The 71,488-nt window shown below is 39.1% G+C and overlaps 4 protein-coding genes and 1 pseudogene across 5 annotated transcripts; 3 read left to right on the top strand and 2 right to left on the bottom strand.

Moving 5' to 3' along the window:
• The first annotated feature begins 25,863 nt into the window (after positions 1–25,863).
• Positions 25,864–32,123, top strand: LOC116258670 (IAA-amino acid hydrolase ILR1-like 6). Its single transcript, XM_031635959.2, has 6 exons — positions 25,864–26,184; positions 26,436–26,806; positions 28,372–28,497; positions 29,566–29,880; positions 31,015–31,143; positions 31,260–32,123. Exons 1-6 carry the CDS (start codon positions 26,010–26,012, stop codon positions 31,623–31,625), a joined length of 1,482 nt encoding a protein of 493 aa, XP_031491819.1. The 5' UTR covers positions 25,864–26,009; the 3' UTR covers positions 31,626–32,123.
• Positions 32,124–41,175: 9,052 nt separating this feature from the next.
• LOC116258496 (two-component response regulator ORR9-like) lies at positions 41,176–45,971 on the top strand. Its single transcript, XM_031635663.2, has 5 exons — positions 41,176–41,679; positions 42,267–42,349; positions 42,594–42,671; positions 42,830–42,897; positions 45,497–45,971. The coding sequence occupies exons 1-5, from the start codon at positions 41,568–41,570 to the stop codon at positions 45,687–45,689; spliced, it is 534 nt and encodes a 177-aa protein (XP_031491523.1). The 5' UTR covers positions 41,176–41,567; the 3' UTR covers positions 45,690–45,971.
• A 185-nt stretch (positions 45,972–46,156) lies between these two features.
• LOC116259421 (probable 3-beta-hydroxysteroid-Delta(8),Delta(7)-isomerase) lies at positions 46,157–49,369 on the bottom strand (annotated as a pseudogene).
• A 1,069-nt stretch (positions 49,370–50,438) lies between these two features.
• LOC116259015 (probable 3-beta-hydroxysteroid-Delta(8),Delta(7)-isomerase) lies at positions 50,439–56,623 on the bottom strand. Its single transcript, XM_031636597.2, has 4 exons — positions 56,331–56,623; positions 55,166–55,312; positions 54,945–55,053; positions 50,439–50,963 (listed from the first exon to the last, which is right to left on the bottom strand). Exons 1-4 carry the CDS (start codon positions 56,479–56,481, stop codon positions 50,708–50,710), a joined length of 663 nt encoding a protein of 220 aa, XP_031492457.1. The 5' UTR covers positions 56,482–56,623; the 3' UTR covers positions 50,439–50,707.
• Positions 56,624–59,863: 3,240 nt separating this feature from the next.
• LOC116259399 (alternative NAD(P)H-ubiquinone oxidoreductase C1, chloroplastic/mitochondrial) lies at positions 59,864–66,667 on the top strand. Of its 2 annotated transcripts, none has more exons than XM_031637194.2 (11): positions 59,864–60,203; positions 60,962–61,113; positions 61,504–61,599; positions 63,371–63,437; positions 63,518–63,701; positions 63,962–64,055; positions 64,421–64,636; positions 65,401–65,793; positions 65,882–65,958; positions 66,301–66,404; positions 66,500–66,667. In XM_031637194.2, the coding sequence occupies exons 1-11, from the start codon at positions 60,155–60,157 to the stop codon at positions 66,631–66,633; spliced, it is 1,566 nt and encodes a 521-aa protein (XP_031493054.1). In that variant the 5' UTR covers positions 59,864–60,154; the 3' UTR covers positions 66,634–66,667. The 2 variants fall into 2 exon arrangements, with proteins under 2 accessions (XP_031493054.1, XP_031493053.1); XM_031637193.2 differs by having other exon boundaries at positions 59,866–60,203; positions 60,962–61,164.
• Positions 66,668–71,488: the final 4,821 nt, after the last annotated feature.

Below are 71,488 nucleotides of genomic sequence, written 5' to 3'. Positions count from 1 at the left end.
TGAAGGAGGTGTTTTGCTCGAAAACATGGTGAATGTTGGGTAGTTGGCACCTTCGAGAGACCAACGCTTTACCAACCAACTCCATTCTGGTTGGCATGCCGCATTTTCTGGCAGACAGCTGCTGGGTATCATACTGTTACTGAGGAAGGGACGATTGATAATCGGATGTGATGGGTTTCCAGTAATTATGTTCACGATATTCCTTCACTTCCTTCCAAGAAGCAAGATGTATTCTTGTTGATTTGAGTTCTACCGATGCACGCGTTCTCTAATTCTAATGAACTTGATCACACCAATCCGCTAAGTGCGTTGCAACGATTGGAGCTGACCGCTCCCATTTTCACCATTGTTGAACAGAAACAGGGGAAGAAGGCGGCCAAACCAATCGTAAATGCTGATTCATTTGTCCCATAGTGCTCTGCTAACTTTACCCATCCACTGGTTGCCGTCCATGCTTTTTGTTTTGTTGTGTTGTGCCCTTCCCGGTATCAGTTTTAGAAAGAGAAAGAAAGGCAAAATGAATGGCATGGCGTGAGGTTTCTCCATTTACAATGGATATGACGTTTGGTCAGCGAAGCATGATTTTGGAAGCAGCGCGCCATGCACTCAAGCGTAATGGATTGGAGTTCTCTCTCGAAAGGTGCGGCAATCATAGCACTATCCACATTGCTTTCAACAAAAAGTGAGGGAGGTTGACAATATATTAAAGAAGATTTTGTTCTGTAATAATAATCGTAGGCTGACGGAAGATGGATAAGGTTGACCCCCTGGCGAATTGCTACCATGCCAATTGTCCGGATTGAAGATGGGATCATGTTGTAGATCAACCCCGAAAAAGATTGGCATCCTTTCTTAGCACTTTTTGTTACTATACATATCACTGATTTCCTCTTCAGTTATTGTGTCTACCATTTCCTCGTGGTAGGGCAAGGATCGATGATCGATACTGCAATGGTTGCCATACTTTCACTAAGCTGATATTCTGGGTTCCTCACGGGGAAGAATGGAAGAGAAAGAAAAGAAGGCAACAGACTCTAACGTGTATAGATTTCGATTTTCTCCTAATCAAGTCAGTGCATCTGATGGTGAAAGTTGTGACGCTGAATTGGAGTTTTCCGGAAAGTTATGATGTTGAATTTCCTAGCTGCCACGCGAGCTCATCGAATCTGGCAATAATGCTCCAATGACTTCCATGAACTCCTCCAATACAAAAAGACAGGAAGAAAATGAATGCCGATGGAAGCAGTGAAAAGTCCTTTGTCGGCAAGTGGCGAGGAAGCCAATCTTTCGAAAGATTGTGAACGTTTCATAGTAAAAGAATCATGGAACATCTCTAGAGAGAAAATCAAGGCTCGGAAAAAACTCATAAATTTCTTTGGAAAGTAACTGCTGGAATTGCCAACGAATGAAATCGAATTAGTCAATACATCACTTTTTTCTTTCCACTACAAATATTGTAGGAAATTCAACGGCGTAAGGTAGCTACCAATTACTTTGAGGACATCTAATATTTTTCAAATCAAAGTAGGAATTAACAAGAGGTATTGAGATATAGGCAAATAAATTCAGCTTAATTAAGTTGGAACAGTCATCCAAAACGACATTAACAAGTGATGTTTGATAAGCATTTAAAGAATGGTGGTATAACATAGCTGGTCGAGTTATAAGTGCTTGAAGAAGCGTATCTGTAGTTAGATTCTCATGAGAGCTATATCTCTGCATCTTTTAAGTCATGGAGCTTGATTCTTTAAGTTGATGGGTTCGCATCACTGGAATCGCCAAAGGCAATAGAACCTAAGAATTTGGAAGGGAGGGAATGGAAACCATCACCAGAAGCCAGCCATTATGGGCGGAGCCTTTCCCAGTCATAGTTTTAATCAGATATCCAGTCGGAATCATTTTGTGATTTCAAAATTCAGGCCATTAAAGAAAGAGCTGAATGGGCTTCCGAATTTGATAATTGAGTTTTAGTCCAGGCTCCATCATTTTCTATTAAATCCAATTCAACAAACATGATCAGAATATTGCAATTTTTCATGTGAGGTGTTTGTCTGATGCCACTAATTCCTTATAGATTCCAACATGCAAGTTTCTGATGCTTTTTATTGGATCCGAAAGCACTATCAGACTTTAAAATTTTGGTATGGTTACAATTGAATAGTTGGCGCCATTTTTGGATTTCGGCTTGGATTCAAACTTAACCAATTATATGAAACAACTACAATGAAATGGTGAATTTCAATTTACTCATTTGACTTCGTGATGCCATGAAAACGTCCTGGTCAGTGATCTGATCAGACTCTGTGTCGTTTCATTATACATTCGTATGCTCCATCTTACGTTACTTGAAGGAAAAACAATGATATAAAATGAAGTGCCCCATTTTTACTAAAGGTTTTGACATGTTTCCACTAGTACGCCCGTGAATTTTCACGTTTACATGAGATTTCATAACCTAGAAGTTCGTTTCAAAAGTTTCAGATCATCAATTTTCCAATTCTAACAAAATTGCACCTACAAATCCAAACAAACCCACGTCTGGCTTGCACTTTTCAGCTTTTGTGCTATAGAGATCACTTCTGCATGATTCAGAACATCCATTCTATATCGTGTAGTGATCAATGGCGTCGACAAGGCATAAGGTGTAAGCCCAAATGTTTAGTCTCGTATTGAAGATTGTGAGAGATTTTCAATGACTTATAAAGGGGGGTCATTAATGAGATGATTGTCCTGGTTTCTAGTCTTTTTCAGGCTGGAGCCGAAACTGTTAAAAGGCGGGTTGGGATCCACCGAACCAGGGACCTGAGCACAGGAATGGGTCGGGTTTGTTACATAAGGCCTTAATTCAAGAAGGCGAATGAAGTTCAGAGGAAGACTATAATATACATTTTCAATCTTCATTTTTTGTTGAAATGATTTTGGTTGAAAACCATTTTGCACCCTCCGTAGTGGAAATGCAAGATTGTCAGGAAGACAACACTTTAGCTATATGACTACTACGTAGGGCTGGTGTGCAGGGCATGGCTCTCAAAATCATGAAGATTAAGCAATAGAATGTTGATGCCATACAGAGCACCAAGCCTTTTGGGTTCCCTTCATACGATGTTGAAAAGAAGATCAGATCTATGTTCTAAGTTTCCTGTTTTAAGCTTTTGAGTCTCAAATTTATCTCAGTTCCCCTATCAAAAGGAAATGTTGAAATAAGAGAGTAAGGAAGATAGAGGAAACACGTAGAGCTTAACGTGGTTCAGCCTGATCAATGGCCTACATTCACACACAAGACAATACAATGGCTGCTTTCTCACACTAACAATCAATTCTTTTACAAGTGAAAGAACATGAAAAAAACATAACACACCTCCACCGTGAAGGAACCAAAACTGAAGGTAGGAGATGATAACTGTTCATAAAACAACTGCCAACCAACAAAATGAGTGTCCAAAATTTGAGACACATCTTTATAAAAAATAACTGATCAAAAAGACCTGCATAAAACAAAAACGTTCTTCAACACTCCCCCTCAAGTGGGGCGTAGAGATTATAGCATCCCCACTTGAATTTTAGCTTTTCAAGCCATCTCATATCCAAGCCTTTAGTTAATCCATCGGCAATCAGATCATTGCTTCTAGTGTATAGAGTTGTAATCACCTTTTGCTGAATATGTTCGCGCACATAATGGCAGTAAATTTCTATGTGTTTAGTGCGCTCATGAAATACTGAATTAGCTGCAATGTGTATCACCGCTTGGTTGTCACAATGCATAGAAACTGGTTTTTCAACTTTGAATCTCATTTCACAAATGAAAGATTTAACCCAAACAAGTTCACTCGCTGTAGTAGTCATCGCTCTATACTCTGCTTCTGCACTGGATCATGACACCGTATGTTGTTTTTTACTTTTCCATGTCACTAAATTTCCTCTAACAAAAACACAGTATCTTGATGTGGATTTTCTTCTTGTGGGTGCCCTGGAGGTAATTGCGTATATACTTTCTCGTTCAAATCACCTTGTAGAAATGCATTTTTTCCATCTAACTAAAATAGTTCCCAATTGAGATTGCAAGCAATGGATAAAATAATTGTGAGAGTGTTCATTTTAACAACGGGAGCAAATGTTTCATCATAGTCCAATCCATGAGTTTGAGTGTAACATTTTGCTACAAGCCGAGCTTTGTGTCGCTCTATGGTACCGTCACTATAATACTTGGTTTTAAAAATCCACCTACAGCCAATCACCTTCTTATCATTTGCTACTTGAACTAGTTCCCAAGTGTTACTTTTGTAAAGAGCATTTAGCTCTTCGTTGATCGCTTCTACCCAAACACAATTCTTCATAGCTTCTTGATAGGAATATTGATTAACAACTTTAGATATATTACTCAAGTATGCAACATCCTTTGGCGATACCCGATTATAGCATAGATAATGATTAATTGGAAATGTTTGAGTAGAGTAAGTAACATAGTCTTACAAATACCTTGGAGGATAAGTGTCCCTTTGAGATCTTCTCGCTGTAGTCTCTAAAATTGAATTTTGGATAGCTTCACCCTCATTAGTAGTACCATCATCATCATCATCAACTTGATTTGTTACTTCATTAAGGTCTACTTGTCGTTGAGGTGAAACAATAAACACATCAAACTCTTTGTAGTCCTCCATTATAGGTACAACATTATGATTTGATGACTCCCCCTTTCGCTCAATGACCTTAAAGAATGGTTCCTGCTCATCAAAACAAATATCTCGTGAGATCAATACTTGGTTGTTTCTAAATCGAAGCACCGATATCCCTTTTTTTATGAAAGATATCCCAAGAAGACACATCGCTTGGCTTTTTGACTTAACTTGTCAGATCCTTTGTATATGACAAAAACTACACACCCAAAGTCCTTAAGTGTGCAATTTTGATAGGTCTCTTCATAAAAATTTTCATTGAAGATTTATTATTCAAATGTCTTGATGGAAGTCTGTTTATATAACATGCTGTCATAATTGCATCACTCCAAAATCTTTTTGGTACTGAAATTTGGAAAAGTAATGAGCGAGTTTTTTCTAACAGATGTCTATTTTTCTTCTCAGCCACCCTGTTCTATTGGGGAGTATCCACACATGTAAATTGATGAGTAATACCATGCATTTCCTTAAATTGATCAAATTCTTGATTTTTGCATTGAGTTCCATTGTCTGGTCTCAGAATCTTCACACGAGCATTATACTAAGTTTCAATCATCCTAAAAAACCTCACAAAACTTTGAAAAAACTTCATTTTTAGATTTCTAGCCGTTTCAACCATGTCATTTTAGAATAATCATCAATGAAAGTCACACGATATCTATTATAAGAATTAAATGGCATAGGGCCCCAAACAGTAGAATGCACTAACTCAAACAAAGTGTTAGTATGATGTTATATAGTATCAAACAGTAATCTAGACATCTTGGCAAATTTGCAAATGTCATATAACCGCGAATTAAAGACTAACTCAGGCATTAGAACTTAAAAGTTTGACTTGACACATGTCCAAGGCACCGGTGCCATAACTCTCCATTTGATTTAGAACTTGTGACCAGTGCACTACTTGTGTTATCCAGCCAATAAGCGTCGCGGCATAATTCTCCCTTACCAATCATCTTCCTCGTCGCAATGTCCTGAATAATCACATCAATTGGAGAGAAAGTAACACAACAATGACATGTGCAGAATTTTGGAGCTAATAGGCTGATTTAAAAATGACATTTCACCAATACGACTCACATAGAAGACCTATTTGCTATATAACAGATTTATCAACATTATGAGTTGAATAGTTCTTAAGTAGATGTCGATCCATGGTATGTGGTCACTTGCTCCAGAGTCTAACACCCAAGTATTAGAAAACATATCTTTGGGGTTAGACAGTGAAATTTCTTGCTGATGCAGCCATGGCTTCTTGCTTAACAGACATGTGCTTTAACAAATCTAAAATCTTTCTAAAACAGTTGTAGCATCATTAGTCTCTCTAGATTTGGTAGCAGCTACTTTTGCCAAGGATGATGTTTCTTTAGATTTTTCAAACGGTGATTTCTTAGGGTCTGGTCTCCCATACAAATCTCAACAATGCTCACGCAAGTGTCCTTCCTTTTTACAATAGGTGCAAACTATCTTTATTTTTCCTTTTCATCGGTTAAACCCATTCTATCTTTCTGTAGCCACAAATGCTACTTTATCATCAAATTCTTCTCCCTTTGGCAGCGAGGGAATCATGACATGCTTCCTTGATTCATCCCTCATTAATAAAAAATAAATGGTGGATAACGACGGCAGTAATGTATTCATAAAAATCTGCTGCCGTATTGGTTCATATTTTGTACCAAGACTGTTAACAATTGAAAATTTTTTTGCTGCTCATGTAAACGTTATCTAGTTTGCAGACTTTAAGTCATATCAACAAGTGTCCCACAATCCTTGAAGATCACCAAGATGTTCATCGAAACTGGTTTTCTGATCTTTCTTTACACTATAATTTTTTTTTTGACAAATGAAACATTCTAGCAATATTGTTTTTCTCACTATACAGCTCTTTGGCTTTTTTCCAATTTTCTCAACTGTTTCAGCCATGATGCTCACGAAGATGAGAATAAGGAAATCGGGTCTGCTCATGCACCTTTCAAGACCAGCAACCACTCGCTGAATTTTTAAAAATCACCTCCAACTCTAAAAATCTCCAAAATTGGTCAGCAAGTTTCTAATACCCTTAGGAGTGGATGCCCAATCTCCTAGCTCAAGCTGAGCTTCCAAAAAAAAATTGTGTTAAGAATTTATCCTTCAAGAAATTTCAGTCGCAGAATGTAGTAGAACAGGGTCTCCCGTCTCAGGACCTTGCAGTACTAAAAAATTCGTAGAAAATCAACCGTTGGTCCGTTTTTTCTGAAATTTGGACTGAAGATCAACAAGATGAAGAAGAAGGGACGATCCAAATTTCAGCCCCAACGGAGCTTTGAGGAATGATCACGCCCATTTTTTCTACGGCTGGATTTCACAATCTCTCTGTTCTTCAGAACCAGAACCAGTATTGTTCCTTTGGGCATTGATGATTTCTCCCTTGATCATGGACTAATTGAATCCAAACTTCAATAGATTGATCGTGGATTGAGGGCGATGATGATCTTCAAGTTGCTGTCCATTGATTGTCCTCCATCGCCAGATTCCAGCAAGTGATAAAAAAAAACCAAATCCGTGAACAACAGAAACAGAGCCCAATCTGCTTGACTCCTCAATAGAATAACTCTGAAACTTTGGATCGAAGCCCCAACAACCTCGGAGGAAATGTTAAACGCTCTGATACCATGTTGAAATAAAAGAGTAAGAAAGATAGAGGAAACACGCAGAGCTTAAAGTGGTTCGGCCTGATCAATGGCCTACATCCACACACAAGACAGCACAATGGCTGCTTTCTCATACTAACAACCAGTTATTTTACAAGTGAGAGAACATGAAAAAAACATAACACACCTTCTCACCAAAACTGAAGGTAGAAGATGATAACTGTTCATAAAATAACTGCCAACCAACAAAATGAACGACCAAAGTTTGAGACACGTCTTTATAAAAAATAACTGATCAGAAAGCAGTGCATAAAACAAAAACGTTCTTCAATAGAAATCCTAGTGCTTCATGAGAGAAAAGTTTCATATTCGTTCCCCTGTCTGCATTTTCGTGAAGCTTTCCAGCTGTTAAACTCAAATGCGAAAACATTCACTTGGGTTACCTTTCTATATAAAAAAAATCACCAGCAGAATGACAGATTATATTGTGGAACTAACGATTTCCATAGCAGACAGAAATACGAAGAGACTGACATGGGAACAGTAAATAATTATCATCAAATTGGTTTTTCCAATGCGAGATGAAAACGTCAATCAGGTGGTAATTATTATCCATTAATCATGCAAAAGTAACTTCAGATGATCAAGATGCACCGAATTCATACAATTTGTATATCCACAGATACTCCAATCCCTAATACACTTCCCATGAACTCATCGCAAAAGATTAAGCCACCGAAGGTTGCAGTCGATTCCCCATGACACTCTGTTGATGTTTAACCTACGATAGATATCATGGGCTGTCCCCTTTTCCTCTGCCCTTTTACATTTTTGGTGTTTTAGTTACTTTAGCTTGTTTTCTTATTAAAAAATTTCAATGTTCAAAACGAATTATTGTTCAATTATATGAAGGGGAAAAAGTTTAATCTGAAAAATCACTTTTAGGCTGCCATTTTCGTAAAGTTAAATTGTGAACTTTGAACATGACTGCAGTTGCATCGCATACGTGGCTCTGAAATGAATCCCCATCTCCTAGAACTCTCATGTTGTAACTCTGAAATGAACACATCAGTCGGCAAGGAAAATCATCATTTATTCTAGTTTTCTCCACAAGCCCAGAACGAACAAAAAAAAATTAAATTCACCTCTTACTGAAATCGTCACTAAAACTCAAGGTTATAGTCCAGGAAAGTGTATAACCCTATGTTTCACGTCAGATTTTTCCCTTTTTTTCCATTTTCAAGTTCACCATGTTATTCCGAGAAAATTTTCGTCGTTTAAAACGAGAAAATGATATTTGTGACTATGTTTTTAAGTCATAGACAATTAAGAGGATCAGCTATCATGGACGACTTAATTACGTTCTGAAGATCGGTGACTGGCAATTGGCAGCTTCTTCTCTGATTCTCCTCTTTGCTGGCTAGTTCTACCTTTCTGCTCCCCGTTTGGATCAGCTCAGAAACGACTGGATTTGTGTGCATTTACAGAACAAATGACGCCATCAAGTCAATGAGGATGAAGTTGGACTGTACTGAGTGGACTGTGGAAACCAACCCTGCATCAGTGGCTTGAGAAGCTAGCTGTAATAACATGGACTCGTTGGATCATAATAAATGCTTTTACTTAAAACCGGAGCATGAAAATTTTGTTGTCATTCAGAAGCTGAATCTCGCATGGAACATGATTTGATTCTCAGACTCAGGGCATGAAGTGACCAAGGTGGGGGCAACTCGTTTGCTGTAAAGTCATCACAGTTGGTGTTTATTTTCTTTCTTAGGAGAAGCATCCAAGACTTCGGCTCTAATTTTGGCACAAGCAGGCTGCAGCTTGGCTTGTTAGAGTTTCCTCTGAAAAGCACACTCTTAGATATTGGATCAGGATATTTGGTCGACCTTCGGTTTTCTGTTTTCTGCCAAAAGGGGGAAAAGGTTCTGGGAAACTTCAGAATATCAATGAAAAAAGGAAATGTGCTCAAAGGACTACAAATGAGATGTATAAAGTCAAACTGAAATGAAACCGAGAATATGTTATAAGTTTTCGGAAACCAGCATTAACATGGGGTAAGAATCAGAGGTAACTCGTAGGTGTAGACAAATTTCATGATTTAATACTAAGGTAAAGCAAGAATTTGGAATAATCTTGACATCCCTTTTTGTTCCATAAAACTTGATGCACTTTTATGAATCCGTTAGGATGGTTTGACAGATGAAAGAAAACATATCAATCTAGAAGATGAAGATTAATCAGAAAATGCTGAGAGTAGCATCCACATGGCACCATAGAAAAGGTTTTATTTAATAGAACTGCAGAGGTAGCATTTGCCTATCAAGTTTGGATCTCCCGTTCAGCACATTCAGTCATGTTAGGAGGGTAAAAGGAGTGAAACATCAGTTCTCAAGAGTCAAGATTGAAGTAAGATGAAAGGAATCCACAGAGTTTCCATTATTAGTTTCACAAAGCTAATCAATATCACCAGGTACTTTACTTGGTTTCAGTGGATCATGGAGTTTCTATCAGGTTGAGCGTTAATCTTAGGCATCTGATTCTCAATGGAAGTCCATACTCGAATTAAGGACGACATAAGCTAGCTTTGCTAAACCAAATCCAATAATTCGGTGTTTCTTTCTACTTCACTGAGGAAAAGATTATATCCCCCTCATTTTCTTATTAATAGTTTTTACTAAATCGAGACAAGCAAAGAGCACATGCAATGTCCAGAGGAATCAAGAAAAGAATGTGGGTTTCCACGCTTCTCAAGCAGCCTTCATCTTCCGTGATGGTAGCTATTAATTCTATGTGGCCGCCTGTACCCAGATCATGATACTAAATCTTCACTTTCCCTTTGGCTGAAAGATATCTATCCATATATGGGAATGATGGATTCCGTGAGGAATTAATCTTCGCAGAGGATCTCGGCTGTTATTCAAGAGATAGCATGGCCTCTTTTCCTTTCGAAGTATGAACATATTCTTCTGTAAGCAACTTATAATTTACAGCAGCTTAGGAGATAACAGAGACTGAGACGCGTGCGCGCACACACACACAGATGTTGTCTTAGCATGACCACTAGTGATCTAAGGCTTTGGGAATTTCAGAAATTTAATGCATTTTTTAGGATCTGAACTCGGATTTCGATTCTATAATTACGGTTAAAACAATGAAAAAGGTGCTAAGAATGAGCATCACAATCAGCCTCGAGATTTTATGTCATGGCACTTTGATTTGCCAGATACACGAGCTTGGATTGCTCCAAACGCATCTAATCCTGTCCCACTGAAGACGAGAATGGAATCTGGAGTCATGCACAAAAAAGAAAAGTTCGTACTTCTCCTATCATCTCTACCTAAAGCATCCGCATGCACTAAAAAGGCAATGCCTTCTTCTGTAAGCCTCAAACTCTGTTTGTTTGAAAGTGCAGTACCCTTTTTCTTCTCCCCAAGAAACGAAACAACGGCACATGTAGCCTTCTCCTTTTATATGTTTCCCTCAATTGGTTACATGTTTAATTCAATCATATTTTTAGTTGTCTTCAACAGAATAGCTTTGTTTAAATGTTGATCTTAACTCTTAAGGGTGCTCTTTTCTTGTATACCAATTTTTTAACTGTGAAAACTGAATGTGTTCATGAGGAATCTGATCATCTAAGTGTTGGTGGTTTGCCACTGGGACCTATAAAGTAGCTTACCTTTATATGGCTACATTTAGAAACATACATGACTAGGCCGGTTGGATACAAGCAATAGGCTATAGGAAATATATACCCTTAGCAGCCACACAATTCCTTTCTTGAAACCTTTTCTAGAGAACACCATTGGTGGAGCTTCGGATGCAAAGTTTAGCTAGGCAATGGTTTTGCATGGATTCTCCCTGTTTGGCCGGTTGTATAGCATTCAGTTGATCTGAATCTCTATATGTGCAGGTTTTCTGAATCGGAGTAATTTACATCTCAAATGGAGCTTGATTATCTGGGAAACTTGTGCTCCTGAGTTAAGCCACGTACCTAAATGGAAAATTGGGTCCACAAATAATAGTTTGTGGAGCAATCAAATATGAATAACCATATGTTTTCGTATTAACAGATAAAAGCATCAGTTTTATCATTACAATTACCTATGGGCCCATACATGACAGAGCTTACAAAAGAGAGCAAATATATAAAAGGAACTCAAGATATCTTTTCTATTGAGTTATCTCAACATATAACGAGAGCAAACATATATTTTACCATCCAAGTAACATGTGTCTTCAACAGTAAAAACGACAATAAAAAATCACTTATCTCAAGGGATTGCAAAGCCCGTTCAAGAACCTCCATAAAGATGCAAATTCTTTCTTCAATGGTGAAAGGGCTTTGTTCTTCTCTTTTCTGAATCAACTTCAATGCATCAAAGTTACCTTCTTCATGCTTGGGATGAACCCACCATCGTCAGTGTGGTCACTCCCCTTTTACATTTTTTTCTTTTGTGCTCTCCATTCTTTCGCCTTGTTTTTCTTTCTTTTAGAATAACATATGAATTTGCCTTCTCTTAAATATTTTTCAAAAAGGCTCTTTTTATAGAGAACCCATACTTGTTACCATATATCCATTTTAACTTGAAAACGATGCTCTTCAAATTGGGTCTAATTTGCAATGCACACAAACAAGTTCCAGCCTATTCCGAGAGCCGACTCAATCTCCACAGATACAGGGCAAACTCTTGCTGTTTTCTCTATCAGATGCAGGCCGAGGAGACATGGAAAAAAAAAAGGAAAAAAACGATGCAGTTTTTATAGCATTTACCATATGAGAAAAATCAAACTAGCAGCTCAGTTCCTCTAAAGAGATTTGAGTCCGTAGTTCGACTTAATTCACATTTTTGTCAGCAAGATATTGAGGAGGCTGTGCAGAAAAGAGTAGAACAAATTTTTCTTTCGAAGAGCCAAACCCTGTTCAACGTCAAAGGTTATCACTGTACGAAGCATTCTTCCATTTCTGCATGAAGATCTGCAAATGTCCTTGTGTTCAATGAAAAAAACTGATCATATCATCTCTTTCCTATTTTCATCTGGCTTAACCACTACAAACATGATTTGCAGCATCTGTTATATGGAGGTTTCTTAATGTCATGACATGATAGGAGAATCCTCTCTATTGAATTAATTTAAAGTGTATGAGTAGATTGCTACAAATGCGAAATGAGATTTTGCTATTTTTCCTATCCTTTTAAAACAATGCCGTTTTGAAAGAAGGGAGACAACAATGGAAGCAGCAGCCACACCTGCAGATCATACCAAGCAACTCTGTAAAGGGTGAATTTGTCAATCTGAGAGAAACTTAATGTCTTTCATCCATTGTGGTATCTCAGGCAGTTATTTGATCATTTTTTTATCCACCGGTGATTCGTAACTATCCAAAAATTGGGTTTTTCTTTGTTACTCAATCAAAAGTTAAGCAACTTTTTGAAATTCTTATTCTTTTCCATCCATTTCTTTGTCCATTGTATGCTTATAATAGAGAAAAACGAAAAAAGGAAAAATCGAAATTATGAGAATCATAAAAGTTAAAATCAAGTTTCCCAATATGTATGGGCAGGCCGTCCCCTCCCCTGCTGGTGTCGGTGATGCTCGGCAGGGATTGTCGGTTGTTCAAGGCTGCCGGCGACACTCTATCGGGATGCTGTGATGGAAGGGAAAGCGATGGCCTCCTTCTCCCCTCCTAGCGTGAGCGTGGTGTTCTCCAACACGTCGGAATTTTTTTTCCAATTTTTTTATATAAGAAAAGTGCTGATGCATAATGCATCGAATGCTCTTGACAATATAAAATGGCTCGTTCGCGAGTTTAACGAGACGCTATATATTATATTATAAGGAGATCAAATGGTAGATATTAAGTAGAAGTTTTGTCTTTTCAAGAATCAGAATTACCCTTGAAAAGAGAAGAGAAAGAGAGACGGAGATATAATCAATGAAAGAGAGAAATAAATGAGATTCTTTAAATGAAATCTCGTCTTCTTTGAAGTAAATTTTGTACAATTGAAAGCACAATTTGACTTATATATTTGCAATTTAATGTCCACTAATTGATTCAAATTATTCCTGTCAAAATTTGGCCTTTTGGCCAAGTATTGGTAGTCTTTCGTAAATCTCTGCGTCTCTCTCAAGGACCCACTAAAAATAATACTCAAGTTCCCTTTTTTTAGACGCTAATCTTATAAATATGATTTTAAGAGTGATTTGATGAAGAACAGTATGAAGTTAGCCATTTTTTTCTTCAATAACGTTTCTTTAATAATAAAAAATAAAAAACCCTTATAGTATCACATCTTTTATCGTAAAAAGATCAGTTTTAAAACAAAAATAACTTGAACTAAAATATGGGAAATGTTAAGTGGAAATGAAAAGGTTGCGTGCACTGAGGCACACGCAACTCACTCTCCGGAAAGGGCATGTCTGGTTCGACCAGGCGGTCGGCGATATTGCTATCTTGGCAATGGAGACGGAAAGAATGGTAAACCATGTTTGTTTTTCTTTTGGTAAAATGACAATGGAATCTAGGCCTGTACCTTTCCCATCACATAAGCAGTTTCTTGTGCGCTTCTTCTCCAGCTAATCTTGTTGCATTCAAAAAGTAGAAACCGGAGCCTGTTTCTGTATTGAAACGGGAAGACAAAACCATATTTTTCGTACAATCATTCCTTCAAATATCTACATCGTCACGAGGCTTTGCTCTAATCGCATGGTATGTCTACCTTTCACTTCAGTACCACCTCACGTGGATGGTTCGTCCTGAGTTCCAAACATATAATCCAAGAATGGGAGTTGTTCCATCATGATTTTGTTTTTAATCTTTGAGTAATCAGAGATTCGCCTGATGAACTTGAGCGAATCAAAGCACGTCAATGATGATATATGTATAGAATCCGAGTGCCTTTACGACAAGCGAGAAGCTTTCTCGTGAAACGATCGAATTACTGCGGGGCCGGGCCACGAAAAGAGAGAAAACAAGAAATCGATTGCAAGTTGTTCCGACTGTAATAATTCTGCAACCGAAGCAAGTTGATGAGGACGCAAGTGGGTGTCTCCTGGAAAATTTCACCATCATACGTAACTTCTGAATCAGAGTTTTCTCGTATAATGGTTCATGTTTGTCTGGTAGCTGTTTTCATAATTTCTTTCTTTGGACATGAAGAAGAGGAAAGAAAAATCTGGTGACACCAAGTAGATAGAATTTTCTCAACCACAGAAACCTGTAGATCTCTGGATTGTTTTTGCTATGCCAATCGCTTCGATTCATTAATCGACCGACCGAGCATCAGCGTGAGAGGTGGGCCGGACCTAAGAATACGGACGACTGAAGTCCAGCAGTGAGATTCAGAAACAAGATAAACCAACGAACTACAGGCTGTGTTCTGGTTCGATGCAGTCATCTTCTGGTTGAGTTCCTTCAAGGCATTATCATGGGGGTTGGATTCATTTAATTGGAAGCACCGCTCGTTCAGACTTGACAGCCTCCCGTCGGTTTGGCTGCTGGCGACGAACAGCTCCATTATTGGCAGGGTCAGAGCCTTTTTTATTCACGGAGGCAAGACAAGAGGAAACTGAAAAGGGGGCGATTTGGCAAAAGCATGTTGGCCAATCCTTACTCTTCTCCTCCTCAATAAATGTACGAAAAAGAAATTTGGAAGTTAAAACTTAAAACTTGTCGAAGAAAACGAAACAAATAAATAAATTAACAATGTTTTTTAACAGGTTTGAGCAGGCGGTCACTTACAAGGCGATTTTGATTTTGTGAGTGCTATTGTTGTGGACTCTAATAGCCTCATTTTAAGTTGATGGGTGTATCATATCTTATCGAGTCTTAACACAGTTTAAGACTCCAAAGACAAATGGAATGGAAAAGCATTCGAATATGTTTTGTGAGCAGTGGGTTTAACCTCTTCGTACCATGTTTTCTAACAAAGTAATATATATATATATATATATATATATATATATATATATATATATATATATATATACATGTGACAAATAAAACTTTTGAAATTCGTTCATTGAAGCTAATTAACTTTTTCCAAATTTGTATAAAGGACTAAGTTGAAGTTTTTCAAATTATTTGCATGCAATTTTTGTTTTACTGGGGAGCCGTGGCCCTTGCTAGCTAGCTCCTCCTTGGCTCTGCCCTTCTTTACTAGGTAATTCTCAATTGGGTCACCAACTTGATATGGTGATCAATGATCATAGTTTGACGACCCTCAACCAAACCCCACTGGAGGCCGACCTCCTACCTTTACAAAGACAAGAGACAATTAACTTACAGCAGGACTATACATCAAAAAATTGTGGTAAACCAGAACAGATCATCTACCAGATTTGGGCAGCTAAGCAGCTGGTACTTCTAAGAAGAGAGTGAGTTCAAAAGCGAAATCATGGGTTTGACAGACCAGATACTGTGCAATACTGAGTCAAGAGAATCTCTGCCCTCCAATCTTGTCCTCAACCATCTCATCCAATTTGAGCAGAAGATCACAGATCCAATTTGTCGAGTTTATTAAAACTCTTGAATGAATAAAGCTCTTTGTAAGACTCTTCAGTGGGCATCCTACTTGTAAGGTATGGAATTTGTATACATCAACTTTCTCTCTCTCCCTCTCTAGCTCTCCCAAGAGTGAAAAACTAAAAGAATGGCGTATCATTTAGAGAATTTAACTGTTTACCTTTTGGTGGATTATTTGATTATTTGAAAATCTAGGCATGATATTAAATTATTTATAAGAATGAGGTTGTCTCGGTTCAACCCATGACATCTTTTATTTTGTATGATATATGGTTAATTTCCGGTAACCTATAAGAAAATGGTGGTACGTTCAACTTCTTACAAGAATTAAGAGAGAACTTTTAAATGTAATCTCTTATGAAATTCAATTTGTTGTTGAACTTATGTTATGTTAATGTTATTCTCTCTCTCTCTCTCTCTCTCTCTCTCTCTCTCTCTACAATTTCCAGCCTAGCAAAAGATAAGCACAATCAGATCGTATCATAATAATGGATTCATCAGCGTCCATTTAATTAAAAATTCATTATTGAAGCCGCTGAAATCCAATTTATAATTATGAATTCTCATAAATGTAAGAGGATAACTGTCTCCAAATTAGTACTTGAAAGATGGAAAAAACAAGATCTGAAGGACCACCTGCAAGAAATATTCAACGGCACAGTGGGACGGGATCTGTTCATCTCGTGGTCTGATAATGAAGGGCTTCCGCATAGGTACGTCCTCGGGGCCAAAACAGCTCACATCTGTCAGCCGTATCTGTCAACGAATTGCAGGGAGTGGAAGGAGCGAATAGGAAGGGATAGGGACGGACGTCTTTCTTCACGTGGTTTTATTATTGCTGCAACCAGGAAAGGGGACCCTCTCCTCCATTAATGCTCTCCTGGTCATGAAATAAAAGCCGAAAATGGTGAAAATTTCACAGAGAGGAGAGAAAGTTTGAAAGCTTTCTTGTCAACCGAGCGAAAGTTTTGTGCCTTACTATTCTTTTCTTGGGAATAATGGGACTTGCTAAAACCTTCCAATTCAGAAGATGGTGAAAGTTTCGTGCCACAGTGAAAGAGATCAAAACTCAATCCCACCTCCGTGAGCTAAATTATTTTGGAGCTCAACTTAGGCTGACCTGAGGCGTGACGTTTGTCTTAGTTAAACTACAGTGACCGCACATTAACAGCTAAAGTTAAACTGTGACCGCACATCTAGCAGCTAAGCCTCACCTTGGTGCACCACAACCCTTTTATAATAGTAAATGTCATTCAACTATTAGCTCTCTCTCTCTCTCTCTCTCTCTCTCTCTCTCTCTCTCTCTCTCTCTCTCTATATATATATATATATATATATATATATATATATATATATATATATATATAGAAAGAGAGATAATAGTTGACTCTTGAGGCAGCTGTTAGCATGCACATGCTATGCTGCAATGCATTGGAACATGTGTGATGAATTGTTATAACTGGGTTGATCAGACCCATCCAGAACTTATACATACGTACATACATGGGGTTAGGTCTATGACCATAAAGTCAAGTGATTGTTACATAAAAGAAAGAGTATATGTCTGAGACTCTAGAAAGTGCTACCCAACAAATGAAAATATGCCCCTTACTTTTTTATTAGCACCTACGAAATAAAAAAACAGATGCATGTACTATAAAAGTGCTTATTTCAGGAACGACACAGAAGATCAATTTCGGCTCTTTAATGATATGATCAGGTTCTCTGTATCTAATTAAAATATTGTACCACATCATCATAGATCATCCTTAAAAAAGGGTCAATTAGAAAAACTATACTATCATTTTTTTAATGTCGGCTTTCTCTCCCATAAAGACCATGGCTTGAAATCTTTAAGCATATTTAATTATTAAAACTTCAGCTGTGGTAATTTTACTGTTTGCATGCTATGCTGTCTAAACTTTTAACTGTTTTGGATTACTAGGGTTTCCGATGTTCTCCAAAAGCAAGAACTTGGGCAACAAGATTATCAAAATAGGTGAACAGATTGGTGGCTCTCCACTCACCTCATAAGAACTTGGCGCAACAAGATGATCAAGATAGGCAAACAGATTGGTGGCTCTTCACTCACCTCACCTGGATTGGCTGCAAACTCTGCCGACACCGACACTGAATATTTTTGGACGTACTTATTAGATCAACCACCTGAGGAGGCAGGGATGTCAGCTAGCCATGTACCCTTCGCATATATTAATTGAACAAAACAGGGTCCATTCCTGTGGATTAAAAGTTAATATTACTGCCCTCATTAAATTTCACTATGATATACATTATAATAACTAGAATATTTGTCCTTGCATAACTTGTGCAATGTATGAAATAAGGCAATTTAAGAATGTCTATTCTTCGAACCGCATGCTTAGAATTAGCCAGTCCGGTGGGGCGGTGGTTTTCAAATTTGCCTTATTAGAATGAGGCATTTACAGAAACAAGCTCAACTTAAAGCATGTTTTCCGATAGATCAGTTTTAACTGTATTTTGAAACCATTTTGATCAAGTGTTCCAAGCTCGGTTTTCAAACGTCAGAAATAGAGATTCATGAAGGGATGGGTGGATTCTCTGGTCGTTCAAAACTGGCCCACCATTTCGGTGCACAATTCCCCCTGCTTTTTGTCCCTGTTCCGATACAATAGATCCACTGCTCTGTGATCTTGTGGATCTTATACAGGATAGTTGATGGAACCCTTCTGACCATGGCTCTTGACAGGGATCTTGTCCTGATCAACAGCAACTTCATCTCTATCCGTCCCATCAATGCCGCGGGGCACATGGTATGCACGATAATTGTATCAGCTTGCCATGAACTGTTTCTCTCTGAATCAACGCAGGTGCAATAAGCATGACACTATTACCTTTTTAGGTATGATTTATGATAAACTTGTCTCATACATTATATATATATATAATAAGAAGAATTCAATCTCATCAAACCCACTTGATGTTTTTCATCAAATTGTCTTTTTTTATATGTGTACCTGATGCACACATTAGGATGCACGTTGTGAGAAGCCAAGGGATACCTTTAGGTAGCGTTTGATAGGCAGGGATTCTAAAGATTATTCAATTATTCAAATTTTTAAAAAGATTCATGCCCATCAAACGTGGAATCGTTTTTTTTACGGTTGAAGCTCAAAATGGAATAATATTTCCGGTTTTTTTTTTTTTTAACGGTTGGGAAGGAAGAAGGAGGGAGGAGGAAGAAGGGAAGGAGGAAGGAGGGAGGAGGAAGAAAGGAAAGAAGGGAAGGAGAGAGGAGGAAGAAGGGAAAGAGGAAGGAGGGAGGAGGAAAGGGAAAGAGGGAGGAGGAAGAAGGGAAAGAGGAAAGAGGGAGGAGGAAAGGGAAAGAGGAAGGAGGTGGAGGCGGAGGCGGAAGACGGGAAGGAGGAAGAAAGGAAGGAGGGAGGAGGAAGAAAGGGAAGGAAACAGAGGGTTTTCCCATTTCCAATTCTTCTTCCCTCCCCATCAAACGTAGAAACTTATTTCTAGAAAAATAATTCTAAATTAACAAACACAACTTAGTTTTGGAAATCAAGAATTTTATTTCTTAAAAACCAATTCCAGAAACATGTTTGTAGAAACATCTTTCCAGAAACATATTTCTGGTCATCAAACACTACCTTAGTTAAATCCAGCGCAGGAATTCTGCAATACAGTATATATATATATAGAATGGCCCCAATTCTTGTTAAAAAAAAAAAGACCCTCAACAGGGAAGGCTACGCCCCCTCCGCTCCCTCCTTTGAGAAGGGGTCTACCAACACAACAGGGAGAAGGCAATTAAAATTTGAAATGTAGCACTCTTAAATAGTTGTCAAAATCAAATTGGTTTGCTGCAGCATCGATTCAAATCTACTTTCAAGTTTAATAAAAAGGTTAACTTACGCTTAAACATTATTTCTTCTCTTATGTAAGTTCCTGTTGAACAATAATTGTTTTGATATATACACATACTTTTAGAGCTGAGGCGCATAGTGGGATCTGAGCGAGATGCAGTCTGAGCAGCAGCGGAGCAACATGCAGGCAAAAACTTAGTCACTTACACATTGGTAGCCTCTAAATTAATTATTTACTTATTCATATATCGGTGCTATCTCCTTAATGTGTAAAAAATCTAAGATTTTTTTAATTGGTGTCTATCAGTTAAAAGTTTCTGGCTCTACAACCGAGTTTGAGATAGTAACTAGTTGCGAGGTCTTGGGGTATGAAGGAACATCTGCCCTATCGAACACAGACATCTCAAAAATTTCATTTTGTTGATAGAAGTTCCACACTAGTGCAACATTTGGGAGATATTGATCATGCTACAGTTTTGTATATTGGAAATGGTCTGACGACTCATTAGGCGTTTGGTTGGCAGGAAAAGCACAAGAAAAAAAATTCAAATTTTTAAAACTTTTCCATTTTATCAAACATGGAAAAAAAATTTGGACCGTTGGAGATGATTATGGAAAAATATTTTCGGAAAAATTTCTCCAGCTAGAGGGGTGGAGAAATTTTTCCAGAAATTTTTTTGTGACCGTTGGAGGAGGAAATTTTTTCTCCCTCCTCCCTCCTTCTCTTCTTCCTCACCATTCCCATCAAACAAAGAAATTTTTTTCTAGAAAAATAATTCCTCCATAACAAACACAAACTGGTTTTGAAAAAACGGAAAAAATTTTCCGTTTCTTCAATTCCAGAAATTTTTTTCTAGAAATTTTTTTCCAGAAACTTTTTTCTGACCGTCAAACGGCCCCTAATGGAGCCAGAAGAAAGGTGGCGTTATGAGTATTGAATCGACTACCGTGGTTTGCTACGGTGTCTTACCTTTCGCTGACAAAAATTTGTGGCTAAGAATCAATGGGAGAGATCGAATCTGCAATGATGGAACACAAACCCATTACTACAACTTGTTGAATGCAAAACAAAAAATGTTAGCTTCAAGGCGCATGTTGGCCAGTTGCATCCTAAAAGCCGAAAAATATTTTTGGGGATACTGGAAAAATAATTGGAAGAGATGGGTTCAAAGGAAATAGCTACAATCTTTTTTGTCAAGGAAATGATTTCTATTGGCGGCCCGGCCGAAATCCTGTTGTTATTTGATTTCTGTGGGCGATACTCAGTCATACTACAAACTGTGGATGCGGATGCGGATGTACCATTCAGTACTCAAGGTCGAGAAATAACATTAAACCTTAAACCTAAGAATAGGAGGAAAAGGATTTCGGCCTCTTAGGACATGAAGAAATGTACAGCTCTCGTGGGCTCATAGTATCAACTCTCATCCTTTTATTTTTCTTCCTCTTTCATCCCCTTTTTTTTTTGTTTGTCCTTTTGAATGAACCCTTGATAATTTTGAATATCATTATCTGTGCACTGAAAATTAAAGGAAGAGAGAGAGAGATACAAGTATGCTGCTATATATTACCGTCTCAAAATATAGCATTAATATATTTTAATCTTCATTAAATATTTTCTAAAAAAGTAAATGTTTAATGTTTTATACTAATAGTATAAAGTATCGTATTAAAATGACATAGCAATGGATAAAAAGCATATGGCAATCACACCTCAGGGAAGCTTTGAACATTTTATAATTTTACCGCATCATCTTACAAGAGCTACCATTAAAATGTTCAACGTATCATCGTGTCGTGATAACTCCTCCACGGCTTCGTTATCTCACACGGCTTCAACACGTATCGTCTTAACTCTACGTTTTCATTCGCCATTTTATGTGGTAACGGAGCCAGGATATTGTCCCTCTCACTGTAGAAACCACTGAGCCAATTATATGTTGTCTGCAAGTGGATGATGTCCCCTCCGTCACATCCAAGACCTTTCCTTTCGATCAGCCACCAAACTGCGACGCTATAAGATTTGACAAGTAAAACAAACAGAACAGGAAACCGGAGCGATAGGGGAGAATTTATTGCAGAAACTGTTGAGTTTGATTCGTAGACAGCATCCTGCCGGCTGCAATCTGCTGTTCACAGCATTAAACTGCCTTCTGTCCATTCTCATACAATAACTCCTCTTTCTTTTCGTCAGCGCGCTTCTTGGGGAGGTAGGAACTGCTTCTTGGGGAGGGGAGGTAGGAACTGCTGATGCAGGCTGATTCGGGCTGGCCTCTTATTTATTGAGAGGATCGCAAGACTCTTTTAATTTGTTTTTAGAGCATTTATATAAATAATAATCAAATATATCAAAACATTAACATATATATTAAACTAATTTTATAAAGCTAATGTGAGCAGCCACCATGTGACTCTAATGCATTGTTTTGTTTTCTAACATATAAAAAGTTTGGTAACCTGACCGAAAAATTCTGTTTAATAGAGAGACAAAGGAAACAAAATGCTTGTGTATACGTGCTAAGAGCCTAAGAGAGCCGGTTGTTTGCATTCAGCCAAGAGAGATGTGTCTATGTATGCGTGAATGTGAGAGAGGAAGAAAAAAAAACAAAATAAAAAAAAAAAAAACATAAATGGACTAAGCATAAAGAAATATATCGAGCTAAACCGGGACCCTCGATATTTGGCCCAAGCCAGGTCCTCATTGAACCAGGTCTGCCCACAGGTTGAAAAGCCCAACCTATAAAGGCTGGATCTGGTCCTATGGCTACCCTTAAGACGAAGGTGGTGGTGTGCTATTTGAGTTAGATTTTGGAGGCTAATTTCATGCATTAAATATGGCCAAAAGAAGGAACAAATCAACAAATTTTTCAATCCAATGAAGAAGAAAAGTGAATGTAAAGAAAGAATATAGATATTCCCCTGTCAGATATGATCTAATAGTTAAAGACCACTTCACTGTGGCCAAAAGATATTCCATACATTTGTGAGTGGGTTCCAAAAAGAAAATGATCCCTTTAATATTATTTTGACCTGCTTTGACCTATAAATTATTGATATGCTTCCTAATGTAGTGGGATTACTATTCCAAATATTTGTCAATTTTTTGTCAATGTTACTGACGGGACCCCATCTTGAAGCATAAGTTTCCAACAATGGCCCGTTCTTTAAAGCAGAACATCAAGCTAATGTTTCTATTACAAAAGTACATCATTGGACACTACGGGAGCGTCTCATAAACTTGCTTAAAAAATTAAAGATATTCTTGATTGTTCTAGTATTTTTGTGAATATGCTCTAATTTTTAAGACAAATTCATGAGAAACTTTCACAATCTCCTTACCATCAAACTTTAACACATAAACTGTTTCGAAGTAAATCTAATCTCCTCACCTTGGTTGTGTTTGGGACAAAGGGTTCGTGTGGTATTCATGATTAATGCTGTTAGTATCAGCTTCGGAGGACATCAATTGAAGATATGTTGTTTCACATATTAAAAACCTGTATGATTGTCCTTCATAATTATTATGCTTAGTTAAATGGCTTAATTTTACTCATATGAAGGAATATGTTAATAACGTTTCATCAAAGGACATAATAAACAACATTCTACTTTCTAGGACTGATTTGGGTCAATCATACAAATTTTGTAAACCCAAAGTAGTTTTAAAAATTAATTAAATAAATCATATTTTTTTATTGAAAGTTGTGTATCCCTGCAGTCTGTTTTTCTTCCTTGCCCATCACTTTCTTACCCATCACGTATAACCACTTGTTTTATAGGACTGACATGATGCAATGAAAGGTACGTACCTAGTTTTCAAATATATATCTTTATGATAATGATGAAACCCTTGTTTTTTTTTCTCTCTCTTCCTTTCTCTCCACTGGTCATTATGTAGGGCCGCCTTTTTCTGTGCATGGTATTGTATATTTTTTTTTCTTGATTTTGTTTTTACGGTTTGTTTTTTGCGGATGTACCTAATGACCTCTTGCCCTTAAATTTTGTTACCTTTTACCTTTCTCTTCCTCTTCCTCTTTCTCTTTCTCTTTCTCTCTCTCTCTCTCTCTCTCCCTCTTCCTCTTTCTCTTTCTCTTTCTCTTTCTCTTTCTCTTTCTCTCTCTCTCTCTCCCTCTTCCTCTTTCTCTTCCTCTTCCTTCAGGCCTTTGAAGTTGTTTATCTTCTATACCTTTTACCTTCTGACAAAACGAGACACCCAGCAGACCGCAATGTAAAGTAAAGAAGAATGTGGCGGCATCAACCACCCATGCGACTGATATAAAAGGCCAAGAACATAGATGCGCCGTCGCCGACGTCGGTGGTTGTTTCCGGCAAAAGTTCAACCAATCTCGCTTTGGTGGTGGATGAAACAAATAGGCCGGCCGGCCGCAACGTGAAAAGTCCACTATAGAGACACGGGTGGGGCTTCCCTCCAAATTTTTCTTACCACCACACTTTTCATGTGAGCTTTTGGACGCACCGTCTCCCACCATCATGTAGGACAATACAACCCTACCGCCATGGCCATGGGTGGGCCTTCTTCAGTCATGGGAAATAATGTCCTACTTTCCAATGACATGCCCTCTTGACAACTGGGGAAGAAGACCCACCTTTACGGTGGAAAAAGTTTTTCTAGTTAACTCAGCCTCATCCTCCAATCCCCTTTTCTCCACATGCGAAGCTCGCCTCTCGCTTAGGTCCCATCTTTGAAAGTGCACAGGGAGAGATGCATTGACTAATCTTATCCCCAAGATGGCATCAGGGTCAGTGGGATAAGGATTTTTATCTATATCGCAGAAACACCTTGTGTATGATTGGGAGGGATAATGGGATTCTAATATTAGGGGATCACAACCGGCCCCATCGCCCCAAGAATGCACTACAGAGCCCATAATCTGAGTGCTTAATTTGGTGGTTAAATTTGGTGGATCTGACTACAGTTATATATGACAGCTTCACAGGACTCGGTTCACAGTTTCATGGCCGATTGAAAATTTGTTAACATATGCTTGTGCCTCATGAAAATGGGAAAATGTCTGGTTTTGCCCCTGTTAAGTTGCCTGCCGTTCACGATGAAGGTCACCGGCAGCCACCACATACGGACGCCGGAAAGCGACGAGAGAGAGAAAGAGAGGGGGGGTGCGGATTTGGCAGATCAGTCCTAGCGCCATTGGTTTACTGGTTTTTGTGCCTTGCAGAGGTGAAATCAGGACGAGATGCAGGAAGAAGAGAGAGAGAGATGGACAAAGAGGGACGAAGAGGAGAAGAAAATGGTGTAAACTATAAGGGCCAAGGGGTGAATTAGAACCGCACCTCCCACGGTGGGATTGCAATCCAGGAAACAAATCCCAATTTCGTCTTTAAAATTCGTGGATTTATTTCCACTATTGATTAGCAGTATGAATTTTCCTTTTTCAAAATCGGAGTGCCGATCTCACTTGAATGGTGGAATCGACACCCAGCGAACCCTTAATGATTTAATCATGGTCTTCGTTGCCATATTCCATGATATATTCACGATTTCAAAGAATTTGTCTTCCATCCTTCACTTTTTTTCTTGTTGGTACCAATGGTGGAAGAAGAGCAGAAGTTGGGCATCTCTCTTTCCTCCCTCTCCAGGCCATGGATTCGTTGAAACAGTATAAGAATCATGGAGATGAGCACTGAGCAGGGTGGAGTGCCTCTCTATGATTTGAAAACGATGGGACTTCACCATGTGCTTAAAAGAAAGTGTAGTACGGTAACTTCCCTCCCTTCTTCTCACTGTGTTTCGTAAGGAAATGGTTGATCTACGTATGGATGCGGAGTCGCTGAAACGGACGTTTTTCTACTGAACCTTGACGAGGATTGCGTGTTCCCTGAAAGAATAATATTTTCTCATGAAAATTACGGCTCAAGAGACGTTTTTCTTAGCTTCAATATTAAGATTGATTTTTTTTTCTCTTTAATTGGCGACCTACAGTTAAGGCAGATTCCTATTAAATATGTCCAAAAGAAAGCATTTGATTCTTCAAAAGCTAAGCTGACTCACCTACCAGGATGCATGCTCCTGGTCGGCACAAGTTGAAGGCCTGTTAGCTCCACTTGCCTGCAAAATGCTTACTGGCTTGTCTTGTCCAAGAAAATCCCATTAACACGAAGGTATGAATGGAATTTCTGAACACAATAGCGGGGCAGTAATCTTCTGAACACAATAGCCGGGCTGTAATCTGCCACATATATATATATATATATATATATATTATATATATATGTATATATAGAAGAGAGAGGAGCAAGGTTAGTAACAAGAAGGGGAAAAGGACAGCAGTGCCAGTAGTTAATGGCCAGTGAGGACGAATCGGCAGTCCGAATTTTTCACGCGGTGGAGATAAGCAGCGGATTCCGTGACGATGACGCGAGGATGCCGGCCCCATCTCTGGCGTTCTCCTCCAATTTCTCCTTCCTCTTTTCCTCCTCTCTCTCTCTGCTTTTGGGCATTCAAGCACGAGGAAAAGGTGAGGACTTTTATTTTCTCGGTTTCTCCTACACGGAAGCATAGGGGTTGGACGACCACCTGCTCTTTCCTTTCTATTTAAGCCTTGGCAGCGTCCAGAGTCCTCTCCGGCCTTTCCCTTCTCAGAATTGCAGTTGGGGACCTCCTTTTTCTCTCTGTTCCTTCTTCCTCCTCCCCCCCACCCCCACCTAATGGCTTCTTCTTCTTCTTTGCTTTTTTTGCTCTCTATGGTCTGGTTGCTGGTTGCTGGAGCCTATGGCACGGAATTGAAGTCCTGCTTAGAGGGAAGGAACAGAAACTACAGCTTGCTCCGTGTATCCGCCGCGCCCAACTTGGGGGCGCATGGGCGTGACGGAAAGAGTGACTACGCCAGGGAGATACTGTCACTGGCACAGCACCCGGACACGGTGCGGCGGATCAAGGGGCTGAGACGGAGGATACATGAGAGCCCGGAGCTGGCGTACGAAGAGTTCGAGACGAGTAGGCTCATCAGGGAGGAGCTCGACAGGATGGGAGTGGACTACCGGTGGCCGCTGGCGGAGACAGGCGTCGTGGCGACCATCGGGACCGGCGGCCCGCCCTTTGTTGGTCTCAGAGCGGACATGGATGCGCTGCCGATTCAGGTGAACTTCCTCAACGACGTCCCAGGATTATTATATGGAGAATTCGGGGCCCCTTGTCATCCTCTGTTCTCTCTTCCTCTGTTTTTTGAGTGTGCGAGCAGCGAGCGACAGAGAGAGAGAGAGAGAGAGACATAGAACGAGGAAAATAACGTGAAAATCGTTTGTCTGATCCGTGAAAGGGGAAAATGCAGATACGGTCCCTATAAAATAAACTTTGTCGCCTTTTTCACTGTATAGTTATATTTTATTCTCACCTCGTTTTATTTGGAATTGTTAACTTATCCTTTTTCTGAACTTCTTTTTCCTTTGTTTTTCTATTTAACTAGATGGTTTTCCAGAACCAACATTCGAATGATTTTGTCAAGCCTTGCCTCTCTCAAATTTTTCCGCCTCTGAGATTTGGAATTTTGCCTCTTTGACAAGGCATCTTTGACGTTCAGATCGATTGTGTTAGCACTCCAACTAATGCAAACTTGAAACCGACAAGTAAGGGTTTAACTGTTTAGGCAGCCAGCTGCATGACTGTCGTGTTGGTTCTATGGTGCTGCTAGACGACCAGACCTTGTGGCATGACACCATATAACGATATATGGCGGCATACATTATGTTTTAATAACAGATCTGGTCTTCAATGGCTAAGTCTAGGATTTTATGATGAGGTACTTTATCATCTGGGTAGATTGAGCCATGCTAGCATGCTATAATGGTTATTACCAAGAGATCAAGTGATGCACACACAACGTTGCAGGCACAAATTTGCTTCTCTTTTACACTTTCTTTTCTAGGTAATGTTAAAAGTGCAGACTAATTTTTGTCTACCTTATGGACACAGTGTGGAGTTGCAAATACAGTAGTACTCTAGTAGAATCAGAGTCTGAATCACTTTGTGCGTAATTCAAATCTAAGTATATGATGAAATTGAGACGCAGTGAACCTGCATCCACAAGCACAGATGCTTACAGAAGCGCACACAAACACAAACGTGTGGGCACTCAAGTCTACCTGTTTCTGTAAACTAGCTACGTTGATGTTGTTACATTTAAAAGATACATAAGTATAGGTGTATATCGATGCTTCCATACATGAGTACACGAACAAGCACGTATATACATCTTTAGGCATGCACAAGCATTTGTGTTCTCTCTCTCTGTCTCTCTCTGAGTAAGGACTGCAATCCCCTTGTCAGTGAACAAAGAGGGAACCTAGACACTCAAATTCTTTGACAGTTTGTTTAGTGAGAGTTGCAGGCTGAATGTGAAAATAAAGTTATGTCTTCAACAGATAGTACAAGCAAAAGTTCGTCTTTCAGACCCTCAGTTTACATTCTTAAATGGACCATACCATGATGGTAGACAATAGACATCTCACACAAATCATGTCAAGATGATCTTTGTGATGTATATCCATTAGTTTTCTTTGTAACTATCATTGAAGTTTCCTAAATGATTGCAGATCCACTAGGGGTCAACTTTCTTTCCTATTATATGGAGCTGCATATGGTAATCAGTTTTGGTTTCCTGGTTTTAAGTTTACGTGGTCTCAAGGTGTCAGGTATTTGAATGCAGGAGGCTGTTGATTGGGAGCACAAAAGCAAGGTTGCAGGCAAAATGCATGCTTGTGGGCATGATGCACACGTAGCAATGCTTCTCGGAGCTGCAGATATATTGAAGAAGCGGGAGCATCATCTGCAGGTTTTTCTACAAGATATCAGCATTTACTCCACTGACTTGGCGTTTCTCCTTTTCCCATTTCTTTGTGTTTATAAATCTCAAGCACATTTCACATTATCTTCTGCATGTTTGGATATAGACTTTACCTGTAGAACACTCCATATGCAATGCAAAACTAGTTTGTGGTTCATTCTAACTAACCAACAAACAGTCAAGAGAGACATGGTTTTGATAGATTTCTAAGATAATGAAGAGTCCACAAAAGTGTACAGATGGTTAGACTGAGATACATTTTGTTGCAACTAGCTTCTGATGATTTTGGTTGTATTTCTTCGATCCTTTTTGTTTCCTTTTGCTTTCTAGTCTTACCAAAGCTTCTATATTATTTTCCTGGGAAGGAATCTTGAGTGGCGGTACTTTCATATGTGCATGACATGGGTTTTCTGTACTACATGAATCTGGGGGCTTATGTTGGTATTTTGGTATTTGTAGTGTGTAAATTTGATCAATAAATGAATTCCTGGTTTAGATTTCCTTTCTTATTTGGCAAAAACAGTAGTAACCCAAGCTTCTGCTACTGCAACTTTCATCCTTTTGTCTGTTATCCTCATCCTTTTGCCTGTTATCCTCTTTCTCTACCTTTCCTTTTTCCTTACCCGATGTTAGCTGCTTACCTTTTCAGTAAAGTTTGGCAATTAGGTTCGGCATCCTTGGATTATCGAAAGAAACGTGAAGGAGCTTTGGCTATTCTGTCCAAAAGAGGCCAGCCTAGATCTGTTTTGAATGTTTTTCTTAGAAGTAATTTGGTTGTTTAGTCTTGGGGTACATGTTAAATATTTGTTTGTTTAGTTAATTGACGGTTCTACATGGGATTGCCCTTCAAGTGGCTCTTGGAGTTGGTTTTATGTGTTCCTCTTGGAGTTGGTTCTATGTGTTCCTTTTGGAATGTTTTATGAACTTGAATGTCTCCATTTATGCCATATGAACTTTTGGTAGCATGGTGTTGGCTATTCGATTTTTCCCATCTTCTTTGTTGCAGTTGCAAATATATGTAATTATGTGCCTGTACTTATTTTCTGTTCAATGCAGGGAACGGCTGTACTTCTTTTCCAGCCTGCTGAAGAAGCAGGTATAGGTGCTAAACGCATGATTGAGGATGGTGCGCTTGAAAATGTAGAGGCTATATTTGCTGTTCATGTGTCACACCAGCATCCTACTGCTGTAATTGGATCCAGGCCTGGGCCATTACTTGCTGGCTGTGGATTCTTTAGAGCAGTCATCACAGGAAAAGGTGGTCATGCGGGTATTCCACATCATTCGATTGACCCTGTTTTAGCTGCATCTTCTGCAGTAATTAGCTTGCAAAGCCTTGTCTCTCGTGAAGCAAATCCTCTGGATGCACAGGTTCCCATCTCAAATGCAGTTACCCTGTTGATTTTGAGTATTATTATTACTTGCTCTTTTATATTTGGTCTCCAAGTTGCATAAGACCACCTGATAATTCACTTGCATACGACAACCAGCTAGCTATTGCAACCATGATAAAGATATTAGTATTGAAACATCTATCGAAGCTTTGCAAGATATTTCAGACGTGTGGATCCTAATTATTTCTTTTTCTTGAGTAAATTAAAAACTGAAATGTGTTCAGTAGAATGGCTATTCTTCTAATTTTATGTATGTAAAGTTCCAATTTTTCCTTTACTTAGGTGGACAGATGAAAATTCTGAAGTTTTTTGTATAACAACAGTACATGCATCTGTAATTTTGTAGGGTTACAAGAAAATTTTCATGGGGTTAGCATGTTGAAAAGAAAAGGCTAAAATTTCTCAAATTCTTTGGATAAGTAAATGTAGATTGACAGATTTGCCTGAGAAAGTAGAAAAATTAATTTCATGGTGTCATTAGGCAAGCTAGCAACACAATCGTTTCAGCTGCCAATTATATGCAAAAAATTGAGTTGCAGATTCTCATTATCATAAAAAATCATCGCTCGCACCTCACCTTGTGTACCTAGGGATTCTTTCTTCTTGTCTGTTTCTCTGAATAATGCCTATGATACAAGATCACTGAATATATGTTTTGTCCAACCTAGAAAATTGATCTCTCAACAATAGAGAAGAAGAGAGCGCATTTACCTTCTGAAGGATGATGTGCCATTAACTACTTAAAAGAACATTCATGAAACAGATGTCTTGAGCACTCAAGATGTCAGCTATGAACAACTTTGCGAAGTAAATTACACTTAATTTGTGAAAACATGTCCAAGTTCAATTTTATTTGTTCATATTCATGCTAAAATATGTTGAGGTTTGTTCTTTGTAGAACCTTCAAGCAGCAAGGATAACAAAATGCCTTTGCGTCGTAAAATACTTACAAACAGGCTTCGCAATGAAAAATATTATAGCCACCTTTTTTCACGTAATGTCGTTGCTGACATGCCTGTGATGCTTGCTTTTGGACTGTACAGAGTAGATACCTGTTTGCTAGTACTCTTAGATCTTATTGTCATTGATTTCCTTGCACCTGGGTTCGTAGGTTGTCTCAGTGGCATCGTTTGAAGGAGGTGACAGCCTCAACATAATTCCTGACTCTGTTATTTTAGGAGGCACTTTCCGGGCATTTTCCAGTGAAAGCTTCTATAATCTCCGGCATAGGATTGAAAAGGTAAGGAGGTGTATCACCAAGGCTGTTTCATAGCCTCATGACCCTTCTGCTTCTTGACTATTTTGAGTAACCGTTGTGTGGAACACGCTCTCAGTTCCTGCTGCTCTGTCTTGCAGGTAATTGTAGGGCAGGCTGAGGTGTACAGATGCACAGCAGTTGTGGATTTCTTTGAGAAAGAAGGAAGGATATATCCTCCAACAGTCAATGACATCAGTATGGATCGACATGTTAGGAATGTGGCCGCTGACATAGTGGGTCCTGAGAAATATAAGGTGGTGCTTCCCATGATGGGAGCTGAAGACTTCTCTTTTTACTCGGAGGTGATTCCAGCAGCTTTTTATTACATAGGCATAAGGAATGAGACACTGGGTTCAACTCATTCTGGTCATTCACCATATTTTACCATTGATGAAGATGCACTCCCAATTGGTGCTGCTTTTCATGCTGCAATAGCTGAAAAATACTTGGATGAGCACGCATAATGCTGCGATTTTGCAATGCTTCTATTGGTTGGAGATCTTCTGAGAGCTTGAAAATGACTAACATGGGAAAGAAAAATGGCGAAGATGGTATGATTTTATACCAGCTTGTTAAAAAGTTTTGTGAATATTATTTCTGGTGGGTTATTTCACCAGTATTCCTGGCTGTATTATGGTTCTTTTGCTTATGAATTGTTAATATGAACGCCACCTCTTCGACCTACTTGAGGGAGCAAGCTTTCATGGCATCTTTCTGCCAACAAGCATTTGGCTTGTTAATCCTCGATATCTCATATTGGGCATCTGAACATGGGAAATGATGTTGGAGAAGCAACTGCAGACCTTCACGCTCACTGTATTCCCTATTCTAGTGTGATGAAGAAACTATGAACTAACGCTTGTTATCCCAACTTCATGGGATCTTGTTCACTGGCTCATGTCCACTGACATTGTATATTGAAAAGTTTCCATTTTGTATAAAAATTTTGTTTTTCATTCTAAGTACTGATATCAATGATGGAAATCTTTAGAGGCCCCGATGCCTCACTTCTCCTCTTCTGGTTCCACTTCCTGCATCTACTACAGGTGATTGTGCAACGTTCAGAATTTGGAGATATCCAGAAAAGTAAAGTATGATGCCATCGGAGTATCGGACAATGAACTGCAGTATCACTTGTTTCACTCTTCCGGACAGTGCATCCAAGCACCAGATGAAATTTTAAATTTTGAAGGAAACCCAACTTCCTTTCGCTGTTTAATTTTGCTTTTTTTCAAATTAAGAGTAAGCTCCAGCCCCATGCCTTAACAACAGACTACAAAACAACAGGATATCTCACAATTAAATCTTGTATCTGAATCCCAGTAGAACGGTCTCCACCGCTGTTAGCAAGAGTGACAGAGAGAGTCTGTGTGTGCGTGGCTGTGCTCATGTCAATTTTCATTCACCCAACCGGCAGGCGTGTCATCAACAAGTGCAAAGAAGTTGGTCCGTTATGGGGCAGAGCACCTCTAAGCCACTAATGTTAAAGATTCTCAAAGAGTATAATGAACTTTCACCTAAGAGCTTTACATCGTTACATCCAGGCCTTCCAACTCCAACAGTTTTCTTTGTTAAGGAAAGAAGAAAGAGCATATGCACTGCCGGAATTTGATAAAAGAAGGGAACTAAGCGGCAATCTCAAAATCCGGCTTGTGGTCATCTTCCTACACTTGACTGGTGGAAGGGAGCAGGTAGTTTCAGGTGGCTGGGCAGGCGACAATGCTTCCCAACCCAACACATTGACGTTATGTGGACCTGATTTCAGCATTTTCTGCTACGTGGTATCTGCAGCTATTGCGAACCCACCAAGATCAAAAACAACAAAAACGTGATATTCACCTGGAAAAGCAGATCCAACCGGTGGGTGAGAAACGGAAAAAGGCACATGTTCTCCCACCAACATCATAAGGTGGGATTAGTACTGAACTCACTCGCTTTCTGAGTGTCATTTTTAGGATTGTTTTTTCCACAGGCAAGCTGCGGTTAGGCAGACTTCCACCAGATTAATTGCAGAGGATTTCCACCGGCCATGGTCAATACAACTTTTTTATTTAATATAAACGAAACCCTTATTTAAAAAGCAAGCTAACCGGTGATGATCAGCCCTAATTCTGAGAAGTTCTTGGTGTGGTTTGCATGAGCCATCGTACCCTTAAATTCTCCCATTGTAAAATGTTACTTTCAGAAAGTTCTTTGATGCGATAAGTTGTGAACTTGATGATGCAATGCTGCTGAAAGTCGGTAACACATCAACAAAGAAAGCGCTGTGTTTGGTACCTGAATCCTTTTCTTTATTTCGCGTGCTTCTCTATCAATATCAAGGTGTACAAGCCGGATCTCTCAGGTCTGGCTTTTTGAACAAATGCACCCATGCTTGTTGCCTCCTGATATGGCGAAGGACAGGTGTTGATCAAATATGATAAAGATTCCAGATCTCTGCTGAAAGGTGATTTTTCAGATAAATTTATCAGCTGAGAGGGTGTCGATGATCTCGCAGAAGGCCATGAATGCAGAAACCTCTGATTCAACTGCACACTACACCGTCCTCCATGTCCATCAACGGCCACGATCTCAATGGCAAGAGACAAGAAAATCAAGTCAAATCCAGCTTTTGGTCGGAAGCGCGTACATTATTGTGCTCCAAGCAAGCTGAGTGGGCAGGTCGGACCGTATCTTTCAGAAATTCATGGTGAGTTGGAGATCGACGGCTACCTTCCTGCCCAAATGCGGAGATCCGCCATGATCAGGAATAAATGTGTTTGCTGGTGCTGCTGAGCTTCATAATTGACACGGGCGCTTGTCAAATCCATGCTTCAAAATATTCTGCTGCAGCTCGCCACAGGATGGGCTGTTGGGAGGGTGGCCGACCAACCACATCAAATCAAACGCCTCAGAAAGAGAATCGTCTCAGAGAGCTAAGCCCAGATCTTCGCCAGAGCAGCGAGGTAGCCGTTGACAGAGAGTTGTCAACACTATCCAAATTATATAAAATTTCAGAAATTAACGTTTTTAGCTTCCTCCTGATGAAATTCATGAGAAACAATCATGAGACTCGAGCGTATAAATCGGAGTTCATATAGGTTTACAGATTAATAATTTTCGCTTTCTCAACTCATAAAATCTAATCTAAACATTTGGTTTTTTATGATCTTCTCTTTCGTATTTTCCAACATTCAACATCGATCTGTGTGATTAAATTTGTTAAAAAAAAATGCGTAACACCAAGAACCTCACTTAGGAGCACGGAAAACAAAAACGTTAATTTTCTCTTGATTTTTTTTCATTTTAACATCACGGTATCTGAAATGAGTACATTGTTTTCTTCCTTTCTCTTTCTCTCGGTTGCTTTTCCTTCCCATTTAAACTAAGAAAATTTAATTCTCCTTTTCACAGAAACATGAAACAAATCTAAGGCTTCCACTAAACCTTGGCTTGTGACTCCTCCGAATTGAATGCGCTACGTTCGTATTACGTTCTATCGACATCCACACCAACCGTTTTTCGAACACTACCTATGGGATCAGCATGATTATCTTGGATCAAAATATGAAATTCAGTCTAATTAAGATTTAAATTTTCTTACAAACTGACTCCTATTCCACTTATTCATCCTTTTATTCATCCTTATGATCTACCCCCTCGGGAGACAACACCATGACTCTGCATTAGACATTTAAACTTAGTTGACAGATTTTTTCCTTGTTTTTTCTCTCAATCATCCATTGATAACTTACGGTTTAGCACCTAAGAGTTTGATACCTACCAATCTCTCTCTCTCTCTCTCTCTCTCTATATATATATATATATATATATATATATATATATATATATAGTCATTCACTTTAGACCATGAATGATGAACCTCTGGATTAACTGACAGTTTTGAGATAGTTTTACTTATAAGGCATGCCAACCTACGTACTCCTCAATCTGGCTACCTAGGTTGAGTATGTTTTTGTCAAATTAAAACATGCGGAAGAATTGTAGATGTCTTACAATATGAGGAGAAAATGTAAACTTTGATGCATAGATCAGATTTTAAGGTGATGTAAAGGTTAACGGTTTCAGCTTCGCTTATGCGTAAAGTTTGAACTAATATTGGAAAATCTTTCTTTTTAGAATGATTTTCTGAATTGCGCATCCATCAATGCATGTAGTCAAATTTATGAGAAAATAACTTAAAACATTGGGGGGCTTATTTGAAAACACACACACACATATATTTATAATGAGTGATAGAAACCAGGCCAATAGGTCAAGAACAAAAATCAAACCCTTTAAATATGATATTTATTTATTTTTTTTAAATGTAACCTTACCAATATGATTTTAAGGATAAGTTGATGCAGAATAGATATTAAGTTGATCATTGTTTGGGTTTTCATAGTGTTTTTACAATAAGCCAAAATAAATGGCTCTCGTAGCATCAATTTTTTCATAAAACAACTTATTCAAATCATGTTTTATATCAAAATATAAATATATTAGAATGTTTATATTTTATTTAAAATTGTTTTGCAGCAAAAAAAATTAAAGGGTCTGGTTTTTATCCTGAAATACCAAAAACTCTGAGTATTAATTCAGATAACGATGACTATTTCAACTAGCAATATCTAATAGTTCATAAATGGATGGACACAAACAAATTGTTAACCGATTGTCGCGGGTTACTGCATTTATCCAAGGTGGAAAATAATTTAACACGAAAGACTATTCAATATAACATTATCATTTTTAGCATTTTTAAAATGTGAAAATTTTCGGCAAACATGTAGATAATATCTTATTATATTTTTCATGTTTTCATATTCTCATTTTTCAAATATTTTTGAGAAAAATATTGAAATACGTACCATAGTATTTACCCATCCCAAAGACTTCTTTTAGAATGTGATTAGAAAAAAGAAAAAAAAAAACTCCTTGAACTAGAAAACAATAACTTTACACTTTTGAACGATAAAAATAAAACAAATCTAGCTTTCTGACAGAACTGAATGACATGTGAAGTAGGTTTCTTAAGTCGATACTAACTTCTTCTACTTTTGTTAAAAGCAAAACAATAATTTTGTAAAATATACCGTATCCCCTCACTTGCTTGTTACTTACATTACTAGAATTTCCTTTGCAAAAGTACTTCAAGAATTTAAAACTCAAACATTTAATGAGTGCTGTAAAGAACTTAAATGGCATATTTTGTGTGTGTGAGTTGCAAGCGACAGCCAAAATAACTCTGCTCTTAACGAATTGCCATTTGCTGATAAATTCACTGTATTAATTTACAGTTTTTTTTTCTTGTTTTTTTTTTAATCATCCATCTACTTAAAACGAGATTAAATGATTGGTGACTCTAAATAGTCAGAATGCATCATTTACTCAGTTGTGTGTATATAAACTTTTCAAGATAGATTATCAATTCATGTGCTCTTTTGTGTAATATAATTTTATAGATATGCTCTAAGGAGTAGTTTTATACGGGACATATGTTAATGTAATTTGCTCTTTGAGCTTTGAATGTGCCTTTTAATAAAAGAATAAAAATTTCGAAAGTAAAAAAAATAATATTCTCATGAAAAAGACGAAAACTGATTTACTATTAAACATTAATTCGACATATGCTCACGTGTCAATCCTTTTCAAACGATTTGGTTTCTGTCCAGGTGGTCTGAGATACCGTTCCGGATGAGATTTGCGCCGGAGGCAGCAGCATCGGAACGTACGTGTTCGGCCGTTGAACAAATTTGTCAATCAGCATAGGTGTGCACCGCCGGTGGTTGCACGAAACTACGTTTGTGGGGCGTCCATCTGCGAGATGGGCGGTTGAGCGACGCGCTTCCATCCGTCCGTGTGCACATTACGAGACCGGCGGCACGAGGAGCGACGCTGGTTGCAGGAGCTGAGGAGGGAAGAAAGTCGGGAGGTTTGACTGGTGGCCGGAGGCGGGGCCGGAGACTGCACCAGATCCAAGGCGATATGGCCACGAAATCTACGGGGCGTCCTTGGTCAAAGATATGGCCACTTTTCTCGGAGCGCGAAAAGACATAGCACGCTGAACGACGTCCCTCTTTCCTCGCCTTAATATTCGAGCTTCAAATTTCTTGAAAACAAGCACTACTTTTGATATAATCTTCAAACCCATATAATATATGAGATATATGAGAAAAAGATTGTCTGGTGAGGACATAGACCAGAAGTTAATGGGTTAACATGGTGGTCGATGTAGGAGAAGGTTAAGGTGTTGATGAGGGCCTGCAAGCGGCGTTCACCTGCACTCATGACGCGTAGTAAAAACCGGGCCTTTTAACGGACAGAACATGTACAATTTTAATGGCGTGCGGCCGAATGGTCAGTCACTAGTCGCTAGGTGGTGCCGCTTTATTCACAAGAGTAATGAAGTGGACGCATCGTACGTGAGCTGGGATTTGAGTTGGCTACGAGCAAAACGGCAAAAGCATTCATCGGGGAAATGAATGCTTTGTTGAATAATTTTAATGGTACAAACAAGGGAAAACCCGGGAACGGAGAAAAACTTCCGGCGGCTTTGGATCCGCGCTCAAAAGGCTGTTTTGATGCCAGAAAACCCATCACTCTGTTTGGTTGGATTCATCCAAAACTGAGTTCCTAAGCACCCGGATTCTGAAAAACGCCGTGCGATCCTCGGCAGTTTGTAGCAACAGCCGGCAGTTTTTCAGGCGAGCTTGACAGTGACCGGCAGCGTTTCACATTGCGGCAACGACGGGCGCTCGTATGTGAGTCTGTCCAGGCGAATCACCGATCACCGATCAAATTTCTACACATAAATTCATTTAATCCATCGTCAAACAAAAACGAAAGCTCCCCTCCTTTTCTATTCTTTCACAGTAGTAATAAGAAAGTTTGTTTGAATTATGGGAAGAACTAAGTTTGCTTGAATTTACTTCGTCCATGCAGATTTCTACTGGGGGTGAATTATGGCGTCTCCTTATCTTCTGCTTTTCAAACGAAAGAAAAAAAAGAAAGAAAGGGCGAAAAAGCAAGGGGAAATAAAGTGGCCCAAGGCAGGAAAAGTCGCACGCGCAGGCACGCAAATACATACACACAAACACGGGAGAAAAAATAAATACCATGCAAAACTGATGTCAAACTTTTGGTCCTCACTCGGATGACGCAAGCCCCGTGGGGCCCGCAAACCGTCGCATGCAAAAAGGGCTCTTTTCTGGTTTTTGGAGGATAATCGTGGGCCCCACTTGGTCTCTGATCTGTTTGGACCGGTCCGAACTACCTTCGAGTTTGGGAAACAGCTCTGGATCCAAAAAAAATCCTATCCATGACAGAAATCGAAAAGAAGGATAGGATCAACTTATGTTATATGTATATATCTATTTCTTGGGTGGTGGAGATTAGTTTCTCACATTCTCCAAATGCTTTAAACTTTCGACAGAAAAGCCTGATTTTTAAGTTCACAAAATGTTCTCATAGTAACACACAAAATCAATCAAAGCAATCTCGACATTTATGACCAGAAGGTGAAAACCAGTTGGGTTAAAAACTCTAAGAAATTAACTTTGGCAGAAACAGGTCCGACTTCATTGCACGATCAACCGAACTGGAGTAGGGACCAGGAGACATCCGTTCCTTAATTTAGGGTTGCGAATGGGCCAGATACGGTATGAGAGGGCTTTGTCATTTTCTGATGTGCGGGATCCAATTCTGGCCCGGCCTCTAATGCACCTGCTTTTCTTGGGATCTGACCATCCTGCATCCTTATTACTCACGCACAAATTTGCACAAATTTACATCAGAGATGTGAGTTTACTTGACCTGATTTCAGATCGGTTAATATATATATATATAGATATATATAGATATATGTGTGTGTCCAGAGTACTTGGGGGAGGAAGAAAGACGATGGCGGAACATTCATTAATGGAGCATAAGCGCAAGCAGTTGATGAAATATTGGTAATGTGGCAAGATTTGGTGGCGTCAGTCACGGGCCCATGCTAGAATTTAAGAGGGTCACCTTCACTCTCATGGCTTCCCCTCTTGAGGAGGAGGGAGGGGACAGATTCTTGAGGCCCTATAACAATGGCGGGTGGGTCCCGAAAAGATTTCATTTGTAGGGTAGCCATGGAATTGCAGGAGCAAGGTCCCCCACGACCAGCGATGTCCTCCCCCTCCATATTATTGCAATGTTTTATTCCGTGGCCCATGAAAGATCTCTGAAGGCCCACCACAGTATAATTACTTGCACGTAAAAGGAAACTGAAGAAATTTCCCGTGATGTTTCATCAACCCCACTTTGATTGTTCCTCGCTTTCCCCTGACTCTTTGCTTTTCATCCCTCAAACGCGCTCGGGGAAAGCGTCGAGCTTTTTCTCCCCATGTAAAAACATGATAAGAACCGCATCAGACCCATTGGTAGTTACTTCTTCTCTTTCCTTGCTCAAAAGCCACTACGTGTATAATATTTACTGCTGCATTGAGGTACAGTAAAAGCGGAAAAAGAGAAAGAAGAAGGTGAAGGGGTTGCAGCGATGAGGGAGGACGCGCATGGAAAGAAAAGTCATACGGACAGAATCCGGAGCGCCGTGGTGGGTTTCCTTGTCCATGTTTCGTTGGCGACCGGCATGGACGTGACTCGTCACCTTTCATGTTCACCATTCGAATTCTGAGTCCTCCTCCTCTGACACGACCCTTTGGCTTTGACCGTTTCTCCGTTTGCTGCAAATTCTCAAGTTACAGAAGTGCCCACCGCTCTCTCCATCCCACTTTGCACATCCAGGTTTTCCACGATAATAATAAAGCACTTTCGAAAACAGAAGTCATGTCTCTTTCTTTGCCGGCACATGACCGGAAACTACCGAGAGCTTTTCTGCAAGTGTCAGGGTTGCCAAGCTACCGGAGTTCGTGGTTACCGTGTCCTGATCATTCCCCAACGTAAAGCTAGTCCGTGAAGCCATTTGCTTACATTGCCCGCAGTTTTAATTTGTGGCAAGAAGCATTGTAGCTGTCTGTTTCTTGATTCTCTAAGTTCTTCATGCCAAGAGATTTACAGTCCCCTTTGGCAGTAAGCAATTTAAAAACAACTTGTGGTAGTTGCCTCTCAAATGAACCTAAAAGAAAGAGACGCGATGCACGAAACCAATTCGATATAGCAGCCCTACCAATTGATTTCCTTATCGTCTTTTTCGTAGAAAGCTCAAGGGAGCTTGTATGTCATACGTAAAGAATCGATCAAGCTTTTATTGATGGTCAACCGAGAGTGAGCTGCCTAGAAATTTTACAGCAAAGGGACGCATTGCCTTGGCAAATCCAAAACGACCAGCACTCTCGGTGATTTCCCCGTCATTGGAGGAAAATAAACTTCAAAGACACGGTAGGCGGTGTTGCACCGGTAGGGCCGGCGACTGTCCCTCCCCTACAAACGCTTGCGCCACGATGTGTTGACAAAGAAGGCCTCCTTTTGAGAACTTGGTACTCTAAATCGTGGACAAAGTTCTCGGTAACTTTCTTCCGGACCGATGTACAGTCACGGCTAGGGTAGGTGAGCGGGAGGACGGGCTCGGCTAGCTAGCTCCGGTTGAGGGTACCTTCAAGGGGATGGATAACACAGTAACAGGAGATACCATGACCCAACTTTACGGAAAATCCAGTGCAGTTTTGTGGCAGCAGGGAAAATGGTTCCCTGTTAAGCAGAACATCCAAGGCCGTTATGCTACAAAACCTGCCATACCTGTGCTTCAAAGATTCTGGATTTGGATTTCAAAGCTGTGCAGGTCCCACTCGGGAAATGGGTGTTAGAGATAGAGAGAGAGGGAGGGAGGCCTGAGAATTGCAGCAGTACATTATGAGCAGGAATAGTGTCCAAGGTACGTCTCTGTCCAAAGGTACCTATAACCTGGAATGACTCTGGCTCTTGTCATATAGGACATCACGTAATCACAGGAAAATATAAAAACTCACTTGACAATGCACATGCGTTCCTCTTGTTTTCAAAGCCTCGCTCAAGATTCTGATGAAGGGCGCCTCAGAAATTTTGCCACGACATAAGGGCCAACATGTCTCCCTCACTTCCATGTTCACTTTTCTAAACTTTAAGATACGTCAATAGATGTTGAAGGGCAGCAAAAGAAGGAGGTGAAGAGAGGAAGCGAGAAAAGAGAAAAGCAAGGGCTGAAGAGACCATCAATCGCTGTACTGCGCGGTAAGAGAATATCTGAGGAGATCGAGCAGCATTGCTTGCCACCTACTCAAACCCATCATTTCTTTTCCGGAAAAAAAAAATTGCAGAAAAGGAAGCATTAGAAATACCCAGGTCCCATACCCTCTCGCCCTTCATGCAGTACTCGCATAAACCTCGCTCGGGAAGATAATTCGAAGAGCGGAAGAGAGGAGAGGAGGAAGGAGGGAGGAGCAGAAGTCGTCTCGATGGATAAGCAACAGGGTTCCTGCGATACCCATTTTCATGTTCTGGCAGTAGATGATAGTTTGGTTGATAGGAAAATCTTGGAGAGACTCCTCAGAGTTTCTTCGTATCAAGGTACTGGTTCTTCTATGGCTCTACTTTTGAGTCGGGAGAGAGAGGGAGATCATTTTTGGCACCTCCTACTTGGTTTTTTATCATGGCGGATGCTAATCCGATTGTAGATGATATTTCTATTTGTGTTTTTGGCAATTCTTGGATATTCGTGCGTCTCTTCTATTACCAACCTACCAAGAACTGCTTGTGTATAGAGCCGATATATGCATAGAGCGTAGCTGGAGAGGCTTCCAACCTTTCTTCTCAGAGTTAAAACATGCTTGGTTTTTGTTTGCTGCCCAATCTGAAAGACGTCTTTAAATATGCCAGTTGCTGACCTGAAGACGTGATATGTATTTCATTTAAAACTAGAAGATAATTCATCCTAGTGAGCTGAAGCTAGTTATTCGGCAGTTAAATTGGTCTGTTCTATTTTTCGATGGATAAATAGTTGTCTCTTCCATCGAACGAGTTGTTGCAAATTTTCCTTTTTTCTAATTTATGTAAATTCGCCACCTGTTCTAGTCATTAGTGGAAGCTCTCAACTAAGGTCTTTAGATGCCAATAATACCGCCTTCTTCCTGAAAGTGATTATTGTTGGTGTTCAGTTACCAGTGTGGAATCCGGAAGTAAGGCTTTGGAATTTCTGGGTTTGATGGATGACATGGATTCTTCTTCACGCCGAAGACAGGTACGAGAGTTTCTCTCTTTGAACAGAACAAATACTTGAATAAGAAAAATGTGGACCGTGAAATTTGCTTTTGCATGCAAGGAATGTTTTCCTATGGAATGCATATATGAGCTCTTCAATATAATCGATGGATGCTCTTTAAAAGAATGGAAAAAAAAAATGTTCCCGTACATGAACTTATCACTGACACGGGTGTTGAAGGCAACTCAAATTTCAAAAAAGTGACGATTTTTTCCAAATGCAGGACATGAAAGTAAATCTAATAATCACAGACTACTGTATGCCTGGCATGAGCGGCTATGAATTACTCAAGAGAATCAAGGTAAAAGCTTAAGTAACCCATTTTTGCCTACATTTCCCTTTCTTTCCTTTCTGGTTTTTCGTCGCATCATGCTTCTGTCGATACAGATGTCAGATTGATCAGCTGCAAGTAGTATGACATTTACTTGATGATGTTCCCTTGGATGCTTAATTTCGTAGGAATCTTCCTGCAAGGACATCCCTGTCGTGGTTATGTCATCTGAGAATGTACCATCAAGAATCAGCAGGTAATTTTCCTCTCATTTTTCTCTCCACTTCATTTCATAGATAATCCGTGTAACAGTGACACGCCACAAGAGATTTTTTACCAGTTTCAATCAGGCACAACGTCAGGGAAAACCTCTGAAATGATTTTAATATATATTAAAAAAATGGGCAGGAAACAGACTAGGGAAAATTGAAGTGGCCTGAACTTGATAGAGCACATGGTAATATATATGTATCAGTATACTGACTGCATCTTTCTTTTGTTCCACGAAGAAGCTGTTGAAGGAAGCGTTGCTATTCCTTCATAAAGACGACCGCTGCTTGATTCGTGGGCCATTAATGGTTGGTCTACTGTAATAGTATCGATTATGTGTTTGGGAATCAAATTCTTCTCCCTATGTCCTAAAGTCCTCCTCCTCAGTGATGCAACTCCACCCCGTTGTTTGTATCAACGGACGGTTGAGACTGTTCGAAGGGACACTGGCGTGCCATGGCCCTGTATTAGAAGACCGAGCACCGGTGACTGTTGGAGATTCTGATCCTGTTCCCTACAGGTTTACCATGTGAATACTGGCCGGTTTCCGGATTGACAAGTTCCTTGGAGATCCTCTTGTCCCTTAGGTCAAGTCCATTCCTTGAAAGAGGGTCGTACTGTGTCTAGTTTACAGCTTGGTCTTGGTTTGGGCAGATCGTAGTTAACCCTTGAAAGGCGCGCTGGTTAGACAAGGATCTGTTCACGTTTCTAACGTCATTCCAGAGGGAGAAAAATATTCTAGTGTTGAGGTTAATAATCGACTAGAAAACTGATATTTTCCTCTCTCAAGATTCTTCCCTGTATTCGTTCAATACAAAGTGTGTTGTTCAGTAAATAAGCATTGATTGATACAGCTAATTCAACTATTTTGATGGGCTTCATCCCAAGGGACGGGGTAAGGGAAGGGGGGCTGCAGGAGCCATATCTCCTCTCACATTTTGGAAAAGAAAAAAAAAATTATACTTATATTTTTTCTAAAATTTTTTACTTTGACCTATGTAACAATTTTGAAAATACTATTCGTCTCCTCCTCCAGAAAAAAAAAAAAAAAAAAAAGAAGAAGAAGCTCCGGCCCAAAGTTAAGTGCTGCTCATGTAAATGTGTGCTCTTATGTTCAGTTTTGGTAGCGCTTTGTTAATTGTAACTAGTTTATAGAGTGTACGGAGGGTTCATTTCAGGGCTATGGGTGATTTCATGATTTCTCATTAAATTCCTACGTTTTAACTTATTTTTATCTTAATTCACTTGTATGGATGTGTGGCATTAATAAAAAGTCCCGTGCTGACCAACATGCAAAGAAATTTCATAAGGTTTCAAGAAAATCAACTGTTATAAAGAGTAGAAGAGAAGTTTATAAACAGTTGCGAACTTTTTGCCTTTTTTACTTAACTGCTTTATGTTTTCAAGATGTAAATAACTGCATAAAGTTGTAAATCATTCACAGGCAACATTAAAGTATTTAGAAAGACTACTTTACCTCTAATCCTGCAAACAACATTTTTTTTGTGATCTCTCTCTCTCTCTCTCTCTCTCTCTCTCTATATATATATATATATATATATATATATATATATATATATATATATATATGAGACCACTGATTTGTCTCTACCATTATACTGAACACTTGAAAAGGGAAAATGGAGAGTTTATAAATACATAAAAAGTTCAGAATCATCTTGCAAATGAAAACTTTAGAAAACCATGCTCATATTTTGAAGTGGCAATAAAAATATGCATCCAGGTATGAATATGCTTACGTTTGACTTCCTGATATATGAAAAAAATTCAAAAATGAGTGTGCTGTTGGCCTATTTGCAAAACTTAGGTATCGTGAATTTTTCATTATAGAAATGTCCAGTTTTGGTAATTGTGGAAACGTTCAAACATTGAACAAACATTATCGAACTCGGTCCGCGTGCCTAGTTGGAGACCATGTGGACTACATTTATAGGCTAAAGTTTGGTTAGGGACTTGAAGCATCGAAATTCATGGGGCCTTTTTAAATGGTCGTTCGATCTTTCACTGTATTTCTACTTCACAAATTGCTGATTCCAAATTCTCTGTTTCTTTTGTTTTTCCTGTTCCATAGTGGATCTTCATTTTTCTCTAATTTCATCATGCTATTTAGGTCCAAGCCCAAATTGGTATCCATATTTCATCATGTTTTGTGTGCATAAAATTTTGTGATTGTTGGAGACTTTGATCAGAAGAAGATTGTATTCTTGCAACGCGTGTTCATGGAACACAAGTTTCAAGAACATCACGATTTTGTTCTGCAACTATAATGGTATTGTTGGATTTAAGAACTTTCAGAATTACACCATCTTTACTGGAACAAGAACATGGAGTTTAAAGAACATGATGTTCTCTCACCAAATGCCCTTTTAAAGTTGAGCGAGCGAGGCACTCTGCTTCACCATGCTAGGATGTGAACAAGGATTGACTGAGTGTCACAGACAATTCAAGAACACGAGCATTTATGTTCATTGATCATGACTGTTGGTTTAGTGCATTATATTATGCTCTCTTCTTTAGCTTTTTAAGCCATTGATCATGACTGTTGGTTTACATATTCCTGACAGGTGCTTGGAAGGTGGAGCGGAAGAATTCCTGTTAAAACCTGTGCGGTTGTCCGATATGGAGAAGCTTCATCCTCATCTTCTGAAGTCCCAACAATTCATCGACAACAAAAGTAAGAAATCAAGGAAAAGAAAGGCCATTTCTCCTGAGCCCGTAGAAAGGAGCACTAAAACTCGAGGGCTAAGAGTTGCGTGAAAGATTTAATTTATTATCAGAATTTTGTTTTGTTTAGTGCTAAAAGAGAGAAAGCATATGTGGGATTTGTTGGGATTCCACTCGGCGCCCTCTCTATTTGTTTGTACACATTAGTCTAGTCTTTTTGAGAGTAGCCAAAATTTATTTTATTTGTCTTTAGAGAACTGGAGCAGAGGCCTCTGTATTTTCTCAACCCAATTGGGACTGCATCTCATCATCATCTTGGGTTTGTTGCCATCCATCAGATTTGTGTAAATAGTTCTTAATTTCTTTGATGTTCAATGTACAGGAGTAGAAATTGTGGATTTCGGCCGAAAAGCATTGAAAATGTCCTCTCTTCCCTCCTTTTTCATGAGATTCTAAGATGGTTATGCCAGGTTGCAACTGCAGCAAACGCTTGACCTCCTTCAACCTGAAGGCATTAAGTTTGCCTCCTAGCCAAGAAGTAGATGAAGAAATTTGTTGGCAAAATGTTGATCTTCAACAAGAAAAAGAGTGCAGAAATAACTAGATCATGACTGCATCATCAACATGAGATGTTCAAATGCTTCTGTCTAGCAGTTGCAGTAAGAAAACAACAACACAGTTTCCTAGAAAACGAACGAACTTGTCCGATCAGGAGAAGAACATTGATGTGATTTCAAATACTTTTGGTCTTCGGCTGGGGATGTAGTGAGAGCGTTTTGTTCCAAGACCTGACTGTAATAAGCGGGGGTATCACAAGCCATGGGCTGTTCAGTCCCACGTAGTAAGCCCAGTAGTAGAATCGGCTGCTTGCAAAATTATCGCCATCTAAGAATGCCGTCAGGAAATACATGAGAGTTCCATAATTCTGCGCCGTGCAGGTTACCAACTGAAGTATGTCTCTCTATTCTTTCCTCATCGCCATGGCGTACCTGTGAATTTCATCAAATCAGCACCTTGATTATTGATGGGGCAACAGGACAGAAGCCAATTGCAACTGATGCACCAAACGTCATAAGTTTTTAGCTTTTCTAGAAAATACAGACAGAAACCTAATGGATTTAAAGTTTGTACTGGCAGATTCCAACTTGATACCTTCAAGTTGAAGCTTCCGAGCTCGAAATTTCAACTGTGGCCTAATTAATTTGCCGATCCGTCCGCCTGGTTCTAGCTTACATTGGAAACAATTTCTGATGGTCGGAAATTGAAGAGCATTTTTGCTTTGAGATGCCCAACATCCTGTTAGATCACGGAACCCATTTGACCCTTGATTCAAGGAATCCCAACCTATCTCCTAATAATTTTGGTTTTTAACCTCAATAGTAAAAACCAAGACAACCATCTATTTAATAACTTTTTTTATAAACTCTTGAAAATTCCTCACAAGTTTTAAAACGAGTGTCACAAATTTCACTAATTATTATACTCAAACAAAGTATAGTGAAGATCATTTATAATCCCGTTGCAAGATTTTTGGGGATATATATAAGGTATTGTATGGACAGGGCAGGGGCAGAGGGAGGAGAGGGCCCGCCTAGGCCATGGTTCCACCCTGACCAATGAAAAAAAAAAGTTTGCATTAAAAAAAATAATTTTTTTTAATTAAGTTATGTATTTTTTGGATTTGAATTCAATTTGTCTTTACCCGAATCCAAAGGGTAGACTGTCGGCTCGCCTCTAAAGAAAATTCTAGCTCCGTTCTTGAGACAGGAGTAACTATATACTCGAAACGAGTATGTAATCTGGTTGCTGGGTTTTGGCGCACCCTACAAGAATACTAATAGATCTTATTACCTGCTATCGAGCATAGATTTGGGAAGATTGAACCATTGAACCGCTCATTCACAAAAGCAAATTAATAAGGTTATACTTGGTGTACGCATATGGTACTGTTTTAGAAGGCTGCGATTTCATGGCACAGGAATCTTACACAGAAAGAAGGCTGGCTGGTCCTGCAAGCACAGCAGTTATTCCCTCCAAAGCCACCACTGCGCAGTTTCTCGCAGGATACCTTGAGTCACTTTTACTGTATTCCTTCCCTGCAGACTGCAGTTGTTTTTCAGAGGAGATCAGAAGGGGAGAGGAAGGATCAAAGATATATTCCGGTGTAGTCAACTCGAGATTCATTTCAACAGTACAATCATGGGGAGCTCATGAAGGTGGTACTAATAGTGGTGCAATGGAAATAAGAGTCATGAGAGAAACTCACATGCATCGGACAGGTAAGTGGGGGGCATCTTCTTGTAGTAGTCTGGCGTGAACGCGAAATATCCTTCCATGATGATATGCGTCTATCCCGTAAACGCCCACCAGCACATGATCCCTCTCTCAGCCCTTGAGAGCCTGGGGCTCCGACCTGCGGCAAAGGAAACACAATGAAGAAAATTCTTGAATATATTATGTAAGATTGACATATAATTGATATTGTTCTAAAATTTTTGCACACCCAAATAAATATTTGGGACAGTCAAGGATGCCCTTAAGAGAATGTTTGATAAGAATATTGTGTTATTGCAAACTTGCAACGCATGTTCTCATAACACATAATCTGAAAATACATGGTTTTTTGTTTAAAAAAACATGATGTGGTTATGGAGATATTGTTTCAAATTCTAACAAGTAAAAGACGGACACAATCGCTCTATATTTTCTTAAACAAAAACACATACAAACCAAAGGAACATGCGTTCAATTGTTAATCTAGAACACCTTTTAACCAGACGCCATTTTAAGTCGAATTAGAATCGAAGCAGGCATGAGATCCACTGTTAACTCGAATCCGGTGCCGTCCTCCACCAGTCGATCGTGAGTTGAGCTTTGGAAAAGGTATGGTCATGCAGAGCTAGACGTCTACGCGTCACTAAAGACGAGCGTTGACATTGTTCCTGTCATTCACCGGGTAACCTGATCCCTCCCTGTTCGCCAGCAGCTAGCCTCCTGACTATGCAGGTAGAAGAGTCATTACGTGAGCAAGCGGGTCGAGTTCGACGGTGATCCGCTGCATACCAGTCAGATCTTCACCCACTTGGCATGCATCTCGTGTGTTCTCTGTATGCGAATCTGGTTGAGGAGACAGAGAAGTTACTCTCTGAGAGGCTTGCACAGGTTTGCAAGCCTGAAAATCTTACTCCCCACCGACATCGGCGTGGGTTAACTCCTACTGGGCGTTCTATCAGAATCAGGCGACCAACATTAATTTTCGACTAAGCGCGCGCCATGCACACTGGTTGTTGGAGGAGGAGGCGAAGGGTCGGCTTCCCGGCCACTCGACTGTTTTATTGCTTTTAAACTCCGCGACTGTCCGGATTTTCTCAATTCGGGAGTTTCGTACGAAAAAACGACAGCGACAGTTCGTATATATATATATATATAGGCATGGATTTTTCAAAAATTTAGGTTATATGTTGGACTTTTTTAGAAGTTATTTACAATGTGTAAAAGGATGCACAATCAGGGCGGGAGAACGTCCATGGTAGGAAAAATAAATAAAAAAACACACCAGAGCGAGAGGGTGAGCATACTGGAGAGAGCCCAAACGAGGAGGACGACAAGAAAGGAGAATCCACCGTAAACGCCGAGAATGAGGGAGTAAGGGAGGGAGATGGGGACGTAGCCAGGGAGTTTCATCTCCCTCGGCACGTATGGGTGGTCCGACGCCAGGCCATACATCCTTCCTTTTCCTTTTTAACTCTCGATCACCCTCCCTCTTCTTCTCTCTCTCCCCACTGTCTTTCTCTCTTTCTTCTTGCTACGGCACTCCCTCTGTGGTCCTCTCTTCAATTAAAGGGCAGGAAGGGAAGGGACCATCGATCACAATAAAGAGGATGAGCTCAAGAATGAAGCAGCGGATCGGGGTCTGCAAGTGGCTACGACGGCATTTACTCGCGCACATGTTCGGTCAGTTACAGTACCTACGCCTGTTCATTCGCTCAGAAGGGCAACATGTCTTTCTGCCCCACATGCTTCCATAGCTGCTACTGTTGCTGATCTTTACCGTTTTCAATATTAACTTGGAACAAGGGTGGGAATCTGATTACCTCAGATTTCAGATTCATAGACTTCATGAGGCATGCTTTTCATTAATGTGGCAAAAAATCTATACTGAAGCTCATTCTTTATCAAACTAAAGACTTTAAAGTGATGCATAAGATATCCACATTTGAAATTCTCATCCTATTTTTTGCAATGGCAAAAGATCTGATATAAATTCAAAGGGAGAGGTCGAATTTTAAATTCATGAATCTGAACTGCTGATGATCTTGAATGCAAGTAGATGAAAGGTAATCAAATCAATGCTCCCTTAAGTGAATTCAATTTAATCTTGCATTTTTCTACGTCGGTCATTCCGTCCAATCAGCTCTGCGAGGAAATCAAGATTTATAAACTGCAGTTTATGATCTTTAACGGCTTGACAAAGAAAAAGAAATCAGAAAGCATTAGACGACACATCTAGCTTACGAGTCTAAAGGTAAGTCCTCCATCAACTGCAAAAAGTCTACTAACCGGTCTCCTGCTGATGTTCGTGTTTTTACTGCCTAACTGCACCTTTCTTGTCTGAAATAAATAAACAACAATTCAACATTTTACTTTTTTCCTTTCTGGATAAAGCAGATCTCTTGTAAGATGATCTGTTTGTGCATCATATCGCTTCAACCCTGCCTCAATCATCTTTTACAGATATGTAGATACTTTATTTATTCAATAATCCCTGCCAAAAAAGTGCATCAAGTTAACAGCCACGAAAAAAGGTAACCATTCCGATTTCTACCTGCTAAAAGAAAAAAAAAAGAAGAAATACTTCAGTTTTCTTTATTGGAATAAAATGGAGACCAACTTCAAAAGATTTTCTTGTGCACCTTGTGCAGCCACAGGCAATTCACTAGGAATGTCATTCTTAACGCTTACAAAGCAAATAAGAGGAACGTCATTGTTAACGATTACAAACCAAATAAGAGTACCAGGCCTGCTCAGGAAGAATTAGAAAAGTACAGCTACCACAGATAAATCAATGTTTTGACAATGATTAAGTTTCAAAGCATAACAATTAGACTAAATCAGATCCTCTTGCTCTTTTGCTGGACTTGAACTGCAGTTATTTTCCTCCAACACCTCCCGGCAATCAGAATGGGTATCACAATCCAGAAGCTGTTTGCTACCACATAGTACGCCCAGTAGTAAAATGCATTAGAGGCAAAATTGTCGCCCTCCAACAATGCGGTAATGTAGTAGACAAGAACTCCGTACAGCTGACCCAGGCAGACTGAAAACTGAAGTATATAACTGTACGATTTCTTTGTGGCTATAGCATACCTGCAAAGTCTCCAAATGACTGTTATTAATGGCTGAAACAATACAAAAAAAAAGGCTGGTAGCAGGTATTAATGCCATACAAACAGAAAGCATTTCAGAAGTCTATAGATCGAATTCTCTATTTTCTTTAATTATTAGATTCCTGTTGTGCATATTCTGGATAAATTCACCAGAATGCAGTAAAAAAGTAGTCATTCTATGCAGTCCTACTTCAAGTTGAAGGTTAATCCATAAAGAAATACCTGTCCATCGTAAATTTATAAGGGCTGCGGCCATAGCAAGAACTATAACATTCCACCTGGATAATGCATGTTAAGGCAAAAGCTATTATCACTGCCTGAAATGAAGCTAATAACATGGGGGTGCCAATTATTTGAGCATCATATGGTATCGATCACATGTTTGTGCTCAATAATCTGTCCTACAGCCACTATATTACATGGTAAAGCATTAGCAATCTATGTTCATACACTTAGTCGGTAAGTAGGTCTAAGCTCATGTAAGTCTTTGTAATTTATTGGCAGTGGTGCCCTTATAGAATCCACTTCATCCTGATACTCATCTTACACTGATAGTGATAGTCAATATCATGCTCCAAAATTTAGAAACATAATGAAAATTCTCATTTAATGCAATGTCCAACTGACTTCATTGTAAAATACATTGATAAACCCTAAAAAGAAATTGCTATTACATCAATACTGAAAAATAAAGAAAGTCTACATATTGCAAGTAACAAATCCATCACAAGTTTAACATTGATTATTAATTCAATAAGCATTTCCCTAGCAGCTAAGCACATCCTGCTGTCCAAAACCCAAAAGGGCTAGAGAAGCATGTCTCCATTAAGAGGTATACATGAATATAGTGCATAAGTAAGTTCGATAAATTAAAAAATGTCTTTTTCGAAAAAATGTGAAAAAGCTGTTTAAAACTTTAAAATTTAGAAACATAATGAAAATTCTCATTTATTGCAATGTCCAAGTGACTTGATTGTAAAATAAATTGATAAATCCTAGAAAAAAAATGCCTATTACATCTTAATAATACTGACAAATCAGGAAAGACTACATATTGCAAGTAACAAATCCATCACAAGTTTAACATTGATTATCAATTCAACAAGCATTACCCTTGCAGCTAGCCACATCCTGCTGTCAAAAACCCAAAAGGGCTAGAGAAGCATGTCTTCATTAAGAGGTATACATGAATATAGCGCATAAGTAGATTCAATAAATTAAACAATGCCTACGACAGTGCCACAAAAAACACGTTTCCACAAAAAAAAAAAGGGATAAACTAAATTTCTGTTTAAAACTAAAAACGTGTTTTTTGAAAAAAAAAAAAGTTAAAAACTAACACTTTTTTCATTTTTTTTATTTTTAATGCCAAATAGTTTTTTTTCATTTTCTCTTTTTTTATTTGTTGCAAATCTACTTATTTTTTGATGTTTGTGTTATTAATTCCTCACTTATTTTATTTTTCCCCAATTTTTAGTCTTTTTAATTTTTAAAAATTTACCATATATATATTTTTTCAAGCTCACCATATTACAATGTTATCTGTATCGTACGATACACACCGTATAGGCTCCTGTATCATAAGTGTATCACCCGTATCGTACGATACAAGGAAAAATGCAAAAAAGGGGCCCAACAGCCCTTTTTTCATTATGTTTTAAAGTTGAACACTCCTCTCTCTCTCTCTCTTCTTGTTTCTAAAGACTCGAAGAGACGTGGGGAAGAGATTTTGCCCATTTTCATCAAAAATCACTGAGGATTCATCGATTTGAGAGAGATCATCGTTGAATCATGAAAGATGATAACTATATGTTTTGAACTTATGAATTGTGATGTAATCTAAGCCCTAAGACTCTAAGTCCTTAAGATTCTATAAAATTTTCAAGTTTAAAATTGTGATGGATGCTTATTATGTTATTTTGAATTTCTGATTTCTTATTTTTTAATGTGTTGTTGGCACACATGAATTTTCCTTATGTATGATAATTTTTTTTATATTGAATACATTTTTCTTGATTTTTTGTTTATTTTTTTGGATTTTTTATAATTTTTTAATTTTTTTAAATTAAAAATTAATTTTATGATACAGTACGCTACATTTACGATACGTTACGATACAGCGTAAAGGTCAGCCTAACCGATACGCATTACGCTACACCTTTTACAACATTGCCATATTAATTATTATACCCAAGAAAAACCTCACCGTTTAAAACTCCAAAATATTCTTTGCGACTATGACCTATGATAAGTTAATAACTGTAAAGCATTAACATGAAGCAATATAGAACATGGAGCAATGGCACAGCGGATTCTCCACCATGGAACATGATTGCTTAAGATCCTAATAGACAATGAACCTGCAGCGTGGGTCTACCATGTTGTGATCCAAAAGTGTCTCAACAACCCCTCTCAAGATATAAATGGACTATAGAAACTCATGATTAGTGTGTTATTTCAATTTTCATATACCAATATCCACCTTCATTAATGCCTTTGCTAGCACTTAGCAGTTCATCACCTGATATCCTATAAAGTGTAAATGATTTGCCTTCCCACACACACAGAGACTCCTGAATTCAATATGTTCTATTTTATGATGTTAAAGCAGATTTGGGGACATTACAACTTTGTACCTGTTATCTGAACATAAGACTAAAATTCTTTACCATGTAACAGTTGCCCTACATGACTTCTCCGCTTGATCTAGATACAATTCTTCACCCATACTGCTGCCAAATATAAAGTCAGTTCTACATAGCTTCAACACCTTGCTATAGTCCATTTAGAGTCAGAATCAGTAACTGTCCTCATTCTTTTGTCTGGTCTTTGTGTGTTTGTATTCTACTTTGTAATTATGGTCACAGCAGATTCATATTCACCTTTCAAGTTAATAAGAAATTAAAGAGTCCAATGCCTATCTTAAGAGGGCAGTATAGGCATGGGATAGAGGTATAAACAAGAAAGAGCACAGAATCCACATGGCATTGGAGCCAAAATGGAGGCAAGCACTGTTAAATGCCAAGCTGCAGATCTTCTTTGATCTCCTTGTCCTCCCATCTTCTAATCCTCACTTACATCATGCCACTAATCTCTTCCATTTTACTTGGAAAAGAAATCCTTTTTGCACTACCTACTAAGGGCCTCTTCTATTTTTTGTCAATTCTGCAACCCCTTTTAATATTTCTTATTCAACAAGTTTTCCCAACAACTTAGGTTTTTTTTTTTAAAGAGTGGCCTCAACACCTGAGAATCTCAAAGGGGTTTGCAGGCAAAACTTCTCTTAATTCTCCACCATCAAATATTTAGGTTCGGACATGGGAACAGAAATTGCAACTAGCACCTGCTAATATCTAGGTGATATCAGCAAGTTATGTCAGACACCAAGCATCAGTTTTATTGAAAAAGGAAAAATAAAAAAATGAACATCAAATTGATTCCTCTACCTAGCGATGCAGAAAAAATAAAAAAAATAAGAAAAAGGATACGAAAAACAAAATAACCCTATACAAATAAAGCCATGACTCAAGGAGTAAATTGGTGATCCTCTGTTTTGCATCCATTGCTTCAGAAGTAAGAAGAACTCATGGCATGGTATCCATAATCACAAATCCTAACTTTTCCGCTTGGAAAAAGGAATAATAGTAAGCCATGACATATATTACTGCTACACTCTTACAGAAAAATGTTGCACATGAGATAATTATTCAAAGTTAGTATAATAAAACAAACTCAAATCTTATCGAAACAATACAATGGGGAAGCTATATAATCCTCATGCATTCCAATGTGCTTCTGAAATTGTGGAACAAAAATTATAAGACATTATCTGTGTGACTAGTTGCTTGCTATACATTACTGGCCAAGCTGATGTAGGCAAGGCCATGAATTGTCACGAACATAGATTACCAGCTCATAGCTGCAAGGAACTATAAGACGCAGTAGGAAGATAAAATCATACACTGCAAGAAGGCTGGCTGGTCCCTCAAGGACAGCAGTGATTCCTTCGACAGAAACAACTCCTGCATCTCTAGCGGCGTATCTTGAATCACCTTTGCTGTATTCTTTCCCTAAAATTAATTAGTTGTCCATAATTAGAGAACAAGATCTATTTTCATCTAATTTCAGTCTTCATCAAAGTCATCGAAAGAAAGAAAGAGGGATGGAAGCAATGAATCCTACAAACTTCAGCAAAGTAAAATGGAGTATCCTTCTTGTAGAAGTCTGGTGAGAAAACAAAATATCCCTCTATGACGATATGTGTTAGACCCGTAAATGCCCACCAGCACATGAGGATCCGATCAACTTTTGTTATCTTCGAGCAACAACCTAGCATTCAAAAGAATAAGGAAAAGGAAAACAATGAGTACAGATTCATTGACTAGGGATGGCGAGACAGAACACTAGTGTCCAACCCAAATATTTTCATCCATGGGTGTTTTATAGTTGATGATTAAATCTTCAATACTTCACCAAAAGATGCACACAAAAAATCATCTATGACAAGCCAGATATCGTGTTCAGTTGACAAACAAAGACAACTTAAACTGCATTGTATCCTGCAGCAGCGAAGAGACGTCAAAGGCCGGGCCTTTGACTAGCACTCAAGAAGCTTACTGGCGAGGCATCTGCCATTCAGCACAAGGAAAAAGTAGGAGGCCCATAGAGAGCTGCAGTTGGCTGCCCTTTATCCAAAGCAGGAAACCAGAAGTGATGCAAATGAACTGAACAAATCAAACATCAAACTTTCAAAAAGTCGCGACCGAAGACAAAATAACGAACTTTCCATATTAGGTTTCAGGGTCCGAAAGTCGAACGTGCAACCTCCAGATGAAAGAGAACCACTTATCACTCAGCACTTGAAAGGAAATATGAGTTAATTTTACAGCCTAGACTGTGAGAACGTGATTAGAGTGCATAAAATTCAAGGAGCCGAAAATGCGACGGTATAACTCGTACACATGGCCGAAAAAGGAAAAAAAGGCCCCCTTTGCGAAAGTTCATTCCTTCTCAACCATCGTTAGTAAAAGCACCTCTAGAAGCGCCATTTAGGAACCAAGAAAAACGAACAGCAATGCAGCATTTTAGCAAGTGGCTTTAACTTGACAACTACATGCATGTTAAAGAACCATGAACGAACAACACAAACAGAGTTTGTGGGTTCAAATCCCATTCTTGAAAAGCAAACACCAAAATTTTAAAAGTTAAGAGCATCCGCATCCTGAAACGCAGTTGACCCACAAGATTCCACAACCCTCTTGTAGCAGAAACCATATTGGAACATACAGTGCTAAATTAACAAGCGAATGGACAGAAATTGATGAGCATGAAGAGGAAGAAGAAGTACCAGAGGCGATCCAGACGAGGGCCACCACAAAGAAGGAAGCGGCACCGTAAACTCCAAGGATGGTGGACTGGGAAAGGACGACGGGAACATAGCCCGGCAGCTGCAGATCCTGCGGCACGTATGGATGAGGATGCACCACCGCCCCCGACATGCTTGATGCTTCCCCTTTCTCCGCCTCTCTCTCTCTCTCTCTCTCTGTGTGTGTGTGTCACTTTATGGGAAGAGAACCACCACCACAGCCAGGGGCAGCACCAGTCTCTTCTTTAGGTCAATTCGTTTGCCGTACTGCCTTCGCTCACGATGCGAATCGTAACACAAACGTACCCAGATTTTCACATAAAAATGAAAAAGCAACTCTTTCGGTTGCGATTTTGATATAAAATTTTATTTTTTAGAAAGTTTTTGAGACTTGGATCTTGTGTTTGAGTGACACGTCTAAACCATACTTTTCTATGAATTTTGTACGACATAGGCACATAAAGAATTAGTAGCTGAATTAAATGCTATTGTTGGACCAATAATAACAAGGACCAAATGATATTGAAGTCGGTGCATGAACCACCTGGAGAATTGTTGGCCAGAATTTTCAATCAAATCACCATCGAAATTATTTTGATAAGGAGCTGACATAGATTTTTTTTATGGGGGACTAATCATATAATTAACAAATATTCAATCGGCTATGAGAGAGTGACCCGAGTGTCTTGAAGTTGTCCTTTATAACTTAACCTACTAATTTAAACTTTCAATCATTAATTTAAGCTTTCACATAATGGGTTCAGCTGGAGTTTGGTGTGGCGGTACGTGTATCTAGATCTAGGTCTAGCCCCACCCTAATAGAAGATTTCAAGGGCTGGTGTAGGAGTGGCTCACACCAGCCCACACAGTAGTTGGGCCAGCCCACGTTACCAATTGAATACATACGCCTCCTAGCCATGTGGCCAGCCAATTGCTAGAGACACTGACACAACTAGTTAGAAGGCAGATTTTGAAGTTGTTAGTCTTTTCTTCTTTCCCACAAGAGGTCTGGCAACTGTCCTCGTATATATGAATAATTCTATGACTCGGATTTAAGATTGATGTTGTACCACTCTAACATACACATCTATTCTGGATAGTCCAAATGCCCCAAATTGTGGTGCTGAAGTAGATTCCCCTTTTGAACCCACCAGAGAACTATTTCTTCAATTCGAATCTGATATTCTGTTCAGGCAAATGATGTCTGCGGAACTAAGCTCTAGTTGTCAACTAGAACTCCTTCGCACCAATATGCACTTGAAGAAAATATGCTCTATGTTCTCCTCATCATATTGAGGACAACTAAACTATAGCACCAATTCACCAGGTTGATGAGTCTCTTTTGTCAGCTTCCCAGTGAATCTGATTTTATCAGCTGAAGGCGTTATATGTAAGGCCATTCAATACCCTCTCGCCTAAGAAATTGAAAGAAGTTAGGGAGCAGGATCGAATCAGAATCTAATACTTCTTTAATGGACAAACGAAGCCACTACTCGCACCAGGCGACTTCCTCATCCTGGAGAACATTGGCTGGACACAACACTGCCCAGTTATCATACCAAAAACTGATTTTACCACTTCTGATTTTCCATCTAAATTCTTTCTCAGTTCTTTCACTGTCTCCCTGAATATGCAAGTCTTTTCTTTTTGGGAGAAACAGTCCAAAAACTCTTTTGTATGTGCTTTTTAGCCATTATCTCTATCTGCCACCTACTATGATGGCATACTTGAATGGCTAACTTAGTTATCTCTGCAAAAGCTTCCATGCAAGTTCTGCATTTTAATTTGGGCTTGTACACTTGTTCCAAGTGATATAATGGGTCTTTTTGGCTTGGTCTCTCTCACCCAAGAGAAGCCCTGCCATGCATTGATTAAGTTTGGAAATTACCGTGGGTGGAAGAAGGAAAACACTACTTCAAAATTCAATGATTTACATGTATTTAATAAGACACAGGCGAGTTGCAAAAGACGACAACTTAGATTTCCATGTTGCGAAGCATTTCTCCATTTTAGACACCAGAGGTTCGCATAAGAATTGGACAAGCGGTCACCGGTGAATAGGAGGAGCCCCAAGTAAATTGCAGGAAGTAGAGCAGTCGACCACCCAAGGATGTCCAAGATCAACTGGTTGCAACAGGCCTCCATATTGGAAGAAAAGATTGTTGATTTGTCCCTATTCACCTTAAGCCTTGCACAAGCTTCAAGATGTCCTGGACTAGGAGAGCTTCGAATCGCTTCCAAAGACCTGGATTGAAAATCAGAACATCATTGGCATAATAAGAGACAATAGGAGGGCAAGTGCCGACCCGGAGAAATAACATCATATTTATTTTGCCCATTCTTAGAAAGGAGTTACATGCTCCCAGTGATCAAGAAGGAAGCCAGAAAACCATCTCACCCAAGAGCAATATCAACTTTGGATGAGAATACAACCTCTTGCATCTCCTCGACAGATAATATATTAATATGGAAAGGAGAACAAGGTTTTCGTGGCTCCTGACTAGCGGCCCTGATCACCACTACCTTCAACTGATACCAACAAATGGATGGAGAAGTTCTCATAAATAGATCAAATAACAACGACATCATTCGTCATACCGGTATCTCCAGGCATTCCTTGAATCCGATTCTTAAGTATGCATCTCTTGTGTTTTCCTCCTATCTAGTAAAGGTGAAAGAGTTCCAAGGCTTCACCAAGTATGCAACTGAATGCTCGCCTCCTTGAGGTTTTTGGGGTGCCTGTTGCTAACGCTGTTATGTTATGCCTCCTGGAGAAGGATGATTCTCCACCTCCACCTCCACCTCCACCAAATGCTTGAATTTATTGTCATTCAAACCATTGTTACTTGCAACGACACCTTTTTCAGGCATAATCAATTTGGCTCCTCCTCCAGTTGCCGATCGTTTTGTGTATCTGGGTTCAGTACAGCAAGATAACTGGTATGCATTTGGACATCTATCTGGTGTGTGGGAGTTGTACTCCACACCATCGGCGGAAGCAATGAGTGGCATGCATTTGAACATGACTGGTGCTGTTTATTGGCTTTTAGAAATAGGTGGTATCCGCCAAATTTGCAACTAAATAAAGAACATTTTTCTCTATTGATCATTCGAAAGTTTTGCTCAAATCGTATAGAAATTTGTTTGGAGAAGGTGTTCTCTCTCACGCACTTGCAGATGCCTACAATCTAGGACAGTGATCAGAGTACGGGTATCCGAACAAGTATTCTTTCATATTGAACATGATAAGGTTTTCCTTCGCTATCGTGCTTTGAGCCATTCACCGTGGAGAACGCAGTATTTATTAAGTTAATCACTCCAAAATTACATTTGATTTGAAGGGATAGCGAAAAGACTTGTCTCTATTTGGTTATTCAGAAAAGTTTTCCTCATTTGGGGCTTGAGGCGAGGGCACTTAAAAGAATTTTAGGAACATGAAGCTTATTATTTGATTTAACATCAAGATTTCGGTCTTCAAGAATTTTTTTCCTCGATTCGCAGTGTAACGTGGAGTCCAATGGCAGCGGGGCTGGTTCTTTCAGCACTTTCCCGGATCGCCTACACTGTGGGAAGGAAACTGGTGTCCGAGCTCACAGTACGTGATCCAGAAAGTGGGGAGTCACACCGGAGTCGAGATTGTGTGTGAGATATGTGATTTGCAGTTGGTGGCAGGGGGCCAAACACGCCATCATCTCCCTCTTCACCTCTCGCCGGCGGTTGAGCCCAACCTTCCGTTAGCCTCAAGGTAGATTCTCCACTTCCTCTTTCTCCTCTGCTCGGATACCCACTAGAGCAGTCTGCGGACAATGGAGTCCCTGGCGTTGGCGGCCTCCCTCTCCCTATTTCCTCTTAAACGTGAGTCTCTTCCTTCTCTCTTTTTCTCCCCCTTTTTTCATGTTTCTCTCCCCTCTTTGAATTGTGATTGCAAGGATTCAGCCTTGCGGACATATCGAGAGCCACCGTGATGGCAGACCAACTTGCGCTTAGGTAGAAATTGTCTTTCTGGTTATGCCTTGATGGAGAGGGAGAAGGTAAATTAAATCATACAATTTGTTTTATCTACCGCTGCTTCCGACCCATATGGAGAATTCGGGTAAAAGATTAGTATCATATAACAGTATTGTGTGTTGTTACTAAAAAAAATTTTCATGCAGAACGACTTTTTCATTTATTAATGATGTTTTTTTTCCCTCGGGAAATAGATGTGTGGCTTCTCCGTTCACCAGTTTTGTGTTCTTTCCAAATTTCTTATCCCCGTTCTCAACGGGCTAATTAGTTTTCAGTTTTCTTTTTTCTTAACTTTTAGAAGAGAATTTTCTACTCGTGAATTTTTTAGCTAACTTTATGAAGACGAAATTGTTGTAGATTCATGTCCTGCTTTCATCACTTGATGGTCATCAAGCGGCAGCGTGTTTTCCCTCTGTTAACACAATTGCGTTTTTTCTTTTAATATTTCACGTCTTGAACTTGATATGCGTATCAGCGTCCCGTCCTTTCTTTTGGTTGACCCTTTCCAATTTAGTAATTCAACCTTTTATCCACATAAATATCCTTTGTATGTAGTCCAAAAAGAAACTAGACCTTCTGTATCCTCAATGCTTCCGTTGTTTCAGGGGGTGGAAACTACTTGGCCAAAATATTTATGAAGCCCGGCAATGGCCTTCGACCCGGCTTTATGGTAAACTCAGGACCTTCAAGAGGAAGCTTTTGCATTCTGAGTTCTACAACAAAAGAAGGCTTTGGAGGCTTTGGAGGGAGAAGACAGGTATCTGAAGGAGAAACAAGCACAAGTTCGTTTACTTGGCCAAAAAAACAGGTCATTAATTTTTATGAATTTTAAGTAAGAAGGTTATTTAGCAATTGTTATGTGCATGATATGATATATACGTATATATGTTTATATATGTGTGCCCTTGTATTTAGCGTATGTTATATGTAAATCGCATGCACTTCTTTTACTAGAAGCAGTTCATTTGTTCGAATATTATACTTGTGATGTCACCACGAGTCAGAAATGTAACCAACTTTATGGAGAACCAACATCAAGCATAACTGTAAGAATGATTGTATTTGGAACCTTTATTTCTTGCAATATGACAAGGTTTCACAGAGGAGATACCAGTTTTTTGCGTCCTCATATATTCCTGCAATGCAGAGCCCACGAATATGTATACTAGGTGGAGGATTTGGAGGACTCTACACTGCTCTGAGACTGGAATCTTTGGAATGGCCACCTGAGAAAAAGCCGCAGGTATGATTTCTCTACTCTCTGGCCAGCTCTCTACACGGGCTGGGCAGCTTTGGAACAATAATAATTGTTACTTGCAATGTTGTAAAAAGCATATCGTAAGCCATATCAGTCTGGCCAATAGATATGCTGTATCGTAAAGTATTGTAGTGTATTGTATGCGTATTGTAATTTTTTTTAATTCAAAAAATAAGAAAAAATATAAAATGTGGTTTTTTTATAAAAAAAACATGTTATACATAATGACATGCTTATTATAGGCATGAAGTTACTTCACAAACATTAATAAGTCATAAACTCATATAGTAACATAGCATGATCTAAGACATCAAGAAACATAATTTATAACATGATCTACATAATAAGTCATAATTAAGTCATAAGATCAATAACACGTCAAAAAGCAAGTTTTACATACATTATACATCACATAAGAAGACAAAATTGTCCAATTTGAATGCAAATAACAAATGAAAACAGCTACATTCATAATCTTTATCATCTCCATTCTCATTTTCATCTTTCATAGAAGATATAAGCCCAATTTTTCTAAACAAGAATCAGCCACCCATGCACAAATCTGCCCTTAAGACGATTTCATGGTGAAACCAATTATTTTTCTTTTTCAAAATTGCCACAACCTCCCCATCCTTCAACTCTTAGATATGTTCAGAAATGAAGAGAGAGCTGAGTTTTGAAAATTATTTTGAAAAGGAGGTTTCTAATTCACTATTTTCCAAAATAGACATAAATCGTACGACACAGGCTATGTATTGCACCGTGCGATACGCATACAATACACTACCTATTTGCAATACGGGTGGTGTATCGTATCATAAAATAAAAAAGCAAAGATACATATCGTACAATGCATACAACACTGGTTACTTGGTTGTTACTTATTGCTATTGAATCTTGCAGTGTTGCACCTCCTTTCCTATAATGGTTGTTTCTTTTGTTTAGTTCAAGGTGTTCTTGTATCAAGTGCAAAAATATTATTTACTACTATTCCCTCATGACAGGATCTAGATATATGTCTTAGACTCTTCGCAGCTCTTTGTTGCAATTTTGGAATTTGCTTGCTTTCATGAACTTGCAGACAGGTCATATATTTATGTAAATGAAACTTTACTATGTGGAAGATTTTTGTGGGTTTGGTTTGAGAAGTAGTGGCTTAGTTGAACATGTAAAATTGACAAACTAAATGTGAAAAGTTGCACATTAAACAATCCTTTAGTGTTGTTGCCATATTTTAAGCAAAATTTCCGTTTCACAATTTTAAATTTCTTACCAGCATGTATAGAAAAGTCGCTAAATAAGATGTTTGAAGGTAAATGAATATCCCAGACATGGTTGTGATTCCATAAGCAATTAGTTTCTAACTTTCTAATAATACTTTTATGGACCAGGTAGGCCTTTTAAAGTATCTTCTCTCATTTTCAATTATGCAAATGTGAATAATATATATGTGTTCTGCAACTTAATGTGCTCAGTTGTTATGTGCTGTCATATGATGCATACTGGTTCTTCTGTTTTGCTCAGTTTTGATGTTTTATGGTTTTCTTGGCTAGTGACTGCATCCTGAGTTGCATTCTTAGAAAAATTGGTCATCTATTATATCAGGCATTTGATTTTCTTTTTTCTTTTCAGCTTTGTCTTTTTTTGTTGGTTTTTATTTTCATGAATTACTTAACAAAATGTTTTGCCACTGGAATACTATCTCTTAAGATTGCCTACAATTTTAGATTTAATTTTTTTCATTTTTCTGATATAGGTGCTTCTTGTAGATCAATCCGAACGTTTTGTCTTCAAACCAATGTTGTATGAACTTTTGACAGGAGGTATTGACCAAGTATTCTGAATAAGCGTGGAGCTTTATATATTCTTATTTTTGCAACATTTTGGTCTCTTATGGTTGCAGAAGTTGATGAATGGGAAATAGCACCCCGTTTCTCAGAATTGCTATCTGGCACCAGTATACAGTTTTTTCAAGATAGAGTGAAAGAAGTATTCCCCTGTGATAGTTATAGAAATAGTGGACCAACTCAACTACTCAGTGGTGGAAAAGTGCATCTTGAAAGTGGAATTGAGGTTGAGTACGACTGGTAAGCTTGCCATCTATATTGACAATATTGAGATGGGCTTTTGTTACCTTTTTCTTCTTACACATTGTGTTCTATGTTTTTGCAAAAAAAGTTCATTCGATGGAAGTTCTGTATGTTTGCAAAAACATTTTTTCAATTAAAGTTCTGCATGCACTAGTATTAGGAGGTTAAGGTAGTTCATTTCATATTTCTTCCCTCCATTGCTTTTGGTGTTTGTCCCTTGTGAACAATATGGCTGATGTTTTCAATTGGACAGCCAGGTTGGTTCTAGCTTTGGGAGCTCAAACTAAACTGGATCTTGTACCTGGTGCATCTGAGTTTGCACTACCTTTTTCAACATTGGAAGATGCACAAGTAAGGAATCTCTCTCAGTTTTCATTTTGAAGTATTCTACATTTTATGTTTTGATTCTGAGGAAAAATAAAATAATTATATTTGAGTTGGAAGCAGTTTCCAAAACTAATAAACACACAAATACACATACAAAAAGGTTAGATTGTTATCCTCTTTGATTCACTGTTAAGAGCAAAATATCACATGGGTACAATGCAGATAGTTAGCACAATGTGCATATTGCATACCCGTTTTTGTATTTTCTTTCAGACAACATTTGGCTCATGTATGCTTATGTTTTTGTCCGCTAGGACATTTAAGTGGTTTTCCAATATTCTCGTAGAGTTATCTCGACAGCCTCTAATATCACTGTCTAAATGATATAGAGAGTGGAGCAAAAACTACGAATGCTGGAAAGAGGGAGATTTTGTAAAGATCCTTCTTTGATACAAGTGGCTGTTGTTGGGTGTGGGTACTCTGGAGTTGAGTTGGCTGCAACAATTTCTGAAAGGTTGCAGGAAAGAGGAAGAGTCAAAGCAATCAATGTTGGGACAACCATCTGTCCATCTGCTCCCTCAGGGAATCGTGAAGCTGCTTTGAAGGTAAAACTTAAGTCTTGTGGCATGCGGTTATGTTTGATCTGTTGACCTGATTCCTGATGGTTGCATCACTATTTCATGCACATGTTTCATCTTCTGTAGTATGGTTTCACCATGGTTAATGTCTCTTGTTGTCAGGGTCTGCCTATACCATCTTGGTTATCAATTCCAATTATGATAATGTGTTTCATACTTTATGCTTTCCCCCATTTGTACATCTGAACATTGAAAGGGTTGAGGTTCTTTTAGGTGATGATCCCTAAGGGGTCGTTTGGCAACAAGGACACTTGGGGAGTGTCAAATGAATCTGCCTCAAATATGGGGGCGGTTTGTTGGGGCACTTTCATGGAACATTTGTATTCCATGAAACCACCCCAATATCTGGGGCAGATTCATTGGACACTCCCCAAGTGTGTTTCTTACCAAACGACCTCTAATGTGAATCCGCCTGGAACTTTGGAGGATTGATCCATTGTTCTTGTTGAATTCTCTTCTATGCTTGAGGATATGTATTACTTCCGCTGTTCAAATCTCATTTCAGACCTACCTGTTTTCCTCTTTTGACCTTTCAGAATATGGTTAAACCAATCCAATTCAAGCATGTGATCTCTCATTTAAGATGGTGCAACTCTTAACTGGTTCACCCATCTTATTGTAGCTGTCACTTTTCCTCTAGATTACCCACTTCAAAATGTTCTTTTTCTCTTTTCCTTGATTTAATACATTAGTGTGAAAGAAACTCTAAGGCCTAGAATATACACTTGCAGGTTCTTTCGTCCAGGAATGTTGAGCTGTTTTTAGGGTACTACGTTAGCTGCATAAAAAAGATTGACAAAATTGAAAATTCTCATGATAGTGAAGTAGGTGATGTAAACAACCAGCGTGAGGCATTCAAGAAGTTTATTCTGGAACTGCTACCTGCTGAAAGAAGCTTGCAGAGTCAAAGCTTGGAAGTAGATCTGGTACTTTGGACAGTGGGTTCTAGGCCATTACTTCCTTTGGTTGGTCCTAACAATAGTGGCCTGTTTCCTGCAAATTCTGGTGGGCAAGCAGAAATTGATGATACCTTGAGAGTGAAGGGTCATCCACGTATATTTGCCATTGGTGATTCTGCTGGCTTCAGGGACTCCTCTGGGAGGCGTGTTCCAGCTACCGCTCAGGTAAATTGTGCTATATTAAGTCATAGTTGAAGTATTTGGTTGCAGATGGATCAGTTTGTATTCTTATGATTTAACATCGATGCAACAGGTCGCAATTCAGCAGGCTGATTTTGCTGGCTGGAATCTTTGGGCTGCAATTAATGAGCGGCCTTTGTTGCCGTTCAGGTCTGCACCTTGATACGATAACATGAATTTTCTGTATGCTATAAAAAGCATATGCATAATGTGATCGTGCTTGCTCGAAACCAAGGACATTTTTTCCCTGTTTCTTCATGATATGTTTAATTGTTGCACCAAAAATAGTTACTCTCTGGACGGACCAACTTGTTGGACTAGCTTCCAAGTATGGTCTGATTTATCTACTTTATCCTTTCACTTGCGCAGTGCTCATGCATTAGCAGATGTCTATATATGGATGTCTCATTGCAACACTTGCACATACATGAATCAGAGAGAGAGAGAGAGAGTATAGTTAATGAAAGTTAACATTCTTTAGCTGTTTACCAGGCTTCAGAATTTGGGGGAGATGATGACTCTTGGAAAGTATGATGCGGCAATATCACCAAGTTTTGTAGATGGCCTTACTTTAGAGGGTAACCTGGGACATACTGGTAAGCATCGCATTCTTTGATCTGCTTATCTTGAAGTGCTTTATACCAGAAACCACGAAGTAGTTTTGAACCTTATTGCTGCGGATGTCCTGCAGCTAGAAAGGTGGCGTACTTGATGAGATTGCCGACGGACCAGCATCGGCTTAAGGTGGGATTCAGTTGGATTACCAAATCCGCTATAGATTCTATTGCATCACTTCAAAGTACCTTAGCAAATGTACTTTCATGACACATCAATAAAATAATGACTCCGTTCAATTTAACTCATTCGTTTCTTGGGATTGAAAAGTTCCCAACTTTTCTGTTTTTGCCTGATTCTTATCTGTCCTTATCATGGCGAGATGGATTAGAACCCTCCTCTAGGGATGTTAATCGTTCAGTTCGGATATAATTTAATATTCGTTTGGGTTTGATTTCAACTAGTTGGGTTCAATAAGAAAGTTCAGACCTGATAAGTAATCGGACGCGGATATGAAACAAGTTAATGGACTCCAAAAAATATTTGATTTCATGGGCATCAAAATCCGGTTACCTGTAGATATTCAGCTATGGTTTTACATGTCTTTTCTGTATTTGCATCTGAACCGATTGTGACCAAACTAGGGAAGATTCGGTTGTGGTATAGCGGTACCGGATTCCAGTTTGATCCGTGTTAATCTCTCTCTCTCTCTCTCTCGGGGGTCGTCACAAAAAAAAAAAGAAAAAAAAAAAGAAAAAAAAGAAAAAAAAGAGAAGTGGTGTGAGGCAAATGCTCAATGTAGAATGGGGTCGCACTCTTGCTTTGCTGGGCCCGGAGAAAGACAGGTGAACAAAATTCGACTGTGGAAAACTCGTTAAATGATTTTCCTAAAAGAAGAGGAAACGTAAGAAAAGTTTCTGTCTTCTGCACAAGGCATGGTCTGCCAAAGACCACCGTTCCAACATGCTTGTTCTGTGATACATAGTCCTCCAAAACTCAGACGCCCATTCTAAAATTAATGATGGCCTCCTTAATAAGCAGTTCCTTCTCCACACCCCCTATAGCAGCTTCATTCTCCAGCATATATGTCAACGATTACCTTCCAACCACAGTTTGGCATCCAATACCAGCCTTCCACTTGCTTCTTCAAAAACTTGGGTCGCCTCCATGGTCAGGGTTCTCCAAGTGTCGAGTTTGAACCCATTTCAGAACTCGTGTTAATTTGCATGCCGCTTCCAATAATAGTCATGGATTCCTCGCTGTCACTTTAGTTATATCGGTACCCAAATAATTCAATGCATATATTTGGTTTCTTTAATTTTATATAAATGTAAAAACTATAAGTCTATAAGAGCTATAATATTTCTACAATAAATTGATTATGATGAATACATCTGTGTGTCCCATTTACTTGAATGAAGTGAGGGACAGAGTTTTCTCTCTCTCTCATGCTTTTTTCCATAAGGCACCCTCCTGGTCCGAACTGTAGATTTGCCCGATTGCCTTTATCACATATTTTGCTGTGTGCAGCAAGTTCATCTCCATGAATATGAACAGTGGGTGGAATTACCATGAATAGCATGAAAAGCACGATCTGGGGAAAGTAGTTTTATTTTAGCCATCGTTTGGCTGAAGCAAATGCAACAAAGTTCCAAGAGAAACTTAAGGTTGACATCTTGGTTCATCTACAATCTTAAGCTCAATATTCACTTGGGATACAATCGTTTGTAAACTTTTCTGTCCTAATGAAACCCTGAAAACCCTCATATCAGAAGCCCAGTATAAAAATGTTCGAGTTCAGCTTAAATGCATAATAAAATTAAACCCGCGTTAACTTTTGCCGGTGAAGATGGACAATTTAACAATCAAATGCAGCGGCACTATTGAACTTTGCATCTGAATCCAAGTCGTTAACGAGACTGAAAACCAACTGACTAAAATTCAAATGTGGATTTTACCTGTGTCTAATGCAGCCAGGTTCAGATTCCGTGTTAACTAATCCAGTTCAAAACCTCTTCAGTTACGGTAGAACCAAGTAGGTTGAAACTCGAGGATTTCTAGATTGAAGATCCATCTTACCTATTAATATCCTCATATTGTTACCAACAAAAGCATCTTTCCTTTTGTTAACTGTTTCAAATGACTCCTCTAGATTAAATTTGGCAGTTAAGACTCTTTCAATGAAACCACACGTCCCCTAAAGAAGGAACAAAAGATCAAGTTAATAGAATTAAATGCAAGTCGCAATACAACCCATTTTTTGTTGGTACATGACTAATATAAGCTGCAAACCATGCTCAAAATAAGGAAAATGGTGGATTTGTGTTGAATGTAAAAAAGTTAATCACAACCTTGCAGCATTAGGCATATGTGTGAATTGCCCATACTTGAGAAAATGCACCTGGGAACTATATACTCAGGCTTAAAACTACTGGGCATTTAGTACCAGACACCTTTTTTGGTGGAATTTTTATTTCACCTTCATTTACCCCATTGTTTGCTTTCATGGAACTTTTGTTTTTGGGTACTGGGAAGTTAACAAAAAAGAAAATTCTCTCAGCATTAAAGCTCTACATGTTTAGGTGGAACTTTAATATGGTACTATAGTTGTATAATGGCTCCAAAACTCCCCAACACTAAAGTTCCATGTTTGTCTTCAGCTAGAACTTTGGACCGAATTTGAACGAAAGTTTCAGCTCGGTGGTAAAGTTTTATTCATTCAAACGGGCCCTTGAGAAAAAAAACAACCCGGCTTTCAGTCAATTGGCCAAATAATTTACTTGGTCAAAGACTTAAAGACAAGCAACATATGGACAAAGACTGATGGGTTCACACGAACACAAGGGGGAGAAATTAGAAAAAGACAAGTTCTAGCGTGACTATACACCAGCTGCTCTGTTCTGCACAAGGAATTTGTCGACGCAATTGGATGGCACAAACAAGTCCCAAGATTTCGCAGACCTTCTGCCTTTCGACCCAGCTTTTTAACTACTGTTGTAAAAATGAAAAATTGAACCAAATCAGCCGGGCTGCCGATTGAACGTTTCAACTTAATCAGTAAGGAATCGGCAAAACATATTAGTATTTATTAAAAATAACTGAATAATTACAAAATAAGATAAAGGCACACGAAACATGGTGCCTCGGTGAACCTATTTCTGATCATTCAATTGCAGGAGGACGATTTTCACAACACTGGTTGGTATTAAAAAATAATTTTTTTTCAATGTAATTTTTTTTTTTCATTTAGCCACCCGTCCCAAGAAATTTATCGTTGTAACTTGTATGATATGAACTGCCCATGGATTTGTGTCATTTGGTGCTTTTGGAAAACAACAGATTCCCCTCGGTATTTCCTCCTCTTTGAATTCTTCATTTTGAACGAAGCCCGAGATCCGGAGAAAGTGGTAACTACTCGGTCTTTGGAACTCGACAAAAATCCGGCGCCATAAAAGTCATTCGCATCTAGCGGTTGACTAACAAAACCTTTCATTTGAAATATTCTATCTCTTTGTTTATTTGCACGATAAGATGATCCCGGCATCGCAATTGTCATCCACTGAAAAAGGACATGTGAAGCAAGATACGAAGCACAGAAGCCCGAACAAACGAAGCTTTCAGGGAGACATTAAAGGCAAGCCGTGCAGAAGGGAGATTTCAGAAAGAGAAAGCTTGTTTCTTGGTATCTGTAATTGGCATTCTATTATATATTTGATCATATGGCTACCAACTAGTAAGAGCTAAAAATGCGTTTGATTTATATGGGGCCAGCAGGAGAGGCAGCACCAAAGAGAGACATCACTAAGCCCTAGAAAGCTGGTTGGTGTGAGGCCCGATGAAAAGGATTTGGAGTAAACGCTTCAAATGTTAAAGAAAACCCCTTACTCAAGTAAGGTGAAACTTCGTCTGTGCGATTCCTAGTTTGCAGGGCACGCGAGGAGGGATTTAAGGGCGTAACGAAGCATCAGCAGGCAAAAGAGATCTGCCAAGCACATAATCTTAAGCCCTCTCTTCGACTGCCATTAAAGAATTGGTTTCTGCAACTTTTCATTCAACACTCGTTTAAGAAAAAGAGGGTCCAGTCGTCCAAGTTAACGTTTATGCGGAACAGCGGATGAACGGCTTTTCCTTGCAGTAAACCCTGGAGCAGCACACACGCAAACTCAAGCTTTAAAATAATCGCCAACAAACAAAAAACAGGGAATCAAATCACCATCTTCAACTAAATGGTTTTGGGAGGTTGCCGAAAATCCACCTCTTCAGATGTTGTACATGGATCCAGCGTTTTTTATGTTTCTTACCTCAAACCATCCAATCATGATCGGAAGAGTTCGATGGATGTGACCCAACACAGGTCGCATTTTTTTGCATAAAAATGAACTACCCACATCGCCGAAATCTGCTACTGGTTAGAAAATTTTGATGCCTTTATAGTGAAAGGAAAAGAACACCACCCGTCTGAGTTAATTCGCATCGTTCGATCTAAAAGGTGTTGCCACTCGGTCTTACCACCCGTCTGAGTTAATTCGCATCGTTCTATCTAAAAGGTGTTGCCACTCGGTCTTCCCACATCATATTTACTTGTTATTCAACAAACGAGTGAACCTGTCGCAACGAGAGGATGAACGCCTACACACGTAAATTCAGACTTGATTCAATTTCGTAGCTGGTAACTACACAGGCAAGGGAGAGTAGAGATCTAGATAGCTGTAAGTCGGGGTACTCTTCGACACCTAGAAGTGGAAAAGAAAACAATAATGGAAATGGAGGAATGTCAAACGGAGGGAGGGGTGCGAAGCTACAGTGACTTTTCATGAAAGAAGAAGAGCCGCAAGGTTCTGTCGGCCCATCAAAGAGCAGGGCCACGGGGACAAGAGACCTCAACCCTCGGGAGCCTGCCTGCCATCCATCTCATTATTCATTTGTCGGTTTAGATCCACCCCCTATCTACTGAGAGAACTGCCATTGCTCCTCGGTCCGTTGTTATTCTATGCTCCCTTACAGCAGACCGCTGTATAGGCTCTAATTAGACGCACCCAAGATCTGGTTTCACATGGCAACCTGTCCGGACTCTTTCTTCCACAGCTTTATATAAAGGAAGAATGAGCCTCGAGCTCCGGTCCTG

The sequence above is a fragment of the Nymphaea colorata genome, chromosome 8 (genome assembly GCF_008831285.2).
Source record: "Nymphaea colorata isolate Beijing-Zhang1983 chromosome 8, ASM883128v2, whole genome shotgun sequence".
In the NCBI taxonomy this organism is placed as follows: Eukaryota; Viridiplantae; Streptophyta; class Magnoliopsida; order Nymphaeales; family Nymphaeaceae; genus Nymphaea; species Nymphaea colorata.
Note: the sequence above shows the minus strand (reverse complement) of the source record. Positions and strands in the feature narration are given on the sequence as shown.

Excerpts from the sequence above, each read along its gene's own strand:
- LOC116258670 (XM_031635959.2), top strand. The coding sequence starts at position 26,010 with ATGGCCAGTGAGGACGAATCGGCAGTCCGAATTTTTCACGCGGTGGAG. Across the intron at positions 26,185-26,435 it reads CATTCAAGCACGAGGAAAAG|CCTATGGCACGGAATTGAAG; the intron begins GTGAGGACTTTT and ends TGGTTGCTGGAG. Across the intron at positions 29,881-31,014 it reads CAAATCCTCTGGATGCACAG|GTTGTCTCAGTGGCATCGTT; the intron begins GTTCCCATCTCA and ends CTGGGTTCGTAG.
- LOC116258496 (XM_031635663.2), top strand. The coding sequence starts at position 41,568 with ATGGATAAGCAACAGGGTTCCTGCGATACCCATTTTCATGTTCTGGCA. Across the intron at positions 41,680-42,266 it reads CAGAGTTTCTTCGTATCAAG|TTACCAGTGTGGAATCCGGA; the intron begins GTACTGGTTCTT and ends GTTGGTGTTCAG. Across the intron at positions 42,672-42,829 it reads AATTACTCAAGAGAATCAAG|GAATCTTCCTGCAAGGACAT; the intron begins GTAAAAGCTTAA and ends TTAATTTCGTAG.
- LOC116259015 (XM_031636597.2), bottom strand. The coding sequence starts at position 56,481 with ATGTCGGGGGCGGTGGTGCATCCTCATCCATACGTGCCGCAGGATCTG. Across the intron at positions 55,313-56,330 it reads CCTCGTCTGGATCGCCTCTG|GTTGTTGCTCGAAGATAACA; the intron begins GTACTTCTTCTT and ends TTTGAATGCTAG. Across the intron at positions 55,054-55,165 it reads ATTTTACTTTGCTGAAGTTT|GGAAAGAATACAGCAAAGGT; the intron begins GTAGGATTCATT and ends AATTAATTTTAG.
- LOC116259399 (XM_031637193.2), top strand. The coding sequence starts at position 60,155 with ATGGAGTCCCTGGCGTTGGCGGCCTCCCTCTCCCTATTTCCTCTTAAA. Across the intron at positions 64,056-64,420 it reads CAACATTGGAAGATGCACAA|AGAGTGGAGCAAAAACTACG; the intron begins GTAAGGAATCTC and ends TAAATGATATAG. Across the intron at positions 66,405-66,499 it reads GGGTAACCTGGGACATACTG|CTAGAAAGGTGGCGTACTTG; the intron begins GTAAGCATCGCA and ends GATGTCCTGCAG.